The sequence below is a fragment of the Rattus norvegicus genome, chromosome 2, assembly GCF_036323735.1.
Source record: "Rattus norvegicus strain BN/NHsdMcwi chromosome 2, GRCr8, whole genome shotgun sequence".
NCBI classification, from domain to species: domain Eukaryota; kingdom Metazoa; phylum Chordata; class Mammalia; order Rodentia; family Muridae; genus Rattus; species Rattus norvegicus.
The window spans coordinates 53671219-53742708 of record NC_086020.1 but is presented as its reverse complement, the minus strand read 5'-3'; the positions used below and the strand labels follow the sequence as shown (position 1 = coordinate 53742708).

General features: G+C 44.2%; 4 long non-coding RNA genes and 2 pseudogenes across 17 annotated transcripts in view; 2 read left to right on the top strand and 4 right to left on the bottom strand.

Moving 5' to 3' along the window:
* Nucleotides 1–6843: 6843 nt before the first annotated feature.
* Anxa2rl-ps4 (annexin A2 receptor like, pseudogene 4) lies at nt 6844–7457 on the bottom strand (annotated as a pseudogene).
* Nucleotides 7458–8876: 1419 nt separating this feature from the next.
* Nucleotides 8877–9557, bottom strand: Anxa2rl-ps2 (annexin A2 receptor like, pseudogene 2; annotated as a pseudogene).
* A 6538-nt stretch (nt 9558–16095) lies between these two features.
* On the top strand, nt 16096–32031 carry LOC120100725 (uncharacterized). Of its 5 annotated transcripts, none has more exons than XR_010064115.1 (4): nt 16105–16555; nt 24808–26575; nt 31272–31378; nt 31848–32031. It is a non-coding gene; the product is annotated as an uncharacterized LOC120100725 (long non-coding RNA). The 5 variants fall into 5 exon arrangements; XR_005500685.2 differs by having other exon boundaries at nt 16105–23981; XR_005500687.2 differs by having other exon boundaries at nt 16109–24983; nt 25108–26575.
* Nucleotides 32032–38012: 5981 nt separating this feature from the next.
* LOC103691468 (uncharacterized) lies at nt 38013–43007 on the bottom strand. Of its 4 annotated transcripts, none has more exons than XR_010064118.1 (4): nt 41949–43007; nt 39290–39391; nt 38828–39141; nt 38013–38206 (listed from the first exon to the last, which is right to left on the bottom strand). It is a non-coding gene; the product is annotated as an uncharacterized LOC103691468 (long non-coding RNA). The 4 variants fall into 4 exon arrangements; XR_010064119.1 differs by lacking the exon at nt 41949–43007 and adding an exon at nt 40434–41933; XR_005500689.2 differs by lacking the exon at nt 41949–43007 and having other exon boundaries at nt 38828–38935; nt 39103–39141; nt 39290–40399.
* A 14266-nt stretch (nt 43008–57273) lies between these two features.
* LOC120100724 (uncharacterized) lies at nt 57274–64076 on the top strand. Of its 3 annotated transcripts, XR_005500682.2 has the most exons (5): nt 57274–57469; nt 58454–58736; nt 62692–62793; nt 62942–63255; nt 63873–64076. It is a non-coding gene; the product is annotated as an uncharacterized LOC120100724 (long non-coding RNA). The 3 variants fall into 3 exon arrangements; XR_005500683.2 differs by lacking the exon at nt 57274–57469 and having other exon boundaries at nt 57491–58736; nt 63148–63255; XR_005500681.2 differs by lacking the exon at nt 57274–57469 and having other exon boundaries at nt 57502–58736.
* A 5916-nt stretch (nt 64077–69992) lies between these two features.
* LOC102556643 (uncharacterized) overlaps nt 69993–71490 on the bottom strand; it is a 12084-nt gene continuing 10586 nt past the window's right edge. For 4 of the 5 annotated variants that reach the window (XR_005500674.2, XR_005500675.2, XR_005500676.2 and 1 more), the window contains 2 exons: nt 70651–70755; nt 69993–70184 (listed from right to left, as the gene is read on the bottom strand). This is a non-coding gene — a long non-coding RNA (uncharacterized LOC102556643). Of the gene's footprint in view, nt 70185–70650; nt 70761–71490 lie in introns of all 5 variants that reach the window. The other variant, XR_005500678.2, reaches the window with a different exon arrangement.

The following is a 71490-nucleotide window of genomic DNA, read 5'->3' as shown; positions in this document are numbered from 1 at the left end:
GTCCCCTACCTTCTGACCCAAAAGCAAGGTAACAGGGGTTCAGTTCACAGAGCAGGGATCTGGGAAACACTATAAAAGCTGGAAAGAGAAATATTGCCTTGGGGAGGGGTTTGCATCTAGTAAACAAACCAAGTGTCCTGGCATGAATTTCTTCATGGAAACTCAGGTCTGATCCATCTCTAAGTGTCTGTTCTTCAGCACACCCTGTGCGGTTTCTACCTCTGTGTTTCTGGGACTCCAGAGTCTGGTGAAGTGCATTGTTGTATAGAAAGAGAGTTGGACTATCCTAGGTCCTTTGTGATTTCACAGGAATTGGGATATTTAAGAATATTTCCCTCTCCATCTGAGTGGCCTTGGCAGGCCGGACATTAACTGTTCTGTGTGACTGGCCTAGACTTTGCAGCCATCCCTCCCCACTTCTGCAGTAGAGGCTGGGATTGCAGCTGTGCACCATCACACCCAGCTCTGCACTTAAAGAGAAAACAAACCAAACCTTTAACAGGAGCAGGAGGGGCAGCTGGAGTGGGATTTTATTTCGGGGTGGGGGGGGGAGTCCTTCTGTAAGGAAGCATGCTTGCAGAATGCAGTCTCCAAAGGCCTGCCATTCTCTATGGTGTCAACAACTGTGGGCAGCAGCCAGTAGCAGGAGAGCATTAGAATATCAAAAGGATAATAGTAATCCAATTTGTCATTTCAGGACCAGGCTTGATTTCAAAAGAGGCAGTGCGATACTAGCTTCGGGAATAGATCATAAGTCCCAGAAACTAAGTCATAAGACACCAGCTCTAGAATCAGACCATAAAATCCAGAGCAAGATCATAACCTCACCCCGACCCCCAAAGAACAGCCAGGGGAAAACCACAGTGGGGAAATACCTTATCTCAGAAGGGGCCAACTGTGCTGGAAAGCCCTATTTCACCACAAGGTTGAATGCTCATGACATAAGAATGGAGACCCTGAGCACCTGTGACCCCTCCAGTAGCCACCACTGAAATTCTAAATTACCTAATGCTTCCAGAGAGTTCCCTGTCCCCATAAGAGGAACTGCATGCCTTTGTTTAAGATCTACATTTTATTCAATGGTTGGATTACTCCCCCCCCCCCATGCTGTTTTTTTCTGCAGAATAAACTCTCACTCTTTTTGAGATTTTCAGATCCTCACAATAGGATTTGCTCCCGGAGACCTAACAACAGAAAGTCTTGTCCACTAGTTGTTGGCGACAGACAGACCACACTTGCTCCAAGTCTGAGGTCTGCTCATGCTCTGTGAGCACCAGGCTGGGGGCTCTAGTGTGACAGCATTGACTTGCTTCCCCAGGGTCCTCTTTTGGGAACCGAAACTCTTATTTCTTGCTTCCAGGACAGAAGGGAGGAGCAAAACTGCCAGGATTGCTGTGTTCTCTACAAGAATCAGTTGCTCAAGATTTGTTGTCACCTGATTTTAAATCTCCTAACAACTGGGGAGCAAGGCACAGGTCATGGATGAAGATTTTCCTGGGTGGGGACACAAAGAGGCTGAGCCTCTGTAGCTCTCCCTGCTCCATCAATCTTTTGTTTGATCAATCAATCTCACAAACAGGTAACTGGGCTCCATAGCACAAACAGCTCTCAGCATGGGGAGGTAAAGAGATAAGGCCTTCTGTATCTTCATCTTCCTCAAGTTCTCTGTTTCAGTTTTTCTGTGGTACAGAATTTAAGAGAGCTGTGTCTACTTAGCGGCTTGGTGTGCTGGGGCAAAGCCTTCTGCAGCCAGCTCGTTGTGCATTTTAAAAGTCTACCAGGCAGCTAAACCAGTCAATCCTGGTTTGCCAACCTCTACCTGCCCCCCAAAAAACTGCCAGCATGCTGGGGTGGGGAATAGTTTAAATTGTATCATTGCTAAAAACCAAAAGCAAACATGGTTGAGAAAGAAGAAATTGTGATCCTGTCAGCGGCCAGGAAAAGGAAACCTAAGGCAGATCATGGCTGAACAGATGCAGAAGAACCTAGACAATTCAGCCACTGCAGGGTGAGGGCTGCTGGATCACGGGGGAAGGTACTGGTCTGGCTTCTGAGTACTTGGGACAGGGCTCCCTGAGGATGACCTCGTGCTGGTCCTGACAAGACCTAGATTTCCAGAGGACTGGAGTTCATCTGCATCCTGTCCTCCATGGTCAGGGAGTGGCTAAAAACACACAGACAAGCCCAGACACCACTGAGCTGCCTCCCTTCTAGCTGTGCTGGCCCTGGTCATATGGTTGACTGAAAACTGCTTGTACTGAGCAAAGGGGAATTTCCCCTGCTGGCTCAGAAAACTTGCAGAAACTTGGAGGCCCGGCCAAAGAGGAACTTGTGGCCACTTACTGACCGAAATCTGCCCCACCCAGAACCAGCTGGCTTTGCTCTGAGACCCTGGGAACTAGGAGCCTTTAATTTCCATCCTGGATGAATGTTAATTCCAGATAGAAGACATCCTTAGATGGCATGTGTGGTGGGTGTGTGGATGGCAGATACAGAAATGGGATGACAGGAAGACCAAGAGCAATCCAGGCAGCAAAAGCTTGTTTTGTCTCCTTGAGTCAGGACTTCTCATGACTGGGCAATCACACTCCAGGATGTATCTGGATCTGGAGACATGTGGAACCCCTCCAGCCAGGTTATGGAGGAAGATCCCTGCTCAGCAAGTCTGGCAACTCAACAGCCAGCACTAATTAAGAAAAAGCAACTGAATTTCCAAACGGGAGCTGCAATGTTGGCTGAGTGTACGCAGCAGCAGAACCAATCCCATCCCTGCCAAGACCCAGGATTCTGAACTTCAGAAGAAACTAAGTAATTCTTGCTGTGCGGACATTCAACCCTGTCCTAGGTAAGTGTTAGAAGACTCATCCAAGGTTTAAGTTTTAAGCTTTAAGAACTTCTCTGTCACATACTTAAACTTTTCGTTGTATTCTTAATGTTTGTTCCTCTTTTAGACAGTCCCATACATTAGTACAAATTTCATGTAAAAATGACAGTTTTCATCTAACCATGGTTTGGAAGCTCCATTATGAAAGAAAACACGCATGCTTTGTGATTATGGCCAATGTTTAAAAGGCAGACTCTCTAGGAAGAGGACAGTGTTTCCTACAGAGGGTGAGCATTTGTTCAAAGGGTTGACTGAGTGAGGAAAAACACTGCCTTTACACCACCACGCATCTATTTATAAAACTGGCTTCAGTTAGAAGATTGAGTCTGTATTAAAGAGAATGTGATTTTATTTTTTATCTTTTGAGATAGGATCTCTCTCCATAGCCCTGGCTGTCCTGGAAGTAGCTATGTATCCAGGCTGCCCTTGCACTAAACACATTCTTCTGCTGCCTGATTTTTTTATTGAAATATAATTAATTACCTTATTTTCCTGCCTTTTCCTCCGTCCCCTTCTATGTGCCCCTGTGGTAACAGCCTCTCTTTCTGTATATGTAGCATATATGTGATGGTTAGCATGTTTGTGTGTGTGTGTATACTTGGTGTACTTGTGTGTGTGTTCCTAATGTACAAATACAACCTCAGCAGTCTGTACAGTGTCACTGGCATGTCCATGATGTCAAGGCTGAGCACTTGGCTTTAGAAATTGGAGTTGGGTGCTCTTCCCTGGGAAAGACTGTTTCTCTTGCTCTCAGATTCCTTTCGTGGTCTTATGGTTTTTGGTTTTTGTTTGTTTGTTTTGGTTTTTTAAAGTCAGTTAGTTATTTAGTTATTTTTTCTTCTTTTATTAATTTTTATTATTATCTCTAATCTTTTTTTCACCTTTATTAAACTGGGTATTTCTTATTTACATTTTGATTGTTATTCCCTTTCCAGGTTTTTGGGCCAACAACCCCTAACCCCTCCCCATCACCTTCTCCATGGGTGTTCCCCTCCCCACCCTCCCCCATTGCCGCCCTCCCCCCAAAACTCACATTCACTGGGGGTTCAGTCTTGGCAGGACCCAGGGCTTCCCCTTCCACTGGTGCTCTTACTAGGCTATTCATTGCTACCTATGAGGTTGGAGCCCAGATTCAGTCCATGTATAGTCTTTCGGTAGTGGCTTAGTCCCTGGAAGCTCTGGTTGCTTGGCATTGTTGTTCATATGGGGTCTCAAGCCCCTTAAAGCTCTTCCAGTCCTTTCTCTGATTCCTTCAACCGGGGGCCGGTTCTCAGTTCAGTGGTTTAATGATGGCATTCGCCTATGTATTTGCTGTATTCTGGCTGTGTCTCTCAGGAGCGATCTACATCCAGTTCCTGTCAGCCTGCACTTCTTTTTTTTTTTTTTTTACTTTTTTTTTTTTTTTTTATTAACTTGAGTATTTCTTATATACATTTCGAGTGTTATTCCCTTTCCCGGTTTCCGGGCAAAAATCCCCCTCCCCCCTCCCCTTCCTTATGGGTATTCCCCTCCCAACCCTCCCCCCATTGCCGCCCTCCCCCCAACAGTCTAGTTCACTGGGGGTTCAGTCTTAGCAGGACCCAGGGCTTCCCCTTCCACTGGTGCTCTTACTAGGATATTCATTGCTACCTATGAGGTCAGAGTCCAGGGTCAGTCCATGTATAGTCTTTCGGTAGTGGCTTAGTCCCTGGAAGCTCTGGTTGCTTGGCATTGTTGTACATATGGGGTCTCGAGCCCCTTCAAGCTCTTCCAGTTCTTTCTCTGGTTCCTTCAACGGGGGTTCTATTCTCAGTTCAGTGGTTTGCTGCTGGCATTCGCCTATGTATTTGCTGTATTCTGGCTGTGTCTCTCAAGAGCAATCTACATCCGGCTCCTGTCGGTCTGCACTTCTTTGCTTCATCCATCTTGTCTAATTGGGTGGCTGTATATGTATGGGCCACATGTGTGGCAGGCTCTGAATGGGTGTTCCTTCTGCCTCTGTTCTAAACTTTGCCTCCCTACTCCCTCCCAAGGGTATTCTTGTTCCCCTTTTAAAGAAGGCGTGAAACATTCACATTTTGATCATCCGTCTTGAGTTTCATTTGTTCTAGGATCTAGGGTAATTCAAGCATTTGGGCTAATAGCCACTTATCAATGAATGCATACCATGTATGTCTTTCTGTGATTGGGTTAGCTCACTCAGAATGATATTTTCCAGTTCCAACCATTTGCCTACGAATTTCATAAAGCCGTTGTTTTTGATAGCTGAGTAATATTCCATTGTGTAGATGTACCACATTTTCTGTAACCATTCCTCTGTTGAAGGGCATCTGGGTTCTTTCCAGCTTCTGGCTATTATAAATAACAGCCTGCACTTCTTTGCTTCATCCATCTTATCTAGTTTGGTGGCTGTATATGTATGGGCCACATGTGGGGCAGGCTCTGAATGGGTGTTCCTTCTGCCTCTGTTCTAAACTTTGCCTCCCTACTCCCTCCCAAGGGTATTCTTGTTCCCCTTTTCAAGAAGGAGTGAAGCATTCGCATTTGGTCATCCTTCTTGAGTTTCATGTGTTCTGTGCATCTAGGGTAATTCAAGCATTTGGGCTAATATCCACTTATAAATGAGTTATTTAGTTATTTAGTTAGTTAATTAATTCGTTAGTTAGATACTTAGTTGTGTGTTTGTCTAAGGCTGAGGCCTCATGGGCTCCCCCACTTCCAGGTCTGCATGACTATTGGTGTCTCCTTGTTCAGTCTCCATGTTGGCAGTGCTGAGACTGCAATGGTGTAGCAAACGGTGAATCTTTATTATAAGGAGTCACTTTAATATAGGGCAGAGCTTGCTGTCGTTGTTGTTACTTTGTTTTCTTTCTTTAATGACTGATCACTTAAAAACTCACTTTTTAAAACAGTGTAGGTTTCTATTTAGAGCTTGGATTTTCTTTTTAAGAAAATGATTGGTGCTACATTAAGTACATCGATACTTCATTCACATGCTGAGAGTCTGCTGTACACGCTGAATATTTATATAAAGATGTGTATAACAACATCTCCTGAAATTAGTGATTGACAGCCATGTTAATGAGGTCAACCGAAAGTTTTAAATCCAGTTTATTAATGGCCAGATAAAGAACAGTCTTGTGTCTCTGAAAAGTCTGGTTCTGCCTGAAAACGTAAGCACCTAGAAATAAAATCAAATTTGCTGTGTGCCTCTGTCTGCTGATAGCACAGCAGAACTTGCCTTGGCTGACAAGTCTCAGCCTCTCATGAACCAGGACAGACAGCCCAAAGCTCAGGCACTGGACATGGGAAATCGCTGAGAGTCTCATTCTTGGCCACACACTGCTCACTGCTGTAGGGTTTGCTGGCCTGGATCTTGGAGGCAGAGTTGCAGGTCTCTGAAAATGAACCATTTTCGTTTAGGACTTATATTTCCTCCTGCTCCCCTATTACTACGGAAAAGCCAGCAGGCAGGTGCACTATCCGTGGACATATCCAAGGTCACAAGACTGGGCTAAAACCCGGACAGCAAAACTGAGAAGCCATCAGGCCTCCATCTTTGGCCGCTTGTCTCCAGACCAAAAGCATATCAGGGAAATAACCCGGAGACCTCCTTAGAAAGAAAGAGTAGAGCGACCTAACAACAGGGTTTGGCCCCGACCATGCCTTCCCTGAACTGCTAGAAACATGAAGCCAGAGCTGCCTTCCCATTGCAGGTTGCATCAGGGTTGCCATCTTCCTGGCCTTCCCTTGAATCCTAGAAACCTGCGATCCTGGGTGAAGCCAATATCTTTGAAAACGGGCTGGCACAACCCAAAACATCCCTTTGAAATCATCTATTAAAGGATTAAGACAGGACACAGACCATCCAAGGCAAATCGCTGGGTTTCTTTATTATAGCAGCAGGGGGCGCCCTGAACAGCCAGCTGGGAGGAAATGGAGAGGTTTAGGCACAGGGATCCTCTTTGGCACAGACCTAGCTATAAAACACCAGAAAGGCGCCTGCTGTGCCCTAAGGCTCCCTGATGCCAAAGGCCGGCCCGCAGTAGCCACACAGCAGGAAGCTTAGCCCGCCAGGAATGCGCTCTAGTGTCCTGACAAAGTCCAGAGACATCTTCTCCAGTTTCGGGTGGCTGGTCGCTGGCACTCACTGGAGAGACCCTTGCCACAAGTCTCGGTGTTCAGTGCTTCGTCGCCACGGGGGGGCGCTGTGGAACTGGACTCGGGCTGCACCCTCACTGCAAATGATTCTTCGGCAGCATCCTCCTGGGTTCCCTGAGTCGCGGGTTTCTCTGGCTGTTCCTCGTCGACCTCACTCACGCAATCCGGAATGCTGGGCTCCGAGGTGCTCTGACTCCTGCGAGAAGCGGTCCGTGCGTAGATTCCCGCGAAGTCACCCATCCAAACTGGAAGCCTATGTTCGTCTTGGTCACCGCCTTCGGATGGGAACACGCCAAGGACCGGATAGAAGGGAAGAGGCCAGGGACCGCGGTCTTCCGAGAAGCTGGGGAGCAGAGGAGGCTGGGCGTCTTGCTCCGGGGGGGAACGAATCCCACGCCTGCTTCACTTGCACGGACCAGAAAGGCGACTTCATCCCTAGAGCAGCACTTGCCTTTGGGGACAGCAGCAAGTGCATCACTGCAGCCTGAGGAGCTTTTGCGGGCTCTGGTTGTTGGGTATTTGTAGTCTTCGAGGAGAGTCGGAAATTGGAAAAGTTCCCTTGCTGAAACTGTGACTTTGCTGGACGGAACTCCGAATGAAACCGTAGCTTTACCCATGGCTAACCGCACGAAATCGGCGTTGGACACGGAACCGAATGAAAACGTAAATTTACCTAGGACAAACTGCACGAAATCGGCATTGGCCAATTAACTGAATTAAAACGTAACTTTACCGACAGCCAACGGCACGAAATCGGTTTTGGACACTTAACCGAATGAAAACTGAACTTTACTGATGACTGACTGCACGAATTCGGCTTTGGACTCTTAACCGAATGAAAACTTAACTTTACCGAAGACTAGCTGCACGAAATAGGCCCTGGACATGTAACCCAATGAAAACATAACTTTATTGATGCCCAACTGCACGAAATCCGCTTACAATAAGGAAATAGACCATTAAAAATACCAGGAGAAGCAGACCGTTGACGGACTGAAAACGTAACTTTACCAATGACTGACTGCACGAAATCGGTTTTGGACACGTAACCGAATGAAAACTCAACGTTACTGATGGCCACCTGCACGAATCCACTTTACAGGTGTAACCGAATGAAAACGTAACTTTACCGAAGACTGACTGCATGACCAAATGAAAACGTAACTTCACGACGGCCCACTGCACGAAATCCGCTTAAGGCAAGCAAACCGATCATTGAATTTCAACGTTTAGAAACAACCAGAGCTTGAGACATTTAACGGACTGTAAGTGTAACTTTACCGATGACTGACTGTAGGAAATCCACTTTGGACTCGTAACCAAATGAAAACGTAATTTTACCCAAGGCCAACTGCACAAAATACGCTTACGGAAAGCAATCCAAGCATTGATAATCTCAGCGTTTAGAATCACCCTGAGGCCGAATGCCAAGTAAACAAATGGAAACCCAGAAGATCTCTTCGTATTCCCTCAGTAGTGGCTCTGAGAACAGTGGATTGCACGGAATTCCACCGCGGCCGCCCTGACAAAGTCACAAAACAAAAGAACAATCGCGTACAAAAAAGTCCTGAAATAAAATCGAGTACAGGGTTTGAAATCACCGTCGGATTTCAAATCCACAATATTGAGAGCCAGCAAGAACTTGGGCCATCGGACACCTCACAGCTACCAGAAACACAAAGGTTAGTGATGCTCCAGCGGCTGGGGAAGATGCTTGAATTCAAATGAGGAAAAAAAAATTATTGAATCAAAAAAAAAGGTAGATGATAGATAGAAAGAAAGAAAGAGAAAGAAAGAAAGGTCACAGACCATCGGAGTCAAATCGCTGTTTCTTTATTGTGGAACAGGGGGCTGCACTGAGGACACTTGGCTGCAGGGAGGTGGGGAGGGGAGCAGTACAAAGACTTGTAAGGAACTTGCTCTAAAGGGGGCAGAAAGTCACCTGTTGCTCTCTAAGGCTGGGTGCTGCCCAAAGCCGCCCCCAGCAGCCACACAGCAGGAAGCTGAGCCGGCGACGAAGGCTCTCCAGGTGTCCTGACAAAGTCCAGAGTCGTCTTCTCCAGTTTCGGGTGGCTGGTCGCTGGCACTCACTGGAGAGACCCGTGCCACAAGTCTCGGTGTTCAGTGCATCGTCGCCACGGGGGGGCGCTGTGGAACTGGACTCGGGCTGCACCCTCACTGCGAATGATTCTTCTGCAGCATCCTCCCGGGTTCCCGGAGTCGCGGGTTTCTCTGGCTGTTCCTCGTCGACCTCACTCACGCAATCCGGAATGCTGGGCTCCGAGGTGCTCTGGCTCCTGCGAGAAGCGGTCCGTGCGTAGATTCCCGCGAAGTCACCCATCCAAACTGGAAGCCTATGTTCGTCTTGGTCACCGCCTTCGGATGGGAACACTCCAAGGACCGGATAGAAGGGAAGAGGCCAGGGACCGCGGTCTTCCGAGAAGCTGGGGAGCAGAGGAGGCTGGGCGTCTGGCTGCGGAGGGACCGAATCCCAGGCCTGCTTCACTTGCACGGACCAGAAAGGCGACTCCATCTCCAAGAAGCACTTGCCTCGGGAGGACAGCAGCAAGTGCAGCACTGCAGCCTGAGGAGCTTTTGCGAGCTCTGGTAGCTGGGTATTTGTAGTCTTCGAGGAGGGCGGGGTCGGAAATTGGGAAATTTCCCTTGCTGAAACTGTCAGTTTGCTGGACGGAACTCCGAATGAAAACATAACATAATGTACTGCAACCTGCACGAAATCGGCGTTGGACACGGAACCGAATGAAAACGTAAATTTACCGACGACAAACTGCTGGAAATCGGCTTTGGACAATTAACGGAATTAAAACGTAACTTTACCGACGGCCAAAGGCACCGGTTTTGGAAAGGTAACCCAGTGGAAACTGAACGTTACTGACGGCGACCTGCACGAAATCCACTTTGCACGTGTAACGGAACGAAAACGTAATTTTACCCACGACGGGATGCACGAAGTCGACTTTAGATAGGAAACCGAATGAAAACGTAACTTTACCGATGACAAACTGCACGAAATGGGCCCTGGATACGTAGCCCAGTGAAAATGTAACTTTATTGATGCCCAACTGCACGAAATCTGCTTACAGTAAGGAAACCAAACATTGATTTTTCAACCTTTAAAAATACCAGGAGAAGCAGACAGTTAACGGACTGAAAAAGTAACTTTACCGATGACTGACTGCACGAAATCGGTTTTGTTCACCTAACCTAATGAAAACGGAACATTAATGATGGCCACCTGCACGAAATTCACTTTGCACGTGTAACGGAACGAAAACGTAATTTTACCGACGACGGGATGGACGAAAGCGGCATTGGACGGTAACCGAGTGGCAACTGTACTGTACTGATGACTCTGCACGAAATGGGCTTTGGACACTTAACCGAATGAAAACGTAACTTTACCGATGACGAACTGCACGAAGTGGGCCCTGGACACGTAACCCAATGAAAACGTAACTTTATTGACGCCCAACTGCACGATAGCGGCTTATAGTAAGGAAAGGGATCATTGATTTTTCAACCTTTAAAAATACCAGGAGAAGCGGACCGTTAACGGACTGAAAACGTAACTTTAGCGATGACTGACTGCACGAAATCGGTTGTGGACTCATAACCTAATGAAAACGGAACCTTTCTGACAGAATCCACTTTGCACGTGTCCCCGAATGAAAACTTAACTTTACCGACGACAAGCAGCAGGAAATCGGCTGTGGTCAGGTAACCGAATGGAAACTGTACTGTACAGATGACTCTGCAAGAAATCGGCTTTGGACACTTAACCGAACGAAAACGGAACTTTACCGATGACAAACTGCACGAAATGGAGTTTGGACAATTACCCGAATTAAACCGTAACTTTACCGACGGTGAACAGCACGAAATCGGTTTTGGAAACGTAACTCAATGAAAACTGAACCTTACTGAAGGCCACCTGCACTAAATCCACTTTACACGTGTAACGAAATCAAAATGTAATTTTACCGACGACGAGATGCACGAAATCGGCATTGGACAGGTAACCGAAAGGAAGTCATTACTGTACTAATGACTCTGCACGAAATGGGCTTTGGACACTTAACTGAATGAAACGTAACTTTACTGATCACAAACTTCACGAAATCGGCTTTGGACAATTAACCGAAATAAAACGTAACTTTACCAAAGGCCAACGGCACCAAATCGGTTTTGGAAACGTAACCCAAAGAAAACTGAACGTTACTGACGGCCACCTGCACGAAATCCACTTTACACGTGTAACAGAAAGAAAACGTAATTTTACCCACGACGGGATGCACGAAATCGGCTCTGTACAGGTAACCTAGTGAAAATGTAACTTTACCGATGACAAACTGCACGAAATGGGCCATGGACACGTAACCCAATGAAAACGTAACTTTATTGATGCCCAACTGCACGAAATCTGCTTACAGTAAGGAAACCGAAGATTGATTTTTCAACCTTTAAAAATACCAGGAGAAGCAGACAGTTAACGGACTGAAAACGTCACTTTACCGATGACTGACTGCACGAAATCGGTTTTGTTCACTTAACCTAATGAAAACGGAACGTTACTGTTGGCCACCTGCACGAAATCCACTTTGTACGTAAAACCGAATGAAAACGTAACTTTACTGATGACAAACAGCAGGAAATCGGCTTTGGACAGCTAACCAAATGGAAACTGTACTGTACTGATGACTCCGCAAGAAATCGGCTTTGGACACTTAACCGAATGAAAATGTAACTTTACCGATGAAAAACCGCACGAAATGGAGTTTGGACAATTACCCGAATTAAAACGTAACTTTATGGACCCCGAACAGCTCGAAATCTGTTTTGGAAACCTGACTTAATGAAAACTGAATGTTACTGACGGCCACCTGCACGAAATCCACTTTGCACGTGTAACCTAATGAAAACGAAATTTTACCGACGGCGGGATGCACGAAATCGGCTTTGTACAGGTAACCGAATGAAAACTGAACTGTAGCGATGACTCTGCACGATATCGGCTTTGGACACTTAACCCAATTAAAATGTAACTTTACCGATGGCCAACGGCACGAAACCGGTTTTGGAAAAGTAACCCAATGAAAACTGAACGTTAATGATGGCCACCTGCAGGAAATCCACTTTGCACGTGTAACGGAACGAAAACGTAATTTTACCGATGACGGGACGCACGAAATGGGCCCTGGACATGTAACCCAACGAAAACACAACTTTATGGATGCCCAACTGCACGAAATCCGCTTACAGTAAGGAAACCGACCATTGATATTTCAACCTTTAAAAATACCAGCAGAGCAGACAGTTAAAGGACTGAAAACGTAACTTCACGATGGCCCACTGCATGAAATCCGCTTAAGACAAGCAAACTGACCATTGATTTTTCAACGTTTAGAAACAACCAGAGCTTTAGACACTTAACGGACTATAAGTGTAACTTTCAGATGACTGACTGCACGAAATCCACTTTGCACGTGTACAGGAACGAAAACCTAATTTTACCGAAGACGGGAGGCACGAAATCGGCTTTGGACAGGTAACCGAATGAAAACTGAACTTAAGGATGACAAACTGCAGGAAATGGTCCCTGGACACGTAACCCAGTTAAAACGTAACTTTATTGATGCCAAACTGCAGGAAATCTGCTTACAGTAAGGAAACCGACCATTCATTTTTTCAACCTTTAAAAATACCAGGAGAAGCAGACAGTTAACGGGCTGAAAACGTAACTTTACCGATGACTGATGCACAAAATCTGTTTTGGACGCATAACTGAATGAAAACTGAATGTTACTGTTGGCCACCTGCCCGAAATCCACTTTGTACGTGTAACCGAATGAAAGGGTAACTTTACCGAGGACAAGTAGCAGGGAGTCGGCTTTCAGGTAACGGAATGAAAACTGAACTGTACTGATGACTCTGCACGAAATCAGCTTTTGGACACTTAACCGAATGAAAACGTACTTTACCGATGACAAACTGCACGTAATCGAGTTTGGACAATTACCCGAATTAAAACGTAACTTTACCGAGGGCCAACAGCACGAAATCGGTTTTGGAAACGTAACCCAATGAAAATTGAACGTTACTGACAGCCACCTGCAGGGTTCGACACATACCCGAATAAAAACTGAATTTAAAGATGGCCAATTGCACGAAATCGGCTTTGGATACGTGACCAAATGAAAAGGTAATTTTACTGAGGGCCAACTGCGGGAAATCGGCTTTACTTAGGGTCAACTTTACTGAGGGTCAACTCCAGGAAACCGGCTTTGGAGACATAACCGAATGAAAACGTACTTTTACCGACAACAAAGTGCACGAAATCGGTTTAAGGTAAGGAAACCGACCATTTGATTTTCAACCTTTAGAAAGGCCAGGAGCTGGAGACACTTAAGGGACTGAACACCGAACGTTACCGATGACTGCCTGCATGAAATAAGCTGGGGACACGTACCCGAATGAAAACTGAATTTAACGACGCCCAACTGCACGAAATCCGCATAAAGTAAGGAAACGGACCATTGAATTTTCAACCTTTAGCAATACCCTGAGCAGACAACACTTAACCGAGAGAAAACGGAACTTTAGGGACGACTGACTGCATGAAATCCGCTTTAAACAATTAACTGAATGGAAACATAACTTTACCATTGGCCAACTGCAGGAAACGCGCTTTGGACACGTAACAGAATGAAAACATAATTTTACCATTGGCCAACTGCACGAAATCGGCTTATAGGTAAGGAAAGCGACCATTGATTTTTCAACCTTTAGAAACACCGGCAGCCAGAGACACAATAAACAAACCAAATTCTGGGGATCACATCACATCCCCTGCATACCTATGCTATGGGAACAGTGGATTCGGCTGCTTGTCAGAGTCCGATCCCAGTCCCCACACAAAAGTGAAATCAAATAAAAATAACGTAAAATATATCGCATATGGTGTTTGTAATCACCTTCGGATTTGGTCTGCAGTGTGCTCATCGCTGAACGGAACTTGGCTGCCTGAAAATGTAACTTTATGGAAGGCTGGCTGCTAGAAATGGCTTATGGAAATGAGTCTGAGGATCGATTTTTTCCTCCTTTAGAAAGGACGCTAGACTGAGTGCTTGAGGAACTGAAACCCTGGCAGTCACATAGCAGGTCCTACCTACTCCCTATGGGAACAGTAAGTTCTCAATGAATCCCACCAGAGCCTGCCTGGCGGAGTCCGTTCGTGGTTCAACACAAACGTACAATCTCATACAAAGTCACGGAGAAAAAAATCGTGTACTGTGTGTTTGTAATCAGCATCGGATTTAGTTCTTATTCCGCTGAGCTCTAAACGGAACTTGTGTCTTTGGACACTTAAGGCCAGGAAAACGTAATTTTACCGAAGGCCTACAGCCCGAAAGCGGAGGATTGATTTTTCTCCCTCTAGAAACACGCAGAGGTGGGAGGCCCAGAGTGCCTGGAGGAGTGGGATTTTGGGCGCCAAAAGAAACTGCAGAGGAGTAAAGTCAGGGATGCAATTTAAAACCACTGTCGGGTTTTAGTCCTGTCCTGCAGACAACTGACAGGAACTTGATTAGACTGACAAGTGGCAGCCTCTTGAGAACCAGGCTCCAGAGAACCGACTGCAGGGGCGCTGATAATGGGGCATCCCCTCAAGACCTAGAGCGGGTGACAGACACCCCTGAGGTACACAAGCCAGCGACCTGAGGCTGGGAGGCAGAGCTGAGGATCTGCCTCTGATGTGAGAGTACATACACTGTCTCAGCCTTAGACACACTGGAAGAGGGCATCAGATCCCATTACAGTGAGCCACACTGTGGTTGCTGGGAATTGAACTCAGGACCTAGGAAAGATTAGTCAGTGCTCTTAACCACTGAGCCAGCTCTCCAGCCCATGGCTAGGACTTTTCATTGGCCTGTGCTCCCTCTGTTCCCACCCACCAGCCTTGAGGAGCTGTCTGCCACCAAGGACTTGCCCAGGGTCGCAAGGCTTGCACGAAATCTAGATGTGCAAGGGAGAAGCCCTCAGGTCAGCCTCTTTCCAGAGGAACAAATGCATGCTTTAAACATAGCCACACACTTCCTGCAGAAAGGAAGGCATGCGGGAGAGGGCCATCGCAAACCATGACTCTTTGGAGCCCTGGACCATCCCTTCGCCAGATATCATTGGTGCAAAGAAAGGAAAGCCATCCTGACAGAGTTTAGGTGCCAACACCCAGTCCTAGTTTTCCAGGGTAGGGGTCCGATGTCTGTGTATTCTCTCTGTTTGCCTGCAGGAACCTGATTCCGGCAGGCAAAGCACAGAAGAACAAAACTACATAAGTAGTTCAAAATCACCATCTTTTGTCAGCCCCATCCAGGTAGCAGGAAAACTAGAAATGTCATGGAGAAACTTAAAGAAATTCCATTGAGTGTTTGTGCAAACACCGAATGGCACAGAAACCCGTTGGCCCACTGAACCTGCCTTACAGGATCCTGAGGAAGTGAGCCTGTTTCTCTGAAGCTATCCACGTGAAACTGTCCGATTTGGAGCTGAGAATTGGACACCTTCGTTCTCAAGAGAAATACAGCCACTGGCCATAGGTTAAAATCTGCCAGAGAGAAAACTGTTCAGGCTCTGCTACTGCTTTCGAAAGGAAGGGATTGGATTGGGCTCTGCTAAGGGAAGGGAGGCTTAGAAAACACTGGGTGTTCACTAAGGTGATCTGCCACAGGGGAACCGCTGGACACTGGCAAACCCAGAAGGATCTGCCACATTGTCACACAGCTGTGGTCCTACCAGTGTGCTACAGGAAGTCCACGAAGGCAGTGAGCTATCTGAGGGGAACTCTACTACTCTTGGCTTTTGGAGTTTTGAAGAAGAAGGAGAAGGAGACAACACCACTTTGCAGGCATGGATTGTGAAATTTCGGGAAAACCAATAGAACAAAGAAAATGCCATTGCTAGTAGTAAAAGATATATGCTGTGATGGCGTCCTCAGGGGAGAAGGAATACCCTCATAGCAGAAGGCGGGGGGGGGGGGGAGGATGGGATAGGGGACTCATGGATGGGGAAACTAGGGAAGGAAATGACATTTGAAATGTAAATAAAACATACCCAATTTACAAAAAGGAATAGTGATGGAGCTGCAGGTTGAGAAGACTCCTTTAGAAGATGATAGAAACCTGAGTTTTGGAAAATGAGGAGAGCTGGCTGAGTGAGGAGAGGGGAGAGGGAGATGATCTCAACCAGACATGCTCTAATCATCATGAAATAAGATTTTATTCTTCAGCTGGAATTACTTAATCCTAAACATGCTATGAGTACTTCCTGATGGTTCCCCTCAGTTTTAAAGAATTAGATATTAAGCAAACTCCACTTTATCTAAGTGAAATTTTTTTACAGGTTTCAATAGATGGGATACTCTGTTCATCCTGTGGAATCTATAGACTGGAAATGTGGGAGAGAACAAATACATCTAAACACATCATAAATAAGGTTTCCATTACCATCCTGAACAAGGTATTTATAAATAAGGTCTTAATGAATCCTTGGAAATTATTCACTGATATTACTTTTTTTTAAGGATTTACTTATTTATCATCTATAAGTACACTGTCATTGTCATCACACACATCAGAAGAGGGCATCAGATCCCATTACAGATGGTTGTGAGCCACCATGTGGTTGCTGGGAATTGAACTCAGGACCTCTGGAAAAGCAGTCAGTGCTCTTAACCACTGAGCCACATCTCCAGCCCATTCACTGATATTTCTATGTGCAAGAGAAACATATAGTTAGTCGTAAAGTCTGCCCAAAGTGACAAGGACAGTAGGTGAAAGACCTGTATTTGTCTAATCTGAAAGCTTTGATTGAGGAAATGAAAACAAAAACAGTAAAAAATAAAAATAAAAATAAAAAAGGAAATTAGTGTTGTTGGACAGAGGACGGGATCCCTCAACTCCTGTATTTATTGAGAACCTACTGTGACAAGCTAGCCTGGGCATGGTAGAGTACACCTTTAACCTCTTCACTCTGAAGGCTGAGGAAAGTTTATCTCTGGGTTTGCGGCCAGTCATCTCTACAGAGCAAGTACTAGGACAGCCAAGGCTAAGCAGTGGAACTGACTTCCTCTCACACCAGGCAAAGACATGGTGCAAAGACATGACATGCATCCAAACAAATACACACATAAAAGAGGAGACCTGTACTGAGGACCGGAGGCAGCGATGGTCACAGGACTTGATGCATTGGTAGAAGACATAGGTTAAGTTCCTAACACCCGAATACCTATAAACAGGCACACAAATGAAGCCAGCTGAGTAGTGGACCCACACCTTTAATCCAACACAGGAATGACTGAGGCAGGAGGACCTCTGTGAATCAAGGCCAGCCTGGTCTACAGAGTGAGTTCCAAGACAGTCAGGGCTACACAGAAACCCTGTCAGGAATGTAAAAACAAAATGGGGAACAGGAGAAAAATACAGAGGAAGCAGAGGAAAAGCAGGAGGAGGAAAAGCAGGAGGAGGAAAAGCAGGAGGAGGAAAAGCAGGAGGAGGAGGAAGCAGAGGCCTGTGCAACATAAGCTACAAAAAGAGCTGCAAATCTTCTCTAGGCAGCTGTGAATTAGACTGCATTGTCTGGTGCATGGCCCACCGGAACAGAAAGGGAGAAATCTGTCCGTGAGGTTGTTTCAACTCCCCCACCCCAACCTGACAAAGTTAGAGTAATTTTGGTGAGAGAATGACTGGCAGACAAGCAAACCTGTGGGCCATTTCTTCATTAATACTGGAAGTGGGTGGGCTTAGCTTGGTGTGAGAGGAGCCAGTGCAACCTCTGGGCAGGTGGTCCTGAGTTTTACAGGACAGTAGGTTGAGCAAGCTATGAGAAGGAAGCCAGTAATAGCATTTCTTTGTGGCCTGCTTCAGTTTGGGTGTCCTTGGGTTCCTGCCTTGACTTCCTGACTTGTTTTCTCTTCATGAAGGACTACAATTGTGAGATGATAAACCCTTCCTCCATGGGTTGATTTTGTCATGGTGTGTTATTACCACACATCATAGCAATTGAACCTAGCCAAGAGAGACACCCACCCCTGTTCACAAATCAGTCCCTCCTTGGTCTGTGTGGAGTCAGAGCTCAGGTTCCAAATCTAGGCAAAATGTAACGCAAAACCCATGATGCACTTCCCAGGATTCTCCCCAATAGATGGTAAGTTAGTTCGATCTTCCTGGCTTCAAATTGGAGTGCCCATGGATAACACAACTCAGAGGCACAAACCAGGGCCATTCCTCTTTAATGAACCACACATTTGCGAAGGCCAAGGAGGCTCAGGAGCAGCCATCCTAGTTCCTATTACATCTGCACAAGAAAGGACACTCTTGGGATTCTTTGAATCTAGAGCAGGAGACATGATTTCAGGACAGAAGAGTACTTAACAACACTTCTCAGGAATATAAAAGAGGGAAAATAAGACTGAGAGAGTCACATACAGCAGCAATCCCGGACTATACTCTTCTCAGTCTGTCTGAGGCAGAGATCACACTGCAGACTGGGCCCTGACTGGGAAGTGATTGGAAAAGGATGGTAGACAAGGCTAGCTCTGGGCTCTCTGTGTTTGCCACATTTGTGAAGAGGGAGGAATTGCATACCCAGCCAGCTCAAGTGCGGTGTCATAGGCACCCAGTGGCACTGATCATACCTAGCTATCCTGATGAAATGTACTCAGAAGGGAGTTGTCATTGAGGTCAGTATGAAATAACAAACCTCAAGGGAGAGCCCATCATCTGTGCAGCCATATGAACACCAGTGTGGTCCTGCCTTGAGAGAGAAGATTTATAAAGGACCTGACTTCTACAAGGACAAGCTACAGGTTATACAATCCCAAGTAACCGCAGTCAATACACACACACACACACACACACACACACACACACACACACACATACCTTGTTTCTTCTCTTTCTATGCCTGCAAAATAACAAACAAAAACAGTTATCCTGTGCATGAGATATGGCCCAATGATTAAGAGCACTGAGTGCTTTTCCAAAGGTCCTGAGTTCAATTCCCATCGACCACATGGTGGCTCACAATCATCTGGAACAGGATCTGATGACCTCTTCTGGTGTGTCATACAAACCCCTTGTATCTCGTCAGACCACCATGGATTTAAATCTGCACTTCAGAGAAGAGAAACAGAAAGCCTACACACTCTTGGAATCAGAACAACTCTCTACTCAATGGTCTGTGGGTCAGGGTAGAAATACAGAAAGAAATTAAAGACTTTCTAGAATTTAATCAAAATGAAGTCAACACCTACCCAAATTAATGACAAAAAAGTGGTCCTAAGAGGAAAGTTCATAATAATTTGCCTACATAAAAGAATCAGAAAGTCCCCATATCAGAAATTAAAAAGTCATATTAGAGTTCTCTAGAGTCACAGAACTTGTGGAATGTCTTTATATATTAAGGGAATTAATTACAATGACTTACAATCAGTATTCCAACTAACCCAACAATGGGCAGCTGTGATGGGAAATCCAAAAGTCCAGCAGTTTCAGCTGGTCTTCTGGAGAAGCTGCAATCCTGGCCAGATAGGTTCCAACAGATGTGCTCGCAAGTAAGTGCAAGCAGGCAAAGAGTGAATCCTCCTTCTTCCAATGTCTTCATATAGGTCTCTAGCAGACAGTGTGGCTCAGATTAAAGGTGTGTAACCCCATGCCTGGATCTGGAACTTCATTTTGTCAGAAGTTGATCTTAAACTCAGAAATCTGACTGCCTCAGACTCCTAGGATTAAAGCTGTGTACTACTTTGCCTGTGGCTAACCTTTTCAAGGCCACTATCCTTCCAGAACTCCCTGTTGAGATCTGGGGCACAGGTGTGCCCTCATTACCAGATGTAGTTTATTCCAGATGTAGTCAAGTTGACAGCCAGGAGTAGCTATCACAAAGTACACCTGAAAGTTCTAGGGAAAAAAGGAAGAAGCAAACTCACAAAAGGGGAGAAAATGCAGGAAATTATAGAAACCATGGCTGGAATCAATCAGTTAGAAAGAAAGAAAACAATTCAAAGAATCAACCAAACCAAGACCTGGTTCTTTGAGAAAATCAACAAGATAAACAAACCCTTAGCCAAACTAACTGATAGCTAGATAGATAGATAGATAGATAGATAGATAGATAGATAGATAGATAGATAGATAGATACATAGATAGATACATAGATAGATACATAGATAGATACATAGATAGATACATAGATAGATACATAGATAGATAGATACATAATAGATAGATAAATAGATAGATAGATAGATAGATACATAGATAGATAGATACATAGATAGATAGATAGATAGATACATAGATAGATAGATACATAGATAGACAGACAGATAGAGAATCCACATTAACAAAACCAGTAAGGAGAAGGGAGGCTCAGCAACTGACACTGAGGGACTTCATAGAATCAGTAGATTTTACTTCAAAAACTTCTACTCCACGAAATTGGAAAATCTGAACGAAATGGAACCTTTTCTAGATAGATACCACTTACCAAAGTTAAATCAAGTTCAGGTAAACCATTTGAACAGCCCCACAACCCTTGAAGAAGAAGTAGCAGTCATTAAAATCTCCCAACCAAAAAGGCACAGGGCCAGATGGTTTTGTTAGAGAATTCTACCAGATTTTCTAAGGAAAGCTAATTTCAATACTCCTCAAATTATTCCATAAAATAAAAGCTGAAGGAACACTGCCAAACTCATTCAGAGAGGGCACAGTGACCGTGATGTCTAAACTACACTAAGCCGCCACAAAGAAAGAGAACGTCAGACCAATTCCTCTCATGAACGTTGATACCAAAATACTCAATAAAGTCCTCACAGACTGAATCCAGGAACATATCAAAAAATCATCAGGATGAAGGAAGCTTCATCCCATGCATGCATCGATGATTCCTTATATGAAAATTCATCAACACAGCCCATGATAAAGACAAACTGAGAGTAAACATATCACGTGGTTATCTCATTAGATGCTAAAAAGAGCTTTGATAAAAACCCAACACCCCTTCATGGTAAAAATATTAGAGAAATCAGGGATACAGGGCACATATGTAAACACAATCAAAACAATATACAACAAGCCAATAGCCAACATCAAACTAAAGGGAGAGAAACTGTCAGAAACCACCCAGGGAGAGTGCATCAGTAGGGGCCAAGGCTTGGATTTTAGGTGGAGAATGGATTTGGCTTGACAGGCAGACACAAATCTGAGATATGTGTTGTTGTAAAAAGTTTTATTTTTTTGGCACAGACTTATATGGTCAAAACAGGAATATCATACTTGGCGATATTTATTACCCCATCAGATGTCTCTTGTACAAAGGAAACTGAGCATACAGTCTAGGAGTTTTTAGTCGCAGATAATAGTGTAGAAGACTGTGGTTATAATGTCGGACTTGTGGGCATCAGATGTACATTCAATACTTACCTTTGTTTGGATAAAGTTTAAACTTTATGTTTATGGCCCCTCAGGATAATTTGGAAACTTTTGTAACCATTTCATGGTTTTCTTCATTTCCTATGGTCTTCTAAAAAGATTAGACCACCTTCTCTTAGACAAAGCAATCGTTCTATACACAGCCTATTGATTCTCAAGCCTCTCTTCTTGTGAGAGCGCCCACCACAGAGGTCAAGTCCTCCTAAGTCTTTCCCAGTAACCAAGCTCAATATACTTTGTCTTCTTACTGTTTACCACTACTCACCTTGTCAAATCTATGTCATAAGTCCCCATCCGTGGGAATGGTGCATCTGTAGGTTTATAATAATAAGGATCTCTATATCTAGGGGCCTGCCACCATTGTCCACTAATTTTAATAAACAAGACTCCATTCTCCAGTTTAGTCTCTAACCCTAATTTTTGTAATTACTTTTTGTTCAATGATAGTTCTTCTTTTTCTTTTAGTTAATTCTTGATAACTTTGCTCAACTCGCTGAACCTGTCTTTCCAAAAAAGTCACTACTATTCTGAATCATGCTAAACAAAACTTTTCCCAAAAAGGGGGAAAAGACTTTTTGGAACAGTCATGCTCTTAATAGCTTTAATTAACTTCTCTCCTATTTATTGAGAACTAATGGGTGCAGCAGTTGATGGTGTGAGATGTTTCCGTCTCTGGACTTGTAGTTCCTGGAACATCTAAAGATACATGACCATCTTTCCACACTGCTATATTCTTAGATTTAGATATTGTTGACAGGCTTAAAGTTGTTGAGATCACCAAGGCCAGAACATAGAAGGTACCTCCACTGAAAGCATAGACCCAGGTCATCATCTTTTTGTAGGGAGACTCCAGGACCTCCAGGAGGCCGAGCCATTCCAGGCACAGGCCTCTGTTCTGGACAGAAACGAAACACTAAGAACTTCATGTCACAAGACTCCACTGGAGTGGGTGTGGCAAGAAATTTAAACCATTTCCATTAAAATCAGGGAGGAGACAAGGCTGCCCACTCTGTCCCTATCTCTTCAATGATATAATAGAGCTTCTACACAGAACAATAACACAACTAAAAGAGATCAAGAGGACACACATAAAAGGAAGAAGTCAAAGCATTGCTATTTGTGGATGACCCCCAAAATTTGTAGAACTCCTACAGCTGATAACAACTTAAGGAAAGTGTCTAGATTCAAAATTAACAAAAAACAAACAAACAAACAAACAAAAACCCAAAAGACCAGAAGCCCTCATGAGAAATAGGCCAATGAAGAAATTAGAGAAATGTCACACTTTAAAATAACCAGGAATAATATAAAATATCTTGGTGTAATTCTAAGCAACCAAGTAAAAGATCTGTATGACAAGAACCTCAAGTCCCAGAAGAAAGAACTTGAACACGATATCTGAAGATGCAGAGATCTCCCATGCTCATGGAGATATAGGATTCACATAGTGAAACTGGCCATCTTACCAAAAGCAATCTACACATTCATGCAATCCCCATCAAAATTCCAACAAAATTCTTATAGAACCTGAAAGAGCAATTCTCAACTTCATTTGGAAAAACAAAAAACCCAGGATAGTCAAAAGAATCCTGAACAATAAAAGAATTTTGGGAGGAATCACCATCCCTGACCTCAATCTGTGCTACTGGGTAATAGAGATAAAACCCCACAGGGTATAAGAATTAAAGAACCAGAAATAAACCACACATCTATGGACATTGGGTATTGATAAAAAAGCCAAAACCATTCAATGGAAAACAATCAAAGCATCTACAAAAAATGGTGTTGGCTAACTGGATGTCCACCTGTAGATGAATGAAAATAGATCCATATTTGTTATCCTGCACACAACTATAGTCCAAGGACCTCAATATAAAATTGGATGCACTAAGTCTCATAGAAGAGATAGTGGGAAATACCCTTGAAAGCATTGCTACAGGAGACAAGTTCCTGAATGGAATACCAAGGACTCAGAATCCAAGATCAACAATTGATAAATGGGACTTCATGAAACTGAAAAGCTTTGTAAGGCAAAGGACACTGTCAATAGAACAAATCGGTAGCCCACAGATTAGGAAAGGATCTTCAACACTCTTCATCTGACAGAGGGCTAACGTCAAAAATGGAGAAGTAACATAAGAAGTTAGACTCCAGCAACCCAAGTAATTGAACAAAAAATGTGGTACAGAACTAAACCGACAGTTATCAACAGAGGAATCTCCAATGGTCCAGGTGAGCCTGGGATGCAGGCACCCGTGGTCTCCACGTCCGGATACAGCTTGTAAGATTGATTTCTGTGTTTCTCCAACTGACTCAAGTGGACAAAGTACCAGGATTTTCCTGCCTTAGGCAATCTCCGTACCGCTCATCCTTACTGTATCCTTCTTGTCTAACGACGGTTCCAGTCATCCTGGATGTGAAGATGAATCAGCTGGTCATCTCCTGCTTCTGTGTAAGCGCGCATCCAGAGGCTCAGCGTTTCTGGTCCTGGGTGGTGGGAAGTGCTTCAGCAGAGCCAGGGCAGAGACTTCTGGGCAGAGTGGATTTGTGTGTGAAAATAGACTTCTGAGTCTCTTGGGCTGAATGTTTGGAATGTACTGAGGTCTTTTAGCCTAGGCCTTAGCCTGTACACTTCTCCTACCAGAGCCCTGATCTACAGTGCAGACTCTTCTTGGTGCTTCAAGGTCCACACAGTACCAGTTGGTCTGCAGATCTTTTTCCGGCTAATGGCTTCAATATGTCCTCTGTCGTGGCAAAGTTTGGGTTTGGTTCTAGGAATGATAGAAATTTTATTGTCTTCTCTGAGCTTTCTTAGAGATTTTAGTCCCTGCCACTATTTGTGTTGGGCTGGGTAAAGAAGATGTTGTCAATAGCAATGAGGGTTCAGCCCTCTCTTCCCCGTGTAAAATATTTTTAAGTGCAGAGCTGGCTGGCTGCCAGGCTGTAGTTGGGAAAACTGAAACAAAAAAACCTCTTCAGGAGCCACAAACTAGGCTCTCCCTGGTGTGAGTACAGTTTATGCCAAAGAACAAAGTTTGTGGTCGGTGAGATTGAAAGGTGCTTTGAATGAATCAGTTAAACTAGCAAAAAGCCCAGACTTCTGCGGTCACAACCTAAAGAAACAGCCTTTGGCCTCTGCCTTCCTAGCTGGTCCCAGGAGAAATTTCCTACCTGTGCGCCTCTTAGGGAATCTCACCCCAGGCTTGTGGCAGCCTCTGTCTGGAAAAATCTATTCTGGCAGAGCACAGAGCTAGCTCAGCTCCTCCCTTCTTTCCTAGACTCAGCAGAGGAGGACCCTGTTCGCTATGGTGCCAACAACTGTGAGCAGCAGCCAAGGCAGGGGAGCCTGGGGGTGCGGATCCTCTCCAGGAGATCTAACAGAACTGCAAGTCTTCTCCACCAGCAGATGGCGACTGATAGACCACGCTAGAACAAGCCTTGCTTCAAGACCGAGGTCTGCGCATGCTCCTTGAACACCAGGCTGCGGGCTGTTCCAGATGTATGCTAGAGTAAACAGCATTGCATTACTTCCCCGGTGTCCTCATTTGGGACCTGAACCTCTGGTTTCTTGCTTCCAGGACAGAAGGGAGGAGCCAAGCTGACAGGATTGCTGTGTTCTCTGCAAGAATCAGTTGCCCAAGATGCAGCTGTCACCTGATTATAAATCTCCTAACACCTGGGGAGCAAGGCACAGGCCATGGATGAAGATTTTCCCGGGTGGGGACACAAACAGGCTGAGCCTCTCCTGTTCTCCCTGGTCTATCAACCTCACAGGCAGGTAACTGGCTCCACAGCACAAACAGCTTTCAGCAGGGGGAGGTAAAGAGATAAGGGCGTCTTTCTCAATTTCTCTGTTTCAGTTTCTCTGTGGTACACAGTTTAGGACAACTGTGCCTGCTTAGCGGCTTGGTGCGCTGGGGCAAGACCTTCTGCAGCCAGCTGGCTCTGCATTTTAAAAGTCTCCCAGGCACTTAAATCAGCCAATCCTGGTTTGGCAACCACCACCCACCCTCCAAAAATCACAAGCACGCTGGGGTTGGGGTGGGGAACAGTATAAATGTGTCATTCCTAAAAACAGAAAGTAAATGTTCCCACAGAAGAGGAAATGGAGAGTCTGTCAGCAGCCAGGAAAAGGAAACCTAAGGCAGATCATGGCTGAGCAGATGTAGAAGAGCCTAGACAATTCAGTCACTGCAGGGTGAGGGCTGCTGGATCACTGGGGAAGGTACTGGTCTGGCTTCTGAGTACTTGGGACAGGGCTCCCTGAGGATGACCTCGTGCTGGTCCTGATTGGACCTGGATTTCCAGAGGACTGGAGTTCATCTGCATCCTGTCGGCCACAGTCAGGGAGTGGCTAAAAACACACAGACAAGCCCAGACACCACTGAGCTGCCTCCCTTCTAGCTGTGCTGGCCCTGGTCACCCTGACACCTTAAAACTGCCTGCATTGAGCAAAGGGAATTTCCCCTGCTGGCTCAGAAATCTTGCAGAAACCTGGAGGCCCGGCTAAAGAGGACCTTGTGGCCATTTACTGACAGAAATCTGCCCCACCCAGAAGCAGCTGATCTTGTTCTGAGACCATAGCAGCGAGGAGCCTTTGATCTCCATCCTGGATGAATGTTAATTCCAGATAGAAGCCATCCTTAGATGGGATGGGTGGTGGGTGTGTGGACGGCAGATACAGAAAGGGGATGACAGGAAGACCAACAGCAATCCAGGCAGCAAAGCCTTGTAGTTGTCTGTATGAGTCAGGACTACACATAACGGGGCAATCACACTCCGGGATGCGTCCAGACCTGGAGACATGTGGAACCCTCTGGTCAGGTTATGGCTATCCCTGCTCACCAAGTCTGGCAACTCAACATCCAGCAGTGCCCTTGCACTAGTTAAGAAAAAGCAACTGAATTTGCAAAAGGGAGCTGCAATGTTGGCTGAATGTAAGCAGCAGCAGAATCAATCCCATCACTGCCAAGACACAGTTGCTGATGCAGGATTCTGAACTTCAGAGGAAACAAAGTAATTCTCCCTGTGGAGACATTGAACCTGGTAAGTGTTGGAAGACTCATCCCAGGTTTGCTTCTTTGATACATAGTTAAAGTTTTGGTTCTATTCTTAATGTTTGTTCCTCTTTGAGACAATCCTATACCTTTGTACAAATTTCAAGTAAAAATGTCAGTTTTCATCTAACCGTGATTTTGAAGCTCCATTATGAAAGAAAATACTCATGCTTTGTAATCATGGCCTCTAGGAAGAGGACAGTGTTTCCTACAGAGGGTGAACATTTATTCAAGGGTTGACTGTGTGAGAACATCGCTGCCTTTAGACAACCACGCCATCTATCTATAAAACTGGTTTTAGTTAGAGGATGGAGACTGACTTTAAAAGGATGTGTTTTGTTTTGTTGTTTGTTTGTTTTGAGATAGGATCCTTCTACATAGCCCTGGCTGTCCTGGATGTAGCTATGTAACCAGGCTGTCCTTGCACTAAACACATTCTCCTGCTGCTTGGGTGTTGCTTAAACGTGTACACCACCAAGCCTGGCTCAGAAAGTGTGATTTTTAAAAAAAAATTAGTGTTTTTTTAATTAACATGTACTTACCTCATTTTTTTTGGTTTCCTCCCTCCCTGCATCTTGTTATAAGATCCCTTGTGGTACCAGCCTCTCTCCCTGGTTTTGCAGCATATGTGTGTTGGTTTGCATGTTTGTGTGTGTGTATACTTGGTGTGCTTGTGTGTGTGTTCCTAATGTATGAATTCAACCTGATCAGTCTGTACAATGTCACTTGACTTCAAGCCTGAGCACTTGGTTTTAGATAATCAGTTTGAGAGCTGGGGAAGACTGTTTCTCTTGCTCTCACATCCCTTGGCTTTGTTGCTTGTTTTGTTTTTAAAAGTTAGTTAATTAGTTTGTCTAATCCATTGGCTTCATGAGCTCCCCCACTTCCAGGTCTGCATGGCTATTGGTGTCTCCTTGTTCAGTCTCCATGATGGCAGGGCTGAGACTGCAGTGGTGTAGCAAAAGGGGAATTTCTATAGAAGGAACCACTTTAATATAGAAGTAGGGGTTTTTGCTGTATTTTTTTTGTTTTGTTTCATTTCATGAATGACTTCATTCAAAAAACTCACTTTTATTGAACAGATGAGATTTTTGTTTAAAGCTTGAATTTTTTTACTTTAAGGACTGACTCACCATTAAATAATTGATAATTTATTCAAATGAGAAGGAATTTTTTGTAAAAGTCAAATATTTATTTAATGATGGACTTAATAATAACTCCAGAAATTAGGGAATGACAACCATGTTAATGAAGCCAACTATGTCCAGATAAAGAACAGTCTTGTACCTCTTAAAAGTCTATGAAAACCAAGCTCAGATGTACAAAGAGTTTAAAGGCAGAACCACAAATGCTTGGTGGTCTTAAAAGGCAGATAGTGTTAAGGGAAACCATGGAACTTTCATAGACATAATATTGTCAATTAGTTTTTGCCTATATGTTTCTTGTTATTTTAGTTTACTTTAATTATTTTGGTGACTACATCTGCCCCATGGTCAAGGCCAGTGAAATCTGAAATGTGTGGATATTGGAGGGTAGAATAGAAGGCTGAGAATTCTCTGGGTAAAGCAAATTGAGTCAGAATAGGATTGTAAGACCTAAGGTATTTCAGCATCCACTAAATAGATTGAATTTTCACGAGTATGATTAACTGGTTCTTACATATTCAACATTTATTCACAGAAGAGACTTTTAACATGAAAGGATGATTTTATGAAAATTTAGCCTTTCTGAAAAGGATCAATTTCTTATTTAGATCACAAAGGCAAAGAAAGTGCAGGCTGAATTTATTCTGTGCTGTTTCAAGTTGTTCCCCTTGGATTACCAGTTTAACTGCACACATTAGCACACTAAAGCCCAAAGAACACCAGTCTTCTTCAGACCCTGGTGGTCTCCATTTTCCACATCAGCATAGATAGTGTCCCAGGAAACAACAAATGTCTTGAGGCAAGTTCCTGCATCCTGGAGCAGGGACCAGCATCTCTTTAGATTGGAACTGTGCGCCTGATCAATGCAGCCTTCCTGAGACCAGGCTTATAGGTGCTAAACTAGGCAGGAGCAGATCATGGCTCCTGGAGTGCACTAGAGCCTGTGAAGACGTCTCTGGATGTAAAACTCCATCTTCTTCTCTGCTGTGCTCTTTCTAACCTACCCATCCATAGCCTACTTTCAAGTCCTAAGTCCTGCAGAGACTTCTGAACATGCTCAAAAGTAAAAGCTCCGTGCTATTCCTTTCTTTGTTTCCCTTTTTAAAAAAATCTTTATTTTAGGATAAAATTTCCACTGGGAACTTTTGGCTTTCATCTAAAAGTACTTTTGCTCCATCCTCCCCAAAAGCATTTTTACACACACACACACACACACAGAGGAGTAAGAAATAGAGTGATTCCTTCCTTCCTTCCTTCCTTCCTTCCTTTCTTCCTTCCTTCCTTTCTTCCTTCTTTTCCTTTTATTTAGGGTCTCTTTATGTAGCCCAGGGCATCCTGGAACTCACTATGTATTTCATGCTTGTTTCTGAACTCAAAAGTACTAATATCAGAGTCATGTACCATCACAGCATAAAGAGTGATTTATGTTTTTAGTCTAAGTTCTGGTTTGCTGTGTTCTTTTAGAGACATTATTGAAAGCAGACGTCTGAAAGAAGCAGAGAGTTAGTTACGTTTTGTTTCTTGGGTACAGCCAGCCCCAAGATGCCCCCAAGTTAGTTTTTCAAATGATCTAAAATTACAAACTGAACACCCTCTAGAATCTGAATGCTACCATTTAAAGGAATAGAAAGGAGGTTTGATATATAGATATTTGATAAACACCTATTTTCCTATCCTATACATTATAGTCTTGATTTATGTGATCTGTGTGTTGGTCGAGGTCCAGGGGGTCAGAGACTCTCCTTAGGGATCTGCAGGTATCAGGCACACATTTGGTTCACAGACACACATGCATGCAAAACAGCAGTGTGCACTAATTAAACAGATAAGTCAAATTGAAATACACTTGCAGGGGATAGAGGGAGGCTCATGAGTTCAGAGTACAAATCACCTTTGTAGAGGACCCAGGCTTAGTTCCCATCACACACATGGAGCCTCACTGCATTTCAGAGTGTCTGAAGCACTCTGTGGGCTCTGTGGGCACCATGCACACACATTATGAACCCACATACATGCAGGAAAAACACTCACACATATACGATAAAAACCAATGGGCCTCTTTAAAATCTAGAATATCCTTGAATTAAAAACTTGTATTGCATTCATTTAGGATAGTATTTCCTGTAATGAGATGACTTTAATAAATGCTAGGTATATTGTGTAAGCACAATGATTTTTAGGATATAACATTTAAAACATCATGTATGATCTGTCATAAAAGAAGAATTTTTATAAAGAAAGGTAACTTTCCATAAAGAATCCAGATATCACACATTCTCCTACATTACTTCTCTTGAGAGATGATTTCCTTCTTTACCTTGTGCTTATAGTATTTCTAGGTTTTGTGAAACTTGTTTCATGGGTCCCCAAATATTATTTATAAGTTTTCACAAAGTCAAAATTACCTACAATCTTATTTATTGTTTAATTTAATTCATTCTGTTAGTTTTTTTCAATTTGTTGATTTATTCAGGGGCATTCCTAAGTCTCCTGACACCCACATGAGCTGTACAGGAGAAGATTTGTCTTAAAGCAAATCAAAGCTGGATAGTTTCCGGTAGCATTGGGATCTCCCAAGATCTATAGTGTTCCTGAGTGTGATACCTTAGGGAGAAATGTGCTTTGAGTACGCTCAGGAACAGAGAGCTATGGGACGGTCACCAAGTGAGAGTGCAGACCACCTGTGCAATAACAGATCCTAAGGGACATTAATGGTCACACATGGAGAATTTGAAATCTCATGGCAATGTGTAGGTTGATGTCTATATGCAGCAGGTGAGGGCTGGCACAAGTTAGGTCAAGGCCATGTTTGGAGAGTAAAAAAAAAATAAGGTGGGGGACAAAGCTTTTGTAAGGCGGGAGAGAATGGGAAGGAAAAGGAGAATCAAGATGGAGACAGGGAAGGACGACCCAGGGCTCGGTGGTCTTGAATGGCCCTAGGCAGTTAACTATATTTCATAAGGGATGGATTTCTGTAGAGAAATTTATCTTATCTAGGTGGGAGGTTGTGAGTTTACTGTGTGGATGTATTGTGGATGGAGAATTTAACATGTAAATCTGATTGGTAAATTACAGTTTATTGAGTCCTGATTTCACTGAGTGGTTGGGAGTTTGTACTTTACCTACCAGGGAACGGTTGTGGAGAGTCAGGACAGAGCCCTTGGCAGGGAGTTGCAGTAGGCCAGCTACTGCTGGACTTCTACAGCCCTGATTTTACTGTGTAGCTGGAACCAGAGAGTTTGCAGCTAGCAGAGAGCCGTTTGGAGAGATACTAACCAGAGATGAATTATGGGTAACTAGACATGGCTCTCCATGCCAGAACTAACTCTAGAGACCAGCTTGGCAAGGTGCACCCTGGATCAGCTCACCGACTACCTGGGTCAGAGAGTACCTGGGGGTCTGAGGAGCCACTGAGATAAAAGAACCCTGCACTATGATAAATCCCTACGGGTGCCAGCACAGAGTGGGATAAAAGGTCCGACATTTTTTAAATAATTAATAAATAAATTAATACAACAGTAATGTCCTTCATTGAAACAGAGATCAAAGAAGCTTTGAGGAGAGAATGAGGCTGAGAGCAGAACTGCACCAGGCCATTCAGAAAGGGTATCTTGAAGAGAACTCCTGGAGTTTGGTTGTAAAGCAAGGTAAGTTCAGTGGACAGTGAAGGAGCCTCGTATGAAATCCTCTCACAAAACTGTCTCTGAGCCCAAAATCAATGGTCTGCTTCCTGTCACATAACACAAGAAAGGTCTTTCAGCAATGTGACTATCATGCTTCTGTTTCATGCTGCCCCGCCTTCTGTCTGTGGTGGTGAAGTCTAACCCCTGAGGTTCAAACTGCCTTAGAGGTTTGAAAGCCTGAGATACATTTCTTGTATTTTTTAACTCCTGGTGAAGTGAAAACAATGGACCTCCTCTTCCTGCTGCTGTGCTTGCCCTGCTGTGATGGACTTCACTGGAACTCTCTTACCCAAAAGAAGTCTTTCTTGCATTTTGGGGGTGTGAGGAAAGCAAATAAACATCGTTTGGGGTTTCGTTTGTTTGTTTTGTTTTGTTTTGTTTTTTAGAGCTTAAAAACAAAATGACTAAAAGTGGTTGACTCTGTTTCTCCTAGGCGTGGAACCAGAAATAACCTGAGAACTTGCTGGTGTTGCAGTCTTCCAAGAGCTGCAAGAAATATCCGGGTACCCAGAGGTGGTAGTGAAACTACAGCACCTCGAACACATGCACCCTGATTGTAATTGATAGCTATAAGCATGGAAGATTTGTCATTCTTTATAAATATGTTGTTTCATTCATTCTTCCATCCAATTTCCATTCATTCATTCTGTGGTGGTTTAAAGGAAGGTGGTCCTCACAGGCTCATATTTGAATGGTTGGTTCCTAGTAGGTTAAACTCTTTTTGAAAGATAAGGAGGTGTTCTCATTTTTGGAAGGAAGTGATTCTAAGTGTTTCTCCCTCCCCCTCCTCCTCCCCTCCCCCTGCTTCTCCCTCTCTTCATCTTCCTGTGTCCCTCTCCCTCTTCCCATCTCTCTGACCTGTTAATCTGTCTCTCTGTCTCTTGCTCACTCCTTCCCTTCTGGTGGTGCTGCCATCTGGTGGTGAAACACGATGTGAACAATCTCAGCCATTCCTTCCCTCTGCTGTCAAGGGTTCTAACTCTGTGAAACCATAATCCACACTAACCCCTTCTTTCACAAGTTGCTTTGATCTGGATTATGTTGTTTTATCAGAGCCAAGGAAAAGTGACAGATACACGCACCCTTTTCTGTTTGCCCACATGTGAAGCCGCTTGTCCTTGATTTCATGTAGCTCTGTGTTCTCTTTCTAGCTCTGACCCCTTCCACCTCTCAAACATCCCTGAGATCATTAGGCAACTTTTCCCCACACATTTTCCTGAGGGACTCACATGTGACAAGAAGAAAACACGATTTCATGTATCCAGCAAGCTTTAACACACAAATGAGAGACAATGGATATCTGTCATCTGGAGACTTGGTCATCCATTGGGTGTGGCTGTCTCCAGGCACAAGCATCTTTAAGCAGACAGTACAACTTCATCCTTCTTGTGAAGAACAATAATTGCTACACATCTGATCCCCACTCCCTCTTCATTCAGTCTTTCACCAGAGGAAAGATATATCATTGGTTATATCACTTAGCATTTAGAAACAGAGCTGCACGTAGGGTCACTGGTTAAGTATCTCTGGGGTGTGTTGATTCTCAGGTCCCCAAGAATATTGGACATGCAAATGGTATTCAGCCATTCATGGGGATTTAACACCTAGAGAGATAAAGTAAACCTCCAACCAACAAAAGCACCAAACCAAACCAGGTAAATGCATTAGCAACCAGATGCAGCATTTTTTGAGTTATATCTTTAAAAACTGTAAATGTGCATAGAGACCGCTACAGTGTCAAGTCAGGCACACAGTGAAAACTGTGAAGGCTCGTAGAACGTGGCTGCACTGCAGTCTTATGAGGGAGTCCCAGAGAGATCCCTTAGTGCTACTGTAGGAGAAGCTGAGGTATCAAACCAGACCAGTGACTCATTGCAATGAACATTCTCAGGTGAAGCTGTGTGCACAAAGGGGTTTACTATGTGACACAATGTGACATACCACAGCTGTCATATAGGGATGTTTTATTCATGTATTCATTTTTATTTTGCAGGATTTCAAGGGGAGAGGGAGGATATGGAGGGATGGGAAGGTGAGTGTCCTGTAAATGTACATTTCACAAAGAATCAAGACAAAGTTTAAAAACATTAAGGAAGTTATACTTATTAATATCTCTAAATAAAATTTTCATGGAATAGATACTAGACAAAAAATTGGCCATGAATTTTTAGGAGACCTGGGACAGGTACCTTGAATGGTATAGAAAGAGGAAATAGAAAAAACATGTTCTTGCTAAACAATCTCAAATATGTACAAAACCTGATAAATGTTATGGTAGCCAGATATTGGCTACACCGGCCCTGTACAACATTGAAACCACACATCCACTCCCCCATAAAAGTCCTGCCCAGTGGGGCAAACCTCCTCTCTGCTTCTCTCTCTGTGTTCTTGATGGATGGATTTCCACAAGAATTCTTAATGCTGAAGCCTCCTGCTGAGCTGGAAAGCCCTTCCTGTACTCCTGAGGTGGAAGGGGAAGGGGTGCTGTACTTGGTGCTGTGAGACAGGACCCTGATCACCAGTCTCCTGATTTCCACTGTGGTTGGTTTACTTTAAAACGTCATTAAACAGGATATCATACAAGCATGTACATGTAAGAGCTCAATGTACTTCAGTGTCTTAGAGAACACATAATCATGATAAGTTACAAACAAGGTAAGTACACTGGACATTTCCAAGTTAAATAATCCTCCAAAATCCAGAGTGCATTCCTGGGAGATCTCGGAGGTCAGTCTGAGACCTAGACATGTGACTCCTTGTGTCCAAGGCACCTATTTAAGATAGGACACCTGTGACCAATACTTTTCAGGATGTGTTTGAAGTTCACCCAGGGGTCAAAGAGGGTAGGTAGGCAGGGAATCCAGCTCTCACTTCCCTTGGGACCTTCTCTCTGTCCTCACAGTCCTACTAGATTCCACAAGGACAGTATAGCAGGACCAGTGTTATCATGCCCATGGCTCAGTGACCAGGCTGGAAGACTCCAGAGCTTGACTGTCCTGGATCCAACCAATGTGTCCTGGTCACTATAGTGGCTGTCCTTTGACCTGCAGATACTCATGCAATATCTAAGCCAACAGCCTTCTCCAAACCCAGCTATGACAACATTTTAGAGGTCAAAGATTCAGTAGCAAAAATAGACCATATTTGTGTATTATCTATTCCAAGGGATCCAAACTGAAAAGCCTTCTACTTGTTTAAATTTATGCTTATCAAAATATCAAAAAATGCAGAAACCAATCAATTTTGGAGTAGAGACAGTCCTCAACCATGAGTTTCAAGATAATCTCCACTAAATTTACTACAAAACTATTTTTTGTCGTTTTTGTACTAGAAAAAGAAGTTCTGCAGGAATGTCTGGCATTGGTATTGTCGATGAAGTATTGAAGTACTATTCCCCAGGTCTGCTCTGTAGAGGACATTGTGGACAGTTACCATTCTCTCAGGGATCAAAGCTGTATTATCTGAGAATGTCCACCTCTTTCGAAAGGTCCAGGAGATGTGAATTTAAGAAATGTTACAATTCAAAGAGAAACATTCTGGTCAACATTTCTATTCAGGGATTACATTAATTCCTACAAACACTTGTAGAAACAGGAATTTCAGAGAGAAAATTCAAAGATTGTAGGCAATGATACTTAAGTGTTTTAGTCACACTGACATCTGTATGGTCACTCTCTACCATGGCACATGACTTAGTTCACAGATTCGTTCTTTTGGGGGAAATAAAAGATCACTTAAAATTCTTGGGAATACTGAAAAGTTAAAACTGCAACTTATAGTCCAACAAAGTACACAGGATGAATCACACCGGATGTTGACCATGCTTGAGCACTGGTATCCACATCCTAAGCACGGTTTAGAGAACACAGGGGGCACTGGAGGGAAAGGGTGGGCTGCAGAGTGAGAGCCACTGACTTCCCAGGCACTGTCTCACACACGTGAAATCCAGGGGAAATGTCATACCTGACTCTCCCAGGATCTGAGCACTGTTTTCCATAGCTGCTTCTTTTTATTCTCTGCAAATGTAGTAAGGCCTGTCATTCAGACCCATTGATGCCTCCCTCCTTCCCTCCCTCCCTCCACACCTTTCTCTCTTCCTTCATTTATTTATTCCTCTCACTGTCCAGGGCTCCAAAGCAGCAGGGTCTGGGTTGGCCCTCTCAGGCCTTCTTTCTTTCCCCAGTAAGCATGTGGCAGGGGCTACAGCATGCATTTGTTCCTATGAAAGGAGACTGACCAGGGGGCTTCTCCTATGCACGCTGGAGTTTTTAGGCAAGCTTTGCCATCCTAGGAAAGTCATTGGTTAGTCTGCAGGCCTGCTCCTCAAGGCTGGTGGGAGCTTAGGACAATGAAAAAGCCAGAGCCAAGAGGAAAACCATTCAGAGGCCAATTCTCAGCTCAGCCTCCCAGCTTCCGGTTGCTGGCTTGTTCCCTCTTGGGAAGTCTGTCCTCAGCACTAAGTCTCAAGGCGCTTCCGGATCATCAGGGCCCCTTATCCAGGTTCTCCAGAGGCTGCGACTTGTCTGGTGAATCAAGTTCTAGTCAGCTGCCTGCAGGAACCGACTTAACCCGGACCATGATTTTAAATAGCGTCCCTGATTTTATTCCTCCGCACTTTCTTTTTGTGCTTAAATCCGGGCTCCTCCAGGCAAACTGAGGTGGGATTCGGTGAGAGCCCAGGATCTGGTGTCAGCCTAACCCATGGAAAACCGGCTGGGTCTGGGGAGAGAGTGTGACTGACAGGCGGCCAGGACGCCGCGGTTTTGGTTTGCTTTTGCACACTCTCTCCTCTTCCAGTCATTTCTAAACTCTGACAATTCGTCCGATTTTTTGCGGATTTCGTGCGGAATGCCCTCGGCAAATGCCCGGGCACGTTTTAAGCCCCGCAATATTTCCTAAAGGATCGGACCCCTGACCCTGGAACACTAGGTTTTAGGTTTTTGCAGCGAATCCCCTCAGTAAGTCCTGCATTTCTTTCTTTGAGCACTGACCAGGTCGCCTACACACCACACACACAGACACACACACACACAGACACACACACACACACAGACACACACACACACAGACACACACACACACACACAGGGGTGTGGGGGAGGGGGAGGGAGAGAGGAACGTTGGAGAGGGAGGGAAAGAAGGAGGGAAAGAGGGAGGGAGGGAGGGAGGGAGGGAGGGAGGGAGGGAGGGAGGGGGAGAAAGAGGGAGGGAGGGATCCTTTTTGGACAATGCTATGCCCTTATTGCCCCGCAGGGAGTAGGTCAGCTTGGAGGCTGCTCATTGGCACACTCTGTGGTTTAGCCAAGCACCTGGATCCAGGGAAAGACTTGTTACCCCCTTCCCCCACGCCAGCTCCTCCACTCAGGTGAGAGGGCACAGCCTAAGCAGAAGCCAATGAGGGAGTCCTTAGCCAGAAACCAAAATGATTCATTCAGGAACTGCCTATTTGCTCTTCCAAGAATATTAATGGGGTGGTCAGTGCTGGCTTGCTAATGCATTTCCCTGGTTTTGTTTTGTGCTTTTGTTGGTTGGAGGTTTACTTTACTTCTCTGGGGTGAAGCCTCCATGTATGGCTGAATACCATTTGAATGTCCAATATCCTTGGGGACCAGAGGATCAAGACACCCCAGAGATACTTAACCAGCGATCCCACTTGCAGCCCTGTTTCTAAACACTAAGTGAGATAACCAGTGAAAAAATCCTTTGCTCTGGTGAAAGACTGAATGAAGAGGGAGTGGGGATCAGATGTGTAGCAATTATTGTTCTTCAAGAGGAATGAAGTTGTGAGGTCTACAGAGAGATGCTTGTGCCCCGAGACAGCCACCCCCAATGGATGACCAAGTCTCCAGATGACAGATATTCAATGTCTCTCATTACTGGGCCCTAGGCTTGCTAGATCCATAAAATCAAGTTTTCCTCTTGTCACATGAGAGGAGCTGGGTGAAATGTGTGGAGAAAAGTTGGCTAGCAAACTCAAGGTTGCTTGAGAGGTAGGAAGAGAAATAGCCAAAAAGAGAACAAATAGCTGTGTGAAATTAATGACCTGCAAGCCCACATCATCTGTAACATAAGTCGTGAATCTGTTACTATTTCATGGCTCTGATTTAACAACATAATCAAAGTCAAAGTAACTTATGAAAGAAGGGGTTAGTTTGGATTAAGGATTCCAAAGGGTTAGAGTCCAAGACAGCAGAGAGAAGGAATGGCTGAGATTGCACACATCTTGTTCCACCACCAGATGGCAGCACCACCAGAAGGGGAGGGGAAGACAGGGGGGGGGAGAGACAGAGAGAGAGAGAGAGAGAGAGAGAGAGAGAGAGAGAGAGGGAGAGAGAGAGACAGAGAGAGAGAGAGAGACAGACAGACAGACAGACAGACAGACAGACAGACAGACCGACCGAGATAGAGACAGAGACAGACAGAGAGAGAACACCTAGAGTCACATCTTCACATCTTTCCAAAAGAATCATACCTCGTCATCTTTGCAAAAGAATTCAACCAATTAGGAACCAAACATTCAAATATGAGCCTGTGAGGACCTCCTTCCTTTAAACCACCATAGAATGAATGAATGAATGAAAATGTATGGATGAGTGAATAAATGAGCCAATATATTTATTAAAAATTACGGAGATTCCATGTTGATATGCTATCAATTGCAATCAGGGTGCATGCATTGGGAAGTCCAGTGGGTCCACCACCACATCTGGGTACCCAGATATTTCCTTCAGCTCTCTGAGGACTGAAACACCAGCAAGTTCCCAAGTTCCCAGGTTATCTCTGGTTCCATGCCTAGAAGAAACAGAGTCAATGTCAAGCACTATTGGTCATTCTGTTTTTAAGGTCTAAAGAAGATGGGGTTTTGTTTTGTTTTGTTTTGTTTTGTTGGGTTTTTTTTTTTTTTGTTTTGGTTTTTGGTTTTGGTTTTTGGGTTGTTTTGTCCCTGAAGGCAAGAAAGGCTTCTATTGGATGAGAGAGTTACAGGGGGATGCACTCCACCACAGCAGGGCAGGCACAGCAGCAGGAAGAAGAGGCCAGTTGTTCTCACTGCATGAACACTTAAGAAAGACAAGAAGGGGTTGGGGATTTAGCTCAGTGGTAGAGTGCTTGCCTAGCAAGCGCAAGGCCCTGGGTTCGGTCCCCAGCTCCGGACAAAAAAAAAAAAAAAAAAAAAAAAAGACAAGAAATGTATCCCAGGCTTTCAAACCTCTAAGGCAGTTTGAATCTCTGGGGTCAGACCCAACCATCAGAGACAGAAGGCATGGCAGCATAAGATAGAAGCATAATAGTCACATTCTGCAAAGTTCTTTCTTGTGTTAGAAAGAGAAGGAGGGAGGCCATTGATTTTGCAGTCCAGTGATAATTCGGTGAGAGGATTTCACATGAGGTTCATTGGCTGTCCACTGAACTTACCTTACTTCCTCTAGAGCCAGGAGATCTCTTCAAGATGTGCTTTCTGAACGGCCTGGTGCAACTCTGCTCTCAACCTCCTTGCTTCCTCAAAGCTTCTTTGACCTCTGCCTGAGTGGAAGACATTGCCATGAGAATTCAAATTCTCCATGTGAGGTCATTAATGTCCCTGAAAAATCTGTTTTCAGGCTCCATTTTTCAGGTGCACAGCTCCTTTCTGAAGAGAAGCTGGTCCCTGCTCCCGGATGCAGGATCTTGCCTCAAGGCATTTGCTTTACCCTGTTGATGCTGTCTCCTGGGACACTATCGATGCTGACCTAGAAAATGGAGACAACCAGGGTGTGAAGAAAACTCGTGTTCTTTGGTCTTTACTGTGCTAATGTGCGAAGTTAAACTGGTAATCCAAAGGGAACCAGTATAACAATATTGAATCAAGAATATAAATTCCCTCCGCACTCCCTTTACCTTCATGATCGAAATGAGAAGTTGATCCTTTTCAGAAAGGCGGAATTTGTCATAAAATCAGCCTTTCAAGTTAAAGGTCTCTTCTGGAAATAAATGTCGAATCTGTAAAAACCAATCAGCAATGTTCATGAAAAGTCAATCTATTCAATGGAGTCTGAAATATCTAAGGTCTCACCATTGTATTCTGACTCAGTTTGCTTTGCCCAGACAGTTCTCAGCCCTCTACCCCACCCTCCAACGTCCACACATTTGAGATTTCTTCTGCCTTGATCATAGTGCAGATGTAGTCATCAAAATAATTAAAATACCTAAATCAACCACAAAGATATAGGTAAAAACTAATTGACAAAATCATGCCAATGAATGTTTCAAGGTTTCCCTGATCATTATCTAATTTTGATGTCAATTTTTGGTTCTGCCTTTAAAACCTTTGTACTTCTGAGCTTGGTTTTCCTAAAGTTTTCAGAGGCGCCCATCTGTGCTTTATTTGACCATCAATAAAAAGGGCTCAAAACTTTTAGTTGGCTTCATTAACATGGTTGTCGATCACTAATTTCTGGAGTTATCCTTAAATTGATCCTTAAATAAATTGTCAGCTTGTACAAGACTATTCATCATTTGAATAAAATGTTGATCTTTTTAATGTAGAGTCAAACCTTCATGTAATGAAATCCCAGCTTTAAACAAAAATCTAATCTGTTCAATAAAAAGTGAGTTTTTGAATAAATAGTCAGTCATTTATGAAATAAAACCAAATGAAACAAAACACAGAAAAACCCCTACATCTATATTAAAGTGGTTCCTTCTAATGGAAATTCCCCTTTTGCTACACCACTGCAGTCTCAGCCCCCGCCAACATGGAGACTGAACAAGGAGACACCAATAGTCATGCAGACCTGGAAGTGGGAGAGCCCATGAGGCCTCAGCTTTAGACAAACCAAATCAAAACAAGCAAACAAACCCCCAGCCAACCAAACAAGGACAACAACAAAGGGGCAAGACAGGATGTCTCCAGATACCTGGGCTGTGGTGGTGCATGCCTTCAATCCCAGCACTAAGGAGGCAGAGACATACTTTCCCTCCCTCCCTCCTTTCCCCCCTTTCTAACTCCCTCCTTCCCCCCTCCGCTATTTACCCCTCTTACCTGGTCTCTATTGGTCTCCCCCAACCTCCATACAGGCTTACTTTATGTCTCCCTAGCTATCCTAGAACTCACTTACTAGACCTGGCTGGCCTAGAACCCAAAACTCAGCTGTGTCTGCCTCTGGAGTGCAGGGATTAAAGGCGGGCACACCACTGCCAGGGGCAAGCTGATCTCTTGATTTGAGACCAGCCTGGGTTACAGAGTGAATTCCAGGACAGCCAGGACTGCACACAGAAACCATGTCTTGAAAATCATAAGCAATACCAACACCAACCACAAAACACAAACCAACCTATCAGACAATCAACTACCACCACCACCACCACCACCACCACCACCACCACCACCACCACCTCCACCACCACCACCACCAACAACAACCAAAATCAAGTAATCTGATCAAGAGAAACAGTCTTCCCAGGTAAGAGCTCCCAACCTGCTTACCCAATACCAGGGCTCAGCCTTACTTGGGACAGTGTACAGGTTGATCAAGTTGTCCGTCTATGTTAGGAATATACACATGAATGCATATGTACACACACATACACAAAATAAAATAATTAACATATACCACGAACATGGAAAGAGAGCCTGTTGCCACTGGGGTACATAGAAGGGGATGGAGTAGGGAAGTAAGGCAGGAAAATAAGGTACTTTCAAAAGTACCAAAATTTAAAAAAAAAAAAAACTTTCTGAGCCAGGCTTGGTGGTGCACATGTTTAATCACAGCACCGCCCCAGGCAGCAAGAGAATCTCTTTAGTGCAAGGGCACCCTGGTTACAAAGGTTCTTCCAGGACAGCCAGAGCTAAGTAGAGATATCCTATCTCAAAACATAAATACCCAGGGGCCGGAGAGATGGCTCAGTGGTTAAGGGCACCCACTGCTCTCCCAGAGGTCCTGAGTTCAAACTGGGCAACCACATGGTGGCTCACAACCATCTGTGATGGGATCTGATGCCCTCTTCTGGTGTGTCTGTGGACAGTATAGTGTACTTATATATAATAAATGAATAAAACTTTAAAAATAAATAAAAATAAAAGCACATTCTTTAAAATTCAGACTCAATTCCCTAAAAAACATGGCCCTAATTTTCTAAGAACCTCACATTCTGCTTCTCAAATCCTTAATGGATTCTGAATCTAAATGTGTTTAAGAACATAAATGTCGCATGCACTCTGAACATGTTTCTATGGTTCCACACATGACTTCCCCTTCTTTCAGTCAAATAGAACTAGTTTAACCACGATCCAATGTTTGCTAAATTTTGAACAGTAGAAGGAGGCAAAACCATACAAGATGTCAGAAGTTATAACTACAAAACATATTTCCTATTGTAAAGGAGCTTCAAAACCAAGTTTAAATGGAAACTCTCATTTTCATGTGAAATTTGTACTGAGGTATGGGACTGACTCAAAGAGGAAAAGACGTAAAGATACAGTCAAAAGTTTAACTCTGTGATAAAGAAATTTCTACAGTTTAAAACCCACACCTGGGATGAGTCTTCCAACACTTACAGGAGCAGGGCTGGTGGGAGGTTCAGTGTCTACACCAGGAGAATTACTTAGTTTCTCCTGCTGTGGTTCAGGCTCCTGAATTATAATCTGGGTTTGGCAGAGACTGGACTGATTCTGCTGTGATTTAAACTCACTCTTCTTTGCAGCTTCCATGCATTCTGAAGACTGAAGCCAAATCCCTTTTTCTGAACTACAGCAGGTGCCCTGCTGGGTGTAGAGCCTCCAGGCTTGGGTGAGCAGGGACCTTCCTCCATAACCTGGCCCGAGGGGCACTCAGGCAGAGGAATACAAGGTTTTTGCTGCCTAGATTGCTGGTGGTTTTACAGTCTCCTTTCCGTATCCCCTGCTATGGATGGCTTCAATCTGGAATTGGAGTTCATCCTAGGTGGAGATCCAAGGCTCCCAAGGTCACAGGGCAGTGGGAGGTGAGCAGCAGGGCCAGGCTACCAATATCTGGATGGGACAGATTTCTCTCTGCAAATAGCCACCAGGTCCTCTTGGGCCCAGCACGTGCATTTTGCTGAATGTAAGAAGCAGTTTTCAGGTGCCAGGGTCATGCAGGTGGAATACAGCCAGGAGAGCAGTGTGTCTTCAATTTTGCTGTGTATTTTCAGCACAGCTCTGGTCTGAGCTGGCTTTGGAGAAACTCCAGATACCAGGAAACCCAAATCCAGCCAGGACAGGCTTCAGGTGGGCATTGAGGGGGGGGATACCCCGGGTGCTCTGAAGCCAGCTCTGGGCCTTTTTCAAAGGCTACAAGGCAGTGGCTGAACTTTCTAGCTGTTCCTGCTTCTGTTCAGGTCTGGTCTCCCTTAGGTTTCTTTTTCCCAGCTGCTGACAGGCTCCCTGTTTCCTCTTCTGAGCCTATTTCAATTCTGCTTTTTACCAATGGTGCAACTTAAATGGTTTTCCCCTGTGCGTTTTTATAGGGGTGAGTAGGAGGTTGGTAAGCCAGGATTTGAGTAAAGCTGGCTTGAGGACTCTTCAAAGAAAAACTCAGCAGGCTGCAGAAGGCCTTGCCCTACCACACTGAGGTGCTAAGAAGGCACAGCTGTACTAAACTTGTAAAACAGAAGAAAGATTTATTTATTTAGTGTGTGTGTGTGTGTGTGTGTGTTGTGTGTGTGAGAGAGAGAGAGAGAGAGAGAGAGAGACAGACAGACAGACGGACAGACAAAGGAGAGAGACACAGAGAGACACACCTAGAGAGAGAGACAAAGAGAGAGAAAGAGAGAGAAAGAGAGAGACTGAGGGGAGAGAGACAGACAGACAGACACACACACACACACACAGAGAGAGAGAGAGAGAGAGAGAGAGAGAGAGAGAGACTGAGGGGAGAGAGAGAGACAGACAGACACACACACACACAGAGAGAGAGAGAGAGAGAGAGAGAGAGAGAGAGAGAGAGAGAGAGAGAGAGAGATTGATCTGTTGTCATGTACACCAGAAGAGGGAATCTAATCCCATTACAGATGGTTGTGAGCCACCATGTGATTTCTGGGAATTGAACTCAGGACCTCTAGAAGAGCAGCCAGAGCTTCTAAATGCTGAGCCATCTCCTCAGTCCCCTGGAAATAGTCTTAAATATTGCAATTCAGGTGGAATCACAAATGACCCATGAGAGAAAACTGCTCCCATGTGTAAAACAAGACAGGCAGTGTCACCACACTTGATCTCTGGAGTCTCATTGAGCCATAGAAGTAGAAAGGGCACTGAGTGCACTGATGACCACAGATTTCAATGGATGCATCAGACCTGAGTTTCCATGAACAAATTCATGCTAAAGCAGCACTGGATTTTTTTCCACTCCAAGACAGGGTATGTTTTGTGTAGCACGGCAGGGATGTGGGGTTTCATCAGTGTCTGCCTCTGTAAACTGAGCCACTGGTATCTTGCTTCCAGGCGGAAGGCAGGCACCGAGCAGGAAATTGTGCTACTAATAGGAAACTGTGCCACCGATGGCAAGTGGGAAGTCATGAAACCGAGATGGGCAAATGCTCACAGAATGGAAGAAACTCCTCCATAGCTTTTCTTCTGGCAGAAGATTTGGTATCTGAATGCACAAAGAACTCAGATTGTTTTTAAATCATTTTAAAGAAACTCTTTATCTTTATTTTATATTTCTATATTTATTATTTCTGATTTTTATGTGCATTGGTGTTCGGACAGAAAGCATGTCTGTGTGTGGGTGTAATAGGTCCTAGAATAGAGTTATGTGCCATTGTGAGCTTCTGTGGGTGCTAGGAATTGAACCTGGGTCTTCTGGAAGAGCTGCTTGTGTTCTTAACTGGGACTGAACCATCGCTCCAGGCTCCAGGATTCAGAGTATTAAAGAAGAGAACACCTGTTGGGGTACACTATGTGAAACTGTCTCTGTCCTTCCTCACCTACCTAAGGGATTTTCTTATTTCCTTTAATTAGCTGGATGGTGGGAGGTGGGAGGAAGAGCGGACTCTGGGAAGAAGAAAGAGAAGCAGGAAAGGCCTTTTGCCAGGAGACATGGGAGGAGATGGATGTGATCCCAGGCCTGGAAGGGATTGCTAGGCACATACTGGATGGGGCCAGATGGGCAGGTCAACTGGCCTGAGCTACTTGACCGTCTGCCCAGCTGAGGCCTAAGGCTTTGAAATATTAGAAGGTCTCTGGTTATTTTGGGGAAAGCTGGTAAAGGAATAATTACCACTGGACTAATTTCCAGCATTAGGTAGTATCAACAGAATATTAATAATCTTTCATTTATATTACCCTTTTATTTGCCTCTCTTCCCTCTGTGTTCTCATAAGAATTGGGCATATCCTATTCTGTCAAATCTTTCTCTGATTCATCACTTTGCCTGCCACTCAATTAAACATCACTTTCAAACATGGCTGCTTCCTTCTACAAACTAACTTAACCTTCATTGTGTGATTAAAAAACTCTGCGTAGTTATTGCTCTAATGAAATGAGATTTAATACACTGTAGGTATATTCATTAAAGAAAAAGGATTTTTCTATCCCTTCCACTTTACTTTTTAAATTGCCAATATTTAAATATTTGACAATTTAAAAAGTAAATAATGTTGAAAACTTCATCTTACCATCTCTTTAAAGGAAGAGTTTTATAAACAAATGGTACTTTCTGTAAATTATCCAAATACCGCTCATCCTCGCAATTTACTTCTCTTCAGAGACTCTGTATATCTTGTTGGTGTACAGGAATGACCACACAAACCACGCAAACACTAATTCAGACAGATAGGGATAGTTTTTTGAATGCACACCCAAGACAGATCAATCAGGGTCCCAGGACACACTCAGGAGCTGGCTGTGATGGTGGTACAGACTTTTTATAGGAAAACCTCATGCAGAAGGCAAGGGACTGGGATTGTTACATTTTTGCCTAAGTAGACAAAGTATTCCCAGCTGACCTTTATGCTGATTGGTACCAAGTAATATTAACTGAGGAAGTGGTCAGGGGTTTTCGAGAGCATTGGGATAGCAGAGCATGAGTAATAAACCATATCACTGTGACCATTTAGGAGAACTTTTCAGAATCAGCTATGATTAATCACTTCTGAGAAATGGAATCTGAGAGCCTGAAACTTAACTCCACCTTATGATTAAAATGGAGACTGAATACAAAATGGCTACAGTTGGGTTAAATGGCTACAGTTAGTGAGGAGGGGCCTCAACACTCTGAATACCCTTAAGCCCTTGTGTGATTTTGTGAGTCATTTTATGTTCCCCAATACAGTTTTATAAGTTTTCATAAAGTCAAGGATATCTGGGGTTTTTTTATCTTCTAATTTAAATTATTACTTTTAGTTTTCACATTATTGGTTAGTTTGTTTTCAAAGAAATGTTTTCCCTTTTTAGCCCCAGATGACCCGGAACCTGGTCTGTAGATCAGGTTGGCCCCACACTCAGCGGTGCGTCTGCCTCTGCATCCTATGTGCTGGGCTCAAAGGCATGCACCACCACTGCTCTGCCATGTTTTTCGTATTCCTTTTTATTGATTTATTAAGGAGTAGTTTGTTGTGGTAAATATAAAAAAAATGTTTTCTTTTATCCCATGCTAGTGCTGGCACTGTAGGGCCACATGGCATCTGTAGGATATTTTCATCTCAGTCAGCAAAGTGTCTCACCCGCTAAGCTCCATCCCATCTCATGCTGTCAGTGGCTACTCTGTGAGCCCAGAAGCAATCTCTCTGCATATCCATTTCCCAAAGCGGTGACTGCCATGCCAGTTTCCTACAGAGACCAGTTTGACACAGAGACTGCCTATCTTGCAGCTCTCTTACTGTGGACTCATGAATGAACACACCACACAATAACCTTTGATCCAATTGATAGGATATAATTTGCCCACGTAGACAGCACGAAATCCTGTACACAACCATCCCTTAAAAAATAGACATAACAACCTGATTCTGTATGCAGAGAAGAGTCTTAATATCTGCCGCCATGTTCTCCCAGCTCTTTCCTCTCTCTCTGGCCCCTCTCTCTTGCTTCTAAGACTGTGTTCCTGCCTATCCTTCCTTCTCGTCCAATGATAGACCTTGTTCTATCCTCTACCTGCTGTCACCTACATAATGACGTCAACGTACAATAATAGTTCATAAGTCTCTTGTCTTCTGCATGAGCTGTGCAGAAGACCTATCTTAAAGCAAATGGATGTTGGTTATGTTCACACAGCATTGGGATGTCCCAGAGAGCTCTAGTGTTCCTGTGTGTAATAACTTAGGGAGAAATGTGCTCTGAATTCACTCTGGAATAGAGCGGTACGGAGGGGTTAGCAAGTGAGAGTTCAGGCCGCCTGTGTAATGACATATCATAATGGACATTGGACATTAATGATCTCACATGGTGAACTTTGAATTTTCATGACAACATCCTCCATTCAAGCAGAGATCAAAGACACCTAGGTGAGAAGAGACTCTGAGCAAAGGGCACCTGGTCAGAAAGGACATCTTGAAAAGAAGCTCTGGAGGAACTAAGGTGAGCTCTGTGGACAATGAATTAGCCATGTTTTCAAATCGTTCAAATAAACATTTCTGGGGTTCACAGTCAATAGCCTGCACTAGGTACCCCAAATTGGCGGTCTGTTCTTTTTATCTGCTAGTCCCTGTGTGGGATGCTTTACCATTTATTCACAGGTCCACTCAGTCATTCTCTGATGTTTTAAATGAAGGCAATTCTCACAGTCTCATGTTTGAATGCCAAATTTCTAGTTGGTGGAACTTTTTAGGAAGGATCAGGAGGTATGACCCTTGTGGAGAAAGTTCGTTTCTGGGACTGTATGTTAATGTTTCAGAAGACTCCCTTTACTCAATCTCCCTCTCCCTCTCCCTCTCCCTCTCCCTCTCCCTCTCCCTCTCCCTCTCCCTCTCCCTCTCCCTCTCCCTCTCCCTCTCCCTCTCCCTCTCCCTCTCCCTCTCCCTTTCCTCTTTTTCTCCCCTCTCTCCTCTCACTCTCCTGACTTCTGGGGATTGATCAACATGTAAGCTCTCTCAGTTATTCTCTCTATCTGTCATCATGGACTCTTAACATTTGAAACCTTAAGCTAAGCTAAACTCTTTCTTTTAGAATTTGCCTTGGTCATTGTGTATAATCACAGCAATAAAATAGTAACTAGGACACATTCATTCATTTTCTCTATTGGATGATATGAGTTTGCATGATGTTAATTTCGAACAATGGTATTGTCCTCTTTGAGCCTATTCTTCCTACTTCTCATCCTTTCTGATCAGCCCATCTTATTTCCCACACAATTCCCCAGCTACTTTCATATCATTGGAGCAAAACATGGTTTTATGTCTCTAGCAAGACTAGGACCCACGCATGAGAGACATTTGGTTCCTGTCACCTTGAGAATCGGTCATCCATTCACTGATTATCTCCAGTTGCACCTATCTTCCTGAAAACCATATGCCTCTGTGTTTCTCATGGAGGGCAATAGTTGTTGTGCATCCATCAATCACACTTTCTTTCCCTGTCTTCCATTGCTGGGCACTTCCTTCTGTTCCATAACTTAGCCTTTTTCATAACAGAGCTGATCTCAACATCAATGTGTAAGGAGCTTTGCTAGTTATGCCCCTCAGGAGTTTGGGTTATCATACAGACATAGCCAAGACCAAGAACCACACCACAGCAACCCCAAATGGCACAGAAATGGCATCAAGAAACCCTGGTCACAAATACACAAGTCTTTTACAGGGGCTGACTCAATATCCAGAGGAACATGCACTACTCAGGAAGTGTAACCAGAGAGGCCCAAAGAAGACACAAGGCCTGAGGAGACACAGGCTAAGCCTGCAAGGACAATCAGTGAGCAGGCAGAGGACATTAAGGCTCTTCTCAAGCCGAAAGCAGTTATGTCCAAGATGTCAAAGGGCCCAGCTCCAAACCCAATCATTTTTCTTTATCACTCCTCTCTGGTCTGGGAAGTAGATTTGAAGCTACCTGGCCAAGAGTCATGGCATTCCCCAAGCATAGTGCAAGGTTCAAACCAAGGCAGAGGCCATTTCTCCCGCTCTGGCCCAGGTTTCAGCTCCAGTTCAGGCTCCCAAATGTGCCCATGCACTTGTGAAAGGGAAATGAAATAGATGCAAATGTAACCAAAAGAAATAAAATGAAAATAAATATAAAATGAAAGGACAAGTTGAAATATAAAGGAATAACACAGGGCTGGAGAGAGGTTCAGAGGTTAAGGGTACTGACTGCTCTTCTAGAGGTCCTGAGGTCAATTCCCAGTAACCACTGGGATCCAATATCCTCCCCTGGTGTGTCCCCCACAGTGTACTTATATAATAAATAAAGAAATCTTTTTTAGTAAATCTGTTTTTTCAAGGGAAACCTGCTGAGTTACCTCCAACTGTGGAGAACTTCCTCTTGTGGTGAAGCTCAGACCTCACCCAATGATCATAATTCTTCCAAGAACCAGAAGTAAGGGGTTGACCATGGTAAAGGAACTTCCCAAGTCAGGACTGCAGGAGGCTGAGTCTCTGTGTCTGCTCCCCTGAGACACCCTAATCCTTTTGCATCGGCACAGACCAGAAAATCTGGCTCCAAGGCACAAGCAACAGTCACATTAGCCTGAGTTACACAACTACAGTGTTATGTGTTCACGCTTATATGTGTTTGTATGTGCACTCCTAAATATGCAAACACAACCGGATTGTTCTGTATACTGGCACTGGTATTTATATGATTTCAATACTGAATACATGGTATTGGATAGCGCTTTGGGGGGCTCTTCCTGGGGACAAATATTTCTTTTGTTATCTGGATTCCTTTCTTACTCTTAGTGGATGTTCTAGTGATACATAGTGGAGTTATATAACTTCCTGGTTAGATGTCTACTTGTGCTTTCCTTGTTCAGTTCTTGTTTACACAGCCAAGTTGATGAGACGTCACATGTGTAGCAAAAGGTGGATATTTTATGAAGAGGATATCTAATGTATAGGTTGGAGTTTTATGTAAAAGGCTGAATCTCTGGGCAAATGACTGACTTCTTATGGAGCAGACCAGCTTTTTGTTTAAAGGTTGCATTTTTAAATTTAAATGATTCTCTACATTAAATAAATTAACACTTTTTCCAAAAGACTTTTTATACACTGGACATTTATTTATGGATTCATTCCATTAAACAGATTGATCATTTAATGGAAATTATTATCTGTTTTTATAGGTCCAACCTTTATTTAAAAGATTGACTTTTTATTAAAAGATTGGTTTTATGGAAAGAAAAATAGCTCTAATGGAAAAGATTAACTTCTATTTTAGATCTGCAAGGCAAGGAAAACACGGGGTGAAATTTTATTGTAATGATTCAAGTCGTTTCCTTAGGATTGTCAGTTTAACCTCACATGATGTACATTGGAGCCCAAAGAACATTAGTTTTCTTCAGACTCTGGTTGTCTCCATTTTCCAGATCAGCACAGTGTCCCAGGAGACATCATCTCCAGGTAAAGGCAAATGTCTTAGGCAAGATAGTGCATCCTGGAGCAGGGACAAGCACCTTTTGAGACTGGAACAGGGCACCCGAACAAAGAAGGCTTCCTGAGGTCACACTTGTAGATGCAAATCTAGGCCTGAAAAGATCATGGAGCCTGGAGTGTGCTAAATATGGTGACTAATTCTCTGGGTATAATACCCCATCTTGTTCTCTGATAAGCTCATTTAACTACCCTGATCCTACTTTCTTTTTTTTTAATTTTATTTAATTTTCCTTTATGTATGTGTGAGGGTGTCAGATCCACTGGAAAAGGAGTTACAGACAGATGTGAACTGCCATGTGGGTGATGGGAATTGAACCCAGGTCCTCTGGAAGAGTAGCCAGTGTTCTTACCCCTTGAGCCATCTCTAGCTCCCACCACCCCCATATCCTCCTTTCCAAGTCCTCATGTTTAGAAACACATTGGGACACAGTTAAAGTTGCCATGTGGCTCTGTTTTCTTGTTTCTCTTTTGCAATAATACCCCCTCCTTTTTAACCTTAGGATGAAAATATATAGCTTTTATCTAAAAGTACTTTTTAAACATCTTTACCAAAATAAGTTCACAAAGACACACAAACACAAACACACACACACACACACACACACAGAGTGAGAGAGGCAGACAGGCAGACAGACAGACAGACAGACAGACAGACAGAGGTCTTTCTTTCTTGCTGGGGACCTATAAGCATTGCACTCTGCAGAGGATTGATCCAACTGAGGTAAAAAACTGAAACTTAGGTTAGCACAAATTATCCCCTGCTGGGTGAAAAACTTTTGAAGTCTGACTAAGTGGTTTATTTTTCTTACACACTTAAACACAGTAAAACTGCAGGGTTGGGCGGGATTCCTCATGACGAGTATCACAACAAAGCTTAAGGCAGGGCTACATTGAACTCCTGTGCAAAGTTCATCTCTTTAGCAAAGCACCTGTGACCCTTTCCACAGGAATGGGTGCCATTCACTGAGAAGCGGTTGTCAGGAGTCTGTGCATAGGAGTTTGAAATAAGCACAAGGATGGGATCTTTGGACTGAGAGATAATGCTCAGCATTGTGGGGACTTCCATGAAGGCTGCCTCTACAGATCTGCAAAAGGCCACCAGGTTGTTAGCAACATCCACTCTGGGCATCCAGGAGAACAGGTGTCACTTTCTTCCTGTGAAGAAAAAAGCCTGTGCATTTGACAATTCTGGTTTCTCTAGTGTTTCTCTGTGAGCACATTGGCATCCTGCCCTCCTACACTTTCTGTTTAGCCCAGGTAGTTTTGGATCTTCCTAGGTAGACCAGGCTGGCCTCTGCCCCTGGAGTGCTGGAAGCAAAGGCTTGTGCCAGCATACCTAGCTAAGACAGTCCAAATTTTGTTTTGTTTTGTTTCTTTTAAGAAAAAAAAAAGTTGGAAGCAAGCTAGTGGTGGCATACACCTATAATCCCAGTACTCAGGAGGCAGAGAAAGGTGGAAGTCTGTAAGTTCGAGGCCAGCCTGGTCTGTAGAGCTGGTTTTAGAACAGCTAAAGCTACACACTGACACATTGCCCCACGTTTTCAAACCATGCATTTGAGGGAAGCAAAGTCCAGTACTGCTGGATCTCAAGTACACCTAGGAAGACCCTAACGTTGGCCTTCGAATGGCTCTAAGATTATTTTCCAAACACTGTCTAGATTTTGGATGTCACCATTTGTTAACATTTTGTCACTACCATTATGAAAAGGAAATTTAACATATAGATAGATATTTGATAAACATCTATTTTCACATCCTCTGTGTCAATGCCTTAATTTCTAAAACACACACACACACACACACACACACACACACACACACGCACACACATTAGGAATATTTTTAGAAGTTATAAGAGATCTTCTGATCTCTTTTATCATCTTTTGTCAACTACTGGCACCAAACATTCACACTGTGCATGGATATACAAGTCCACAAAACACCACAACATTAATAAAACAAACAACTTTTACATACTGTAGAAGGGACCAGAGAGTGCAAGCTCAGTGGTTAAGAAGACCAAAAGATCCAAACTTAGCTTCCAGCAGCCATAAGTTGGCTCAAAACCATCCAATTCTAAGGAGTCCGGAAAGCTTGAACTGGTCTCTGTGAGGTACCAGGCACATGTACACACAGGATGCACAGAAATGCACACAGACTAGCGCTCAGAAACACAAAGGCAGAAATAATGCATCTTTAAAAAAAAAAGAATGTTTCACTTTTAAGAAAGTAGCCATTCCTCTAATGAAGTGACTTTCAATATGTTCTATGTATATTCAGTGAACACAGGAAATTTTCCACCTCTGTTCCCATTGGCAGCTTAAAAAGCAAATGTTTAAAATACCATTTTACAGTCTGTTTTATGAGTAGTGTTTTTATAAAAATTGGTGCTTTTTGAAAATTAACCAAATATCTCTCTTCCTGCTATGTTACTTCTCCTCAGAGAATGTGTATCTCTTAGTGCTGTGTTTAAAGCATTTTAAGGTTTTTTTAAACTAGTTTTGTGACTCCCTGTACTGGCTGATTTTATGTCAACTTGACAGAAGCTGGAGTTATCACAGAGAAAGGGGCCTCAGTTGAGGAAATGCCTCCTTGAGACCCAGCTGTACTGCATTTTCTCAACTAATGATCAAGGGGAGGGCCCAAACCATTGTGGGTGGTGCCATCCCTGGGCTGGTGGTCTTGGGTTCTATAAGAGAGCAAGCTGAGCAAGCCAGGGGAAGCAAGCCAGTAAGTCATCCCCCCATGGCCTCTGCATCAGCTCCTGCTTCCTGACCTGCTTGAGTTCCAGTCCTAACTTCCTTTGGTGGAAGTGTAAGCTGAATAAACCCTTTCCTCCCCAACTTGCTTCTTGGTCATGATGTTTGTGCAGGAATAGAAACCCTGACTAAGACAGTTCCTAAATACTATTTTATGAGTTTTGACAAAGTTGAGAGCACCTAGGTTACTTTTCATTATCAAATTTAATTTACCATTTGGAATCGTTTGTTTATTTGTATTTACTCAGGTTTAGTTGTAGTTCTTATGGTTTCTGCAGGGCATGTGAGCTGTACACTAGAGGTTGTGTCTTAACGCAAATGAATATTGCATAGCCTCACCTACCAACGGGTTGTCCCAAGACGTATACTGTTCCCAAGTGTCATAACATAGGAGGAAGTGTGATCTGGAGTTTTCAGAACAGGAGGGACAAGGGTGTCAGCAATGAGAGTGCAGCTCACCTGTGCAACACCACCTTGTGAACAGCGTTGGAAGACAGTGGTGGTACATGGAGAATTTGAATTCTCCTGGCAATGTCCTCCATTCAACAGAGATCAAAGAAGCTTGGGTGAAAAGGAGGGGCTGAGAGCAGAGCTGTGCCAGGCCATTCAGAAAGGACATCTTGAAGAGAACTCCTGGACTTTGGCTCTGGAGGAAGTAAGGTGAGCTCAGCGGACAGTCAATGAGCCATGTGTGATTCCCTCACAGAAACAAATCTGAGCCATACAGTCAATGGCTTGCCTCCTGTCGCACATCCCACCAAAGAGCTTTGGGCCATAGAGTGGCAGTCTCCTGCCTCATGCTACCATACCCTCCAGCCATGATGATGGAGTCCTTCTGAGTGGGAATTGGATGGCTCTGTGCTGGAAGGTTGTGGAAGCATTAGGAAGTGGAACCTGGCGAGAGGAAGTGGAGGGGTGAGAAGGAAGGCGAACCTTCAGGGATGATAGCTGGGCTTACTGCTTGCTCCATCTCTGGAGTGAGAGTTTCTGGTTGTGTCACGTGATGATTTTCTGGAAAGTGTCTTATGAGAGGGCGTTCAGCTGAGAACAAGCCATGGTGTCTTTCTGGAAGCTGCCTGGTGAACAGTGATGTGATGCTATGCAAGAGTATAAGTATAACCTAAAAGACAGTGGGAGATGCTCCTGCATTGTTTCACCACCTTTGCTGGGCTTCGTTGGGCTTCACTGAAGCTGGTCTTTGCTGAGGACACTCTTGCATTGGTTCACCTCCCGTTCTTTACTGATCTTCCCTTGTCATAACTTTACTAAAGTATTTCTGATGGTTTTCTCTCTGCCTCTTGCTACTTCTTGGAGTCATTGCCAGAACTTCAAGTCTTCTTCTGGATAGAGTCACTGTACTGATTCCTGTTAAGTGTTTGCCAAGTAGACTGAACTACTGACAATGAGGATTGGAATTTCTTCAAAGAACTATTTCTAAACATACCCACAACCCCATTTCCTAATAAAGTTTCTTTTCCCCTACCCCTGGTTATTGGTGAGCTAAAAGGGAGGTGAAGTTCTTACCAGGCTTAAAGTAGGTTTTGAAAAATCCAAGCCAACATTTCTCTTTCTTAATGTCTCCTGCAGGGAAACTAACTGGACTCTTCCTCCTGCTGCTGTTCCTTCCCTGCTGTGATGGACAGCCTCTCACTGGAACTCTCACACAAAAGAAGCCGTTCTTGATGGGGGAAAAATAGGACAAAATCCACCAATTTCAGAACTTGAAAGCAAAAGGACCAATGGCGTTTGACAGTGGTTCTGATTCTTCAGCATGGAAAGAATGACAGCAATAATCCGGATATTGCTGGTATTTCTGTCTTTGGAGAGTTGCAGAAAAGATCCAGGCACCACAGATGTGGTTGATGCACAGTGAACCCACAAACCCATGCGCCCTGATTACTACTGATAGAATCTCGACACAGGATACTCTCTCATGCATTCATAAATTCATCAGCACACACACACACACTCATTTGCTAACACACTTCAGAGTTTTTGTTTGTTGGATGACATGTGTTTTGCCCAAGGTTAATTTCATGCAATTACAGAATTTGCTCTGAGACTATTCCATCCTGGATGAACCCAATGCTGTGTCATTTCTCAAGTCTTCTCACCCCCAATATGCCAACTAGTTCTCCTCCCAGTCTCTCCATATCTCAAGAACATATGCTATTTCCGGTTCCCATCAGATGCAGGAGCCACACCTGGGGACATGCAGGACCTGAGACTCCGACACTGACTTCTTTCTCTCAGTGTGATTATCTCCAGTTGCAAACATCTTCCTACAACCACACACTTCATGACTCGCTATGTGTGCAAAACCTCCATTCACTGTCCATCTCTCCACCATGGACTATCTAGGTCGGTTCCCTCACTCAGCTGCTGTGGACATGGCTGTCAGAAAAATGGGTGTGCAATTTCTCAAGGGTATCTTGACTTGAAGTCTTTGAGGTAAATACCCAAACTGGCAAATGTGGGCCCTAGGGAGAGAGTCCCGTTTAGTGTCTGTGACGATCCTCTATGCCGACCTACAGTGACCTGAGTAGTGGACATGCTCACCAATAGGCTGCCAGGGTTCCCTATCTTCCACACTCCCCCTTCTCACCTCCGTACCAGCATGGACTCCCTTTGCTTTCTTAGTGACTGATATTCTGACTGGGATAAGACAGAATTTCACAGTCATGTTAGTACCTTCCTCAGCTGACCAGCCAGGATGAAGCCCTCCTCCATGCAGATAGGTGTTTGCCTCATGGAAAGGGCTGTTCGCTTTGTCAGGCATGTCGTTTGGGTGGTTTTGTGTGCTCTTCTTTAATACTATGAATTCTGGGGCCTGGAGAAATGGCTCAGCAATTTACAGAATCACACTAGGACCCAGGTCCATTTGTAGCCCACGAATATCAGTTCACAACTGTCTGTATCTATAGTTCCAGGACATATAACACCTACATATAAACATGCATTCAGGGAAAACATCAATAAACATGAAAATAAGAAATAACAAAGATAGAAAAAAGAAATAACAAAGAGAAAGAGTTTATTTAAAATGATAGTATCTGAGTCATTTGCTTATTTTAAATCCTAATCTCCTGCCAGATGTTTCTCCTGTCCTGTGGGCATTTGAGCACTTCCTTTGCTATCCAGAAGGCTGGCCGGTTCATGATGTCCCACTTGCCTTTGGCAGCACTGTTTCACATGCCAGGTGTGCAGAGCAATCCAGGCAGCTTGTCCCCTACCTTCTGACCCAAAAGCAAGGTAACAGGGGTTCAGTTCACAGAGCAGGGATCTGGGAAACACTATAAAAGCTGGAAAGAGAAATATTGCCTTGGGGAGGGGTTTGCATCTAGTAAACAAACCAAGTGTCCTGGCATGAATTTCTTCATGGAAACTCAGGTCTGATCCATCTCTAAGTGTCTGTTCTTCAGCACACCCTGTGCGGTTTCTACCTCTGTGTTTCTGGGACTCCAGAGTCTGGTGAAGTGCATTGTTGTATAGAAAGAGAGTTGGACTATCCTAGGTCCTTTGTGATTTCACAGGAATTGGGATATTTAAGAATATTTCCCTCTCCATCTGAGTGGCCTTGGCAGGCCGGACATTAACTGTTCTGTGTGACTGGCCTAGACTTTGCAGCCATCCCTCCCCACTTCTGCAGTAGAGGCTGGGATTGCAGCTGTGCACCATCACACCCAGCTCTGCACTTAAAGAGAAAACAAACCAAACCTTTAACAGGAGCAGGAGGGGCAGCTGGAGTGGGATTTTATTTCGGGGTGGGGGGGGGAGTCCTTCTGTAAGGAAGCATGCTTGCAGAATGCAGTCTCCAAAGGCCTGCCATTCTCTATGGTGTCAACCACTGTGGGCAGCAGCCAGTAGCAGGAGAGCATTAGAATATCAAAAGGATAATAGTAATCCAATTTGTCATTTCAGGACCAGGCTTGATTTCAAAAGAGGCAGTGCGATACTAGCTTCGGGAATAGATCATAAGTCCCAGAAACTAAGTCATAAGACACCAGCTCTAGAATCAGACCATAAAATCCAGAGCAAGATCATAACCTCACCCCGACCCCCAAAGAACAGCCAGGGGAAAACCACAGTGGGGAAATACCTTATCTCAGAAGGGGCCAACTGTGCTGGAAAGCCCTATTTCATCACAAGGTTGAACGCTCATGACATAAGAATGGAGACCCTGAGCACCTGTGACCCCTCCAGTAGCCACCACTGAAATTCTAAATTACCTAATGCTTCCAGAGAGTTCCCTGTCCCTATAAGAGGAACTGCATGCCTTTGTTTAAGATCTACATTTTATTCAATGGTTGGATTACTCCCCCCTCCCCATGCTGTTTTTTTCTGCAGAATAAACTCTCACTCTTTTTGAGATTTTCAGACCCTCACAATAGGATTTGCTCCCGGAGACCTAACAACAGAAAGTCTTGTCCACTAGTTGTTGGCGACAGACAGACCACACTTGCTCCAAGTCTGAGGTCTGCTCATGCTCTGTGAGCACCAGGCTGGGGGCTCTAGTGTGACAGCACTGACTTGCTTCCCCAGGGTCCTCTTTTGGGAACCGAAACTCTTATTTCTTGCTTCCAGGACAGAAGGGAGGAGCAAAACTGCCAGGATTGCTGTGTTCTCTACAAGAATCAGTTGCTCAAGATTTGTTGTCACCTGATTTTAAATCTCCTAACAACTGGGGAGCAAGGCACAGGCTATGGCTGAAGGTTTTCCTGGGTGGGGACACAAAGAGGCTGAGCCTCTGTAGCTCTCCCTGCTCTATCAACCTCACAGACAGGTAACTGGGCTCCATAGCACAAACAGCTCTCAGCATGGGGAGGTAAAGAGATAAGGCCTTCTGTATCTTCATCTTCCTCAAGTTCTCTGTTTCAGTTTTTCTGTGGTACAGAATTTAAGAGAGCTGTGTCTACTTAGCGGCTTGGTGTGCTGGGGCAAAGCCTTCTGCAGCCAGCTCGTTGTGCATTTTAAAAGTCTACCAGGCAGCTAAACCAGTCAATCCTGGTTTGCCAACCTCTACCTGCCCCCCAAAAAACTGCCAGCATGCTGGGGTGGGGAATAGTTTAAATTGTATCATTGCTAAAAACCAAAAGCAAACATGGTTGAGAAAGAAGAAATTGTGATCCTGTCAGCCGCCAGGAAAAGGAAACCTAAGGCAGATCATGGCTGAACAGATGTAGAAGAGCCTAGACAATTCAGCCACTGCAGGGTGAGGGCTGCTGGATCACGGGGGAAGGTACTGGTCTGGCTTCTGAGTACTTGGGACATGGCTCCCTGAGGATAACCTCGTGCTGGTCCTGACAAGACCTAGATTTCCAGAGGACTGGAGTTCATCTGCATCCTGTCCTCCATGGTCAGGGAGTGGCTAAAAACACACAGACAAGTCCAGACACCACTGAGCTGCCTCCCTTCTAGCTGTGCTGGCCCTGGTCATATGGTTGACTGAAAACTGCTTGTACTGAGCAAAGGGGAATTTCCCCTGCTGGCTCAGAAAACTTGCAGAAACTTGGAGGCCCGGCCAAAGAGGAACTTGTGGCCATTTACTGACCGAAATCTGCCCCACCCAGAACCAGCTGGCCTTGCTCTGAGACCCTGGGAACTAGGAGCCTTTAATTTCCATCCTGGATGAATGTTAATTCCAGATAGAAGCCATCCTTAGATGGGATGTGTGGTGGGTGGGTGGATGGCAGATACAGAAATGGGATGACAGGAAGACCAAGAGCAATCCAGGCAGCAAAAGCTTGTTTTTGTCTCCTTGAGTCAGGACTTCTCATGACTGGGCAATCACACTCCAGGATGTATCTGGATCTGGAGACATGTGGAACCCTCCGGCCAGGTTATGGAGGAAGATCCCTGCTCAGCAAGTCTGGCAACTCAACACCCAGCACTAATTAAGAAAAAGCAACTGAATTTCCAAACGGGAGCTGCAATGTTGGCTGAGTGTACGCAGCAGCAGAACCAATCCCATCCCTGCCAAGACCCAGGATTCTGAACTTCAGAAGAAACTAAGTAATTCTTGCTGTGCGCACATTCAACCCTGGTCCTAGGTAAGTGTTAGAAGACTCATCCCAGGTTTAAGTTTTAAGCTTTAAGAACTTCTCTGTCACATACTTAAACTTCTCGTTCTATTCTTAACGTTTGTTCCTCTTTTAGACAGTCCCATACATTAGTACAAATTTCATGTAAAAATGACAGTTTTCATCTAACCATGGTTTGGAAGCTCCATTATGAAAGAAAACACGCATGCTTTGTGATTATGGCCAATGTTTAAAAGGCAGACTCTCTAGGAAGAGGACAGTGTTTCCTACAGAGGGTGAGCATTTGTTCAAAGGGTTGACTGAGTGAGGAAAAACACTGCCTTTACACCACCACGCATCTATTTATAAAACTGGCTTCAGTTAGAGGATTGGTCTGTATTAAAGAGAATGTGATTTTATTTTTATCTTTTGAGATAGGATCTCTCTCCATAGTCCTGGCTGTCCGGGAAGTAGCTATGTATCCAGGCTGCCCTTGCACTAAACAGAATCTCCGGCTGCCTGTCTTTTTTATTGAAATATTATTAATTACCTTATTTTCCTCCCTTTTCCTCCATCCTCTTCTATGTGCCCCTGTGGTAACAGCCTCTCTTTCTGTATATGTAGCATATATGTGACGGTTAGCATGTTTGTGTGTGTGTGTATACTTGGTGTACTTGTGTGTGTGCTCCTAATGTACAAATACAACCTGATCAGTCTGTGCAGTGTCACTGGGATGTCCATGATGTCAAGGCTGAGCACTTGGCTTTAGAAATTCGAGTAGGAGCCCTTCCCTGGGAAAGGCTGTTTCTCTTGCTCTCAGATTCCTTTGGTGGTCTTATGGTTTTTGTTTTTTGTTTGTTTTGGTTTTTTAAAGTAAGTGAGTTATTTAGTTATTTTTCTTCTTTTCTTAATTTTCATTATTATCTCTAATCTTTTTTTCACCTTTATTAAACTGGGTATTTCTTATTTACGTTTTGATTGTTATTCCCTTTCCAGGTTTTTGGGCCAACAACCCCTAACCCCTCTCCTCTCCTTCTATATGGGTGTCCCCCTCCCTACCCTCCCCCATTACCACCCTCCCCCCAACAATCCCGTTCACTGGGGGTTCAGTCTTAGCAGGACCCAGGGCTTCCCCTTCCACTGGTGATCTTACTAGGTTATTCATTGCTACCTATGAGGTCAGAGTCCGGGGACAGTCCATGTATAGTCTTTAGGTAGTGGCTTAGTCCCTGGAAGCTCTGGTTGCTTGGCATTGTTGTTCATAAGGGGTCTCGAGCTCCTTCAAGCTCTTCCAGTTCTTTCTCTGATTCCTTCAACGGGGGTCCTGTTCTCAGTTCAGTGGTTTGCTGCTGGCATTCGCCTCTGTATTTGCTGTATTCTGGCTGTGTCTCTCAGGAGAGATCTACATCCGGTTCCTGTCAGCCTGCACTTCTTTGCTTCATCCATCTTGTCTAATTGGGTGGCTGTATATGTATGGGCCACACGTGGGGCAGGTTCTGAATGGGTGTTCCTTCTGTCTCTGTTCTAAACTTTGCCTCTCTCTTCCCTGCCAAGGGTATTCTTGTTCCCCTTTTAAAGAAGGAGTGAAGCATTCACATTTTGATCATCTGTCTTGAGTTTCATGTGTTCTGTGCATCTAGGGTAATTCAAGCACTTGGGCTAATATCCACTTATCAATGAGTTATTTAGTTAGTTAGCTAATTCGTTAGTTAGATACTTAGTTAGAGAGTGTTATTGTCTAAGGCTGAGACCTCATGGGCTCCCCCACTTCCAGGTCTGCATGACTATTGGTGTCTCCTTGTTCAGTCTCCATGTTGGCAGTGCTGAGACTGCAATGGTGCAGCAAACGGTGAATCTTTATTAAAAGGAGTCGCTTTAATATATGGCAGAGCTTGTTGTGGTTGTTGTTACTTTGTTTTGTTTCTTAAATGACTCATCATTTAAAAACTCACTTTTTAAAAACAGTTTAGGTTTCTGTTTAGAGCTTGGATTTTCTTTTTAAGAAAATGATTGGTGCTACATTAAGTACATCGATACTTCATTCACATGCTGAGAGTCTGCTGTACACGCTGAATATTTATATAAAGATGTGTATAACAACATCTCCTGAAATTAGTGATTGACAGCCATGTTAATGAGGTCAACCAAAAGTTTTAAATCCAGTTTATTAATGGCCAGATAAAGAACAGTCTTGTGTCTCTGAAAAGTCTGGTTCTGCCTGAAAACGTAAGCACCTAGAAATAAAATCAAATTTGCTGTGTGCCTCTGTCTGCTGATAGCACAGCAGAACTTGCCTTGGCTGACAAGTCTCAGCCTCTCATGAACCAGGACAGACAGCCCAAAGCTCAGGCACTGGACATGGGTAATCGCTGAGAGTCTCATTCTTGGCCACACACTGCTCACTGCTGTAGGGTTTGCTGGCCTGGGTCTTGGAGGCAGAGTTGCAGGTCTCTGAAAATGAACCATTTTCGTTTAGGACTTATATTTCCTCCTGCTCCCCTATTACTATAGAAAAGCCAGCAGGCAGGTGCACTATCCGTGGACATATCGAAGGTCACAAGACTGGGCTAAAACCCGGACAGCACAAGTGAGAAGCCATCAGGTGTCCATCTTTGGCCACTTGTCTCCAGGTGGTGGTAGTTGATTGATAGGTTGGTTTGTGTTTTGTGGTTGGTGTTGGTATTGCTTATGATTTTCAAGACATGGTTTCTGTGTGCAGTCCTGGCTGTCCTGGAATTCACTCTGTAACCCAGGCTGGTCTCAAATCAAGAGATCAGCTTGCCCCTGGCAGTGGTGTGCCCGCCTTTAATCCCTGCACTCCAGAGGCAGACACAGCTGAGTTTTGGGTTCTAGGCCAGCCAGGTCTAGTAAGTGAGTTCTAGGATAGCTAGGGATACAAAAAGTAAGACTGTATGGAGGTTGGGGGAGACCAATAGAGACCAGGTAAGAGGGGTAAATAGCGGAGGGGGGAAGGAGGGAGTTAGAAAGGGGGGAAAGGAGGGAGGGAGGGAAAGTATGTCTCTGCCTCCTTAGTGCTGGGATTGAAGGCATGCACCACCACAGCCCAGGTATCTGGAGACATCCTGTCTTGCCCCTTTGTTGTTGTCCTTGTTTGGTTGGCTGGGGGTTTGTTTGCTTGTTTTGATTTGGTTTGTCTAAAGCTGAGGCCTCATGGGCTCTCCCACTTCCAGGTCTGCATGACTATTGGTGTCTCCTTGTTCAGTCTCCATGTTGGCGGGGGCTGAGACTGCAGTGGTGTAGCAAAAGGGGAATTTCCATTAGAAGGAACCACTTTAATATAGATGTAGGGGTTTTTCTGTGTTTTGTTTCATTTGGTTTTATTTCATAAATGACTGACTATTTATTCAAAAACTCACTTTTTATTGAACAGATTAGATTTTTGTTTAAAGCTGGGATTTCATTACATGAAGGTTTGACTCTACATTAAAAAGATCAACATTTTATTCAAATGATGAATAGTCTTGTACAAGCTGACAATTTATTTAAGGATCAATTTATGGATAACTCCAGAAATTAGTGATCGACAACCATGTTAATGAAGCCAACTAAAAGTTTTGAGCCCTTTTTATTGATGGTCAAATAAAGCACAGATGGGCGCCTCTGAAAACTTTAGGAAAACCAAGCTCAGAAGTACAAAGGTTTTAAAGGCAGAACCAAAAATTGACATCAAAATTAGATAATGATCAGGGAAACCTTGAAACATTCATTGGCATGATTTTGTCAATTAGTTTTTACCTATATCTTTGTGGTTGATTTAGGTATTTTAATTATTTTGATGACTACATCTGCACTATGATCAAGGCAGAAGAAATCTCAAATGTGTGGACGTTGGAGGGTGGGGTAGAGGGCTGAGAACTGTCTGGGCAAAGCAAACTGAGTCAGAATACAATGGTGAGACCTTAGATATTTCAGACTCCATTGAATAGATTGACTTTTCATGAACATTGCTGATTGGTTTTTACAGATTCGACATTTATTTCCAGAAGAGACCTTTAACTTGAAAGGCTGATTTTATGAAAAACTGAGCCTTTCTGAAAAGGATCAACTTCTCATTTCGATCATGAAGGTAAAGGGAGTGCGGAGGGAATTTATATTCTTGATTCAATATTGTTATACTGGTTCCCTTTGGATTACCAGTTTAACTTCGCACATTAGCACAGTAAAGGCCAAAGAACACGAGTTTTCTTCACACCCTGGTTGTCTCCATTTTCTAGGTCAGCATCGATAGTGTCCCAGGAGACAGCAGCAACAGGGTAAAGCAAATGTCTTGAGGCAAGATCCTGCATCCGGGAGCAGGGACCAGCTTCTCTTCAGAAAGGAGCTGTGCACCTGAAAAATGGAGCCTGAAAACAGATTTTTCAGGGACATTAATGACCTCACATGGAGAATTTGAATTCTCATGGCAATGTCTTCCACTCAGGCAGAGGTCAAAGAAGCTTTGAGGAAGCAAGGAGGTTGAGAGCAGAGTTGCACCAGGCCGTTCAGAAAGCACATCTTGAAGAGATCTCCTGGCTCTAGAGGAAGTAAGGTAAGTTCAGTGGACAGCCAATGAACCTCATGTGAAATCCTCTCACCGAATTATCACTGGACTGCAAAATCAATGGCCTCCCTCCTTCTCTTTCTAACACAAGAAAGAACTTTGCAGAATGTGACTATTATGCTTCTATCTTATGCTGCCATGCCTTCTGTCTCTGATGGTTGGGTCTGACCCCAGAGATTCAAACTGCCTTAGAGGTTTGAAAGCCTGGGATACATTTCTTGTCTTTTTTTTTTTTTTTTTGTCCGGGGCTGGGGACCGAACCCAGGGCCTTGCGCTTGCTAGGCAAGCACTCTACCACTGAGCTAAATCCCCAACCCCTTCTTGTCTTTCTTAAGTGTTCATGAAGTGAGAACAACTGGCCTCTTCTTCCTGCTGCTGTGCCTGCCCTGCTGTGGTGGAGTGCATCCCCCTGTAACTCTCTCATCCAATAGAAGCCTTTCTTGCCTTCAGGGACAAAACAACCCAAAAACCAAAACCAAAAACCAAAACAAAAAAAAAAAAACCCAACAAAACAAAACAAAACAAAACAAAACAAAACCCCATCTTCTTTAGACCTTAAAAACAGAATGACCAATAGTGCTTGACATTGACTCTGTTTCTTCTAGGCATGGAACCAGAGATAACCTGGGAACTTGGGAACTTGCTGGTGTTTCAGTCCTCAGAGAGCTGAAGGAAATATCTGGGTACCCAGATGTGGTGGTGGACCCACTGGACTTCCCAATGCATGCACCCTGATTGCAATTGATAGCATATCAACATGGAATCTTCGTAATTTTTAATAAATATATTGGCTCATTTATTCACTCATCCATACATTTTCATTCATTCATTCATTCTATGGTGGTTTAAAGGAAGGAGGTCCTCACAGGCTCATATTTGAATGTTTGGTTCCTAATTGGTTGAATTCTTTTGCAAAGATGACGAGGTATGATTCTTTTGGAAAGATGTGAAGATGTGACTCTAGGTGTTCTCTCTCTGTCTGTCTCTGTCTCTATCTCGGTCTGTCTGTCTGTCTGTCTGTCTGTCTGTCTGTCTCTCTCTCTCTCTGTCTCTCTCTCTGTCTCTCTCTCTCCCTCTCTCTCTCTTCTCTCTCCCCCCCCCCCCGTCTTCCCCTCCCCCTTCTGGTGGTGCTGCCATCTGGTGGTGGAACAAGATGTGTGCAATCTCAGCCATTCCTTCTCTCTGCTGTCTTGGACTCTAACCCTTTGGAATCCTTAATCCAAACTAACCCCTTCTTTCATAAGTTACTTTGACTTTGATTATGTTGTTAAATCAGAGCCATGGAATAGTAACAGATTCACGACTTATGTTACAGATGATGTGGGCTTGCAGGTCATTAATTTCACACAGCTATTTGTTCTCTTTTTGGCTATTTCTCTTCCTACCTCTCAAGCAACCTTGAGTTTGCTAGCCAACTTTTCTCCACACATTTCACCCAGCTCCTCTCATGTGACAAGAGGAAAACTTGATTTTATGGATCTAGCAAGCCTAGGGCCCAGTAATGAGAGACATTGAATATCTGTCATCTGGAGACTTGGTCATCCATTGGGGGTGGCTGTCTCGGGGCACAAGCATCTCTCTGTAGACCTCACAACTTCATTCCTCTTGAAGAACAATAATTGCTACACATCTGATCCCCACTCCCTCTTCATTCAGTCTTTCACCAGAGCAAAGGATTTTTTCACTGGTTATCTCACTTAGTGTTTAGAAACAGGGCTGCAAGTGGGATCGCTGGTTAAGTATCTCTGGGGTGTCTTGATCCTCTGGTCCCCAAGGATATTGGACATTCAAATGGTATTCAGCCATACATGGTGGCTTCACCCCCAGAGAAGTAAAGTAAACCTCCAACCAACAAAAGCACAAAACAAAACCAGGGAAATGCATTAGCAAGCCAGCACTGACCACCCCATTAATATTCTTGGAAGAGCAAATAGGCAGTTCCTGAATGAATCATTTTGGTTTCTGGCTAAGGACTCCCTCATTGGCTTCTGCTTAGGCTGTGCCCTCTCACCTGAGTGGAGGAGCTGGCGTGGGGGAAGGGGGTAACAAGTCTTTCCCTGGATCCAGGTGCTTGGCTAAACCACAGAGTGTGCCAATGAGCAGCCTCCAAGCTGACCTACTCCTTGCGGGGCAATAAGGGCATAGCATTGTCCAAAAAGGATCCCTCCCTCCCTCCCTCCCTCCCTCCCTCCCTCCCTCCCTCCCTCTTTCCCTCCTTCCTTCCCTCCCTCTCCAATGTTCCTCTCTCCCTCCCCCTCCCCCACCCCCCTGTGTGTGTGTGTGTGTGTCTGTGTGTGTGTGTGTGTCTCTGTGTGTGTGTGTGTGTCTGTGTGTGTGGTGTGTAGGCGACCTGGTCAGTGCTCAAAGAAAGAAATGCAGGACCTACTGAGGGGATTCAGTGCAAAAACCTAAAACCTAGTGTTCCAGGGTCAGGGGTCCGATCCTTTAGGAAATATTGCGGGGCTGAAAACGTGCCCGGGCATTTGCCGAGGGCATTCCGCACGAAATCCGCAAAAAATCGGACGAATTGTCAGAGTTTAGAAATGACTGGAAGAGGAGAGAGTGTGCAAAAGCAAACCAAAACCGCGGCGTCCTGGCCGCCTGTCAGTCACACTCTCTCCCCAGACCCAGCCGGTTTTCCATGGGTTAGGCTGACACCAGATCCTGGGCTCTAGCCGAATCCCACCTCAGTTTGCCTGGAGGAGCCCGGATTTAAGCACAAAAAGAAAGTGCGGAGGAATAAAATCAGGGACGCTATTTAAAATCATGGTCCGGGTTAAGTCGGTTCCTGCAGGCAGCTGAGTAGAACTTGATTCACCAGACAAGTCGCAGCCTCTGGAGAACCTGGATAAGGGGCCCTGATGATCCGGAAGCGCCTTGAGACTTAGTGCTGAGGATAGACTTCCCAAGAGGGAACAAGCCAGCAACCGGAAGCTGGGAGGCTGAGCTGAGAATTGGCCTCTGAATGGTTTTCCTCTTGGCTCTGGCTTTTTCATTGTCCTAAGCTCCCACCAGCCTTGAGGAGCAGGCCTGCAGACTAACCAATGACTTTCCTAGGATGGCAAAGCTTGCCTAAAAACTCCAGCGTGCATAGGAGAAGCCCCCTGGTCAGTCTCCTTTCATAGGAACAAATGCATGCTGTAGCCCCTGCCACATGCTTACTGGGGAAAGAAAGAAGGCCTGAGAGGGCCAACCCAGACCCTGCTGCTTTGGAGCCCTGGACAGTGAGAGGAATAAATAAATGAAGGAAGAGAGAAAGGTGTGGAGGGAGGGAGGGAGGGAGGGAAGGAGGGAGGCATCAATGGGTCTGAATGACAGGCCTTACTACATTTGCAGAGAATAAAAAGAAGCAGCTATGGAAAACAGTGCTCAGATCCTGGGAGAGTCAGGGATGACATTTCCCCTGGATTTCACGTGTGTGAGACAGTGCCTGGGAAGTAAGTGGCTCTCACTCTGCAGCCCACCCTTTCCCTCCAGTGCCCCCTGTGTTCTCTAAACCGTGCTTAGGATGTGGATACCAGTGCTCAAGCATGGTCAACATCCGGTGTGATTCATCCTGTGTACTTTGTTGGACTATAAGTTGCAGTTTTAACTTTTCAGTATTCCCAAGAATTTTAAGTGATCTTTTATTTCCCCCAAAAGAACGAATCTGTGAACTAAGTCATGTACCATGGTAGAGAGTGACCATACAGATGTCAGTGTGACTAAAACACTTAAGTATCATTGCCTACAATCTTTGAATTTTCTCTCTGAAATTCCTGTTTCTACAAGTGTTTGTAGGAATTAATGTAATCCCTGAATAGAAATGTTGACCAGAATGTTTCTCTTTGAATTTTAACATTTCTTAAATTCACATCTCCTGGACCTTTCGAAAGAGGTGGACATTCTCAGATAATACAGCTTTGATCCCTGAGAGAATGGTAACTGTCCACAATGTCCTCTACAGAGCAGACCTGGGGAATAGTACTTCAATACTTCATCGACAATACCAAATGCCAGACATTCCTGCAGAACTTCTCTTTCTAGTACAAAAACGACAAAAAATAGTTTTGTAGTAAATTTAGTGGAGATTATCTTGAAACTCATGGTTAAGGACTGTCTCTACTCCAAAATTGATTGGTTTCTGCATTTTTTGATATTTTGATAAGCATAAATTTAAACAAGTAGAAGGCTTTTCAGTTTGGATCCCTTGGAATAGATAATACACAAATATGGTCTATTTTTGCTACTGAATCTTTGACCTCTAAAATGTTGTCATAGCTGGGTTTGGAGAAGGCTGTTGGCTTAGATATTGCATGAGTATCTGCAGGTCAAAGGACAGCCACTATAGTGACCAGGACACATTGGTTGGATCCAGGACAGTCAAGCTCTGGAGTCTTCCAGCCTGGTCACTGAGCCATGGGCATGATAACACTGGTCCTGCTATACTGTCCTTGTGGAATCTAGTAGGACTGTGAGGACAGAGAGAAGGTCCCAAGGGAAGTGAGAGCTGGATTCCCTGCCTACCTACCCTCTTTGACCCCTGGGTGAACTTCAAACACATCCTGAAAAGTATTGGTCACAGGTGTCCTATCTTAAATAGGTGCCTTGGACACAAGGAGTCACATGTCTAGGTCTCAGACTGACCTCCGAGATCTCCCAGGGATGCACTCTGGATTTTGGAGGATTATTTAACTTGGAAATGTCCAGTGTACTTACCTTGTTTGTAACTTATCATGATTATGTGTTCTCTAAGACACTGAAGTACATTGAGCTCTTACATGTACATGCTTGTATGATATCCTGTTTAATGACGTTTTAAAGTAAACCAACCACAGTGGAAATCAGGAGACTCTGGTGATCAGGGTCCTGTCTCACAGCACCAAGTACAGCACCCCTTCCCCTTCCACCTCAGGAGTACAGGAAGGGCTTTCCAGCTCAGCAGGAGGCTTCAGCATTAAGAATTCTTGTGGAAATCCATCCATCAAGAACACAGAGAGAGAAGCAGAGAGGAGGTTTGCCCCACTGGGCAGGACTTTTATTGGGGAGTGGATGTGTGGTTTCAATGTTGTACAGGGCCGGTGTAGCCAATATCTGGCTACCATAACATTTATCAGGTTTTGTACATATTTGAGATTGTTTAGCAAGAACATGTTTTTTCTATTTCCTCTTTCTATACCATTCAAGGTACCCGTCCCAGGTCTCCTACAAATTCATGGCCAATTTTTTGTCTAGTATCTATTCCATGAAAATTTTATTTACAGATATTAATAAGTATAACTTCCTTAATGTTTTTAAACTTTGTCTTGATTCTTTGTGAAATGTACATTTACAGGACACTCACCTTCCCATCCCTCCATATCCTCCCTCTCCCCTTGAAATCCTGCAAAATAAAAATGAATACATGAATAAAACATCCCTATATGACAGCTGTGGTATGTCACATTGTGTCACATAGTAAACCCCTTTGTGCACACAGCTTCACCTGAGAATGTTCATTGCAATGAGTCACTGGTCTGGTTTGATACCTCAGCTTCTCCTACAGTAGCACTAAAGGATCTCTCTGGGACTCCCTCATAAGACTGCAGCCACGTTCTACGAGCCTTCACAGTTTTCACTGTGTGCCTGACTTGACACTGTAGCGGTCTCTATGCACATTTACAGTTTTTAAAGATATAACTCAAAAAATGCTGCATCTGGTTGCTAATGCATTTACCTGGTTTGGTTTGGTGCTTTTGTTGGTTTGAGGTTTACTTTATCTCTCTAGGTGTTAAATCCCCATGAATGGCTGAATACCATTTGCATGTCCAATATTCTTGGGGACCTGAGAATCAACACACCCCAGAGATACTTAACCAGTGACCCTACGTGCAGCTCTGTTTCTAAATGCTAAGTGATATAACCAATGATATATCTTTCCTCTGGTGAAAGACTGAATGAAGAGGGAGTGGGGATCAGATGTGTAGCAATTATTGTTCTTCACAAGAAGGATGAAGTTGTACTGTCTGCTTAAAGATGCTTGTGCCTGGAGACAGCCACACCCAATGGATGACCAAGTCTCCAGATGACAGATATCCATTGTCTCTCATTTGTGTGTTAAGGCTTGCTGGATACATGAAATCGTGTTTTCTTCTTGTCACATGTGAGTTCCTCAGGAAAATGTGTGGGGAAAAGTTGCCTAATGATCTCAGGGATGTTTGAGAGGTGGAAGGGGTCAGAGCTAGAAATAGAACACAGAGCTACATGAAATCAAGGACAAGCAGCTTCACATGTGGGCAAACAGAAAAGGGTGAATGTATCTGTCACTTTTCCTTGGCTCTGATAAAACAACATAATCCAGATCAAAGCAACTTGTGAAAGAAGGGGTTAGTGTGGATTATGGTTTCACAGAGTTAGAACCCTTGACAGCAGAGGGAAGGAATGGCTGAGATTGTTCACATCGTGTTTCACCACCAGATGGCAGCACCACCAGAAGGGAAGGAGTGAGCAAGAGACAGAGAGACAGATTAACAGGTCAGAGAGATGGTAAGAGGGAGAGGGACACAGGAAGATGAAGAGAGGGAGGAGCAGGGGTAGGGGAGGAGGAGGGGGAGGGAGAAACACTTAGAATCACTTCCTTCCAAAAATGAGAACACCTCCTTATCTTTCAAAAAGAGTTTAACCTACTAGGAACCAACCATTCAAATATGAGCCTGTGAGGACCACCTTCCTTTAAACCACCACAGAATGAATGAATGGAAATTGGATGGAAGAATGAATGAAACAACATATTTATAAAGAATGACAAATCTTCCATGCTTATAGCTATCAATTACAATCAGGGTGCATGTGTTCGAGGTGCTGTAGTTTCACTACCACCTCTGGGTACCCGGATATTTCTTGCAGCTCTTGGAAGACTGCAACACCAGCAAGTTCTCAGGTTATTTCTGGTTCCAGGCCTAGGAGAAACAGAGTCAACCACTTTTAGTCATTTTGTTTTTAAGCTCTAAAAAACAAAACAAAACAAACAAATAGAAACCCCAAACGATGTTTATTTGCTTTCCTCACACCCCCAAAATGCAAGAAAGACTTCTTTTGGGTAAGAGAGTTCCAGTGAAGTCCATCACAGCAGGGCAAGCACAGCAGCAGGAAGAGGAGGTCCATTGTTTTCACTTCACCAGGAGTTAAAAAACACAAGAAATGTATCTCAGGCTTCAAAACCTCTAAGGCAGTTTGAACCTCAGGGGTTAGACTTCACCACCACAGACAGAAGGCGGGGCAGCATGAAACAGAAGCATGATAGTCACATTGCTGAAAGACCTTTCTTGTGTTATGTGACAGGAAGCAGACCATTGATTTTGGAGCTCAGAGACAGTTTTGTGAGAGGATTTCAAAAGAGGCTCCTTCACTGTCCACTGAACTTACCTTGCTTTACAACCAAACTCCAGGAGTTCTCTTCAAGATGCCCTTTCTGAATGGCCTGGTGCAAATCTGCTCTCAGCCTCCTTCTCTCCTCAAAGCTTCTTTGATCTCTACTTTAATGGAGGACATTGCTGTCACAGCAAATATTTTAAAAATGTCAGACATTTTAATCCCACTCTGTGCTGGCACCCATAGGGACATATAGTAGTGCAGGGTACTTTTATCTCAGTGGCTCCTCAGAGCCCCCAGGGACTCTCTGACCCAGGTGGTCTGTGAGCTGATCCCGGGTGCACCTTGCCAAGCTGGTCTCTAGAGTTAGTTCTGGCATGGAGAGCCATGTCTAGTTACCCATAATTCATCTCTGGTTAGTATCTCTCCAAACGGCTCTCTGCTAGCTGCAAACTCTCTGGTTCCAGCTACACAGTAAAATCAGGGCTGTGGAAGTCCAGCAGCAGCTGGCCTACTGCAACTCCCTGCCAAGGACTCTGTCCTCACTCCCCACAACCGCTCCCTGGTAGGTAAAGTACAAACTCCCAACCACTCAGTGAAATCAGGACTCAATGAACTGTAATTTACCAATCAGATTTATATGTTCCATCCACAATACATCCACACAGTAAACTCACAACCTCCCACCTAGATAAGATAAATTTCTCTACAGAAATCCATCCCTTATGAAATATACTTAACTGCCTAGGGCCATTCAAGACCACCGAGCCCTGGGTCATCCTTCCCTGTCTCCATCTTGATTCTCCTTTTCCTTCCCATTCTCTCCCAGCTTACAAAAGCTTCGTCCCCCACCTTATTTTTTTACTCTCCAATCATGGCCTTGACCTAACGTGT